We start from the raw sequence: 72089 nt of genomic DNA, 5'->3' as shown, positions 1-72089 counted from the left end.
GAACTGTTTGACGATTTAACGTCCCATCCTCAAAATGAGGTTGGTTTCCTGTTTCACTGATTTCCTGAGAATACAAGTAGTTTTGAAAAGTGTCAACAATTAAGTTGGTGAGTTCATCAGAGTTTTGTTTGAGAACGAAATCGGTTTCCTTGTAAAAGCGACAAAGTATGTTTCCAGAAAATCCAATATTTTCTTTATTAAGTGTGAAATGAATGCTCCTATGTTATGCGATAATGTACCCTAGAAGGACCCATAGATTCCTTCTATAATCGCCCAGCGTATATAAGTTATATAAAATTTAAGTTAAATAAATCGTTGAATATAATGGGTCTGCCCTAGGTCCACAACCAAACAAGGAACAGGAGATAAGGCGGGCCCACCAATTCTAAGTCGATTGTGACTAGATTTTTATATAACTCTAGCATATACACTTAGCAATTATAGCTGAAGTCTAACAATTCTAGGTGAAATGTAGTTTTAATAGAAATATGTTTCTAAAGAAAATCCAATATTTTCCTTATAAAAGTCATGTAGTCCTAAATCCCAGGACCGAGAATATGTGTGTGTTTTGTACTTATAACGTTCCTATTAGTAGTGTGTTTCCAAAGAAAATCCAATATTTTCCTTATAAAAGTCATGTAGTCCTAAATCCCGGGACCGAGAATATGTGTGCGTTTTGTACTTATAACGTATTTGTAGTTTTAAATAGATAAAACCCCTTTTCAAAGTAGAATTTTTCCTGTAAACTTGATAGATTATTAACGCCCTATGTGAGTTGCTATAACCATACTATAACTAGAAATAACCTGCAACAACGTTTTTCAGACGTCAAGATTTGTTATGACTTTTGTCACCCGTAGACCTGCAGGTCCTGCTGTAGCTAGCAGCAAGGTGTGGGGTGTCAATCCCAATATAGATCTATACACAATTATCACGCTCTCCCTACAAGAGACTCTGGTTATAACTTACAGGAATTGGAATCCCGTACTCGAACGTACGGGGAGAGAATTGCCTCACAACTTACGTTAACTAGTTTACACATAGTTTGAAAATAAAACCTCTTCCGTGGTGGAAGTGAAATCACCTTTTATGTAGTAAATTCGTGATGTGAATCCAAAAACTATTACTATTATAGTTTATCAAGTACTATGTGATAACCCATTTTTTTTGAGAGTAAAACCTTTTTCATGTAGTAAAATCCATAAACTACGCTTATTGTAGTAAAAATCCATAAACTATGCTTATTGTAGTTTATTATATGTGTTTGTAATGAATGAAGAGTCCTTATCATGAATGACTAAATTTTCAGTTTATGATGATAAACTAACACGAAAATACATTCAATACTTAGAATTTACTGTTATACACTTTGCTCAACATAATACAAAGTGTTATGAAAGTTATAGGTTGTTAACTAGTTTTTAACCTTTCTGCACTGTTTTAGAAAAATCATACGAAGTCGAAAACTGAATCCGTAAATCCCGAGAGTTCATAAAATGTGTCTAGTTTATTCATAATTTTTATTATTATTTTTAGAAGTCTTTAACTTGTGTTAAATTGTTCATATTCACAGACTGGTCCGAATTCGTTTCTAAAATGATAGGCAGTTTTGTAAAAATCACCATAAATCGTAGAAAAATCGTATGGAGATGTGCAAGTAGTCATTTTAAAGGTATGAGCCTGAGCTATTTGCATATTAAACAGTTTTGAAAGATATTAAGTTTAAGATAGTCAAAACAGTCCGTGAATAAGACTCAACTTTTCTGATGAAAGCTGTTGTTTGAGTTTAGTTGTGTTCTTGGTGTTTTAACTTGTATTCCCCCCTAAAACTTGAAGAAAACATGAAAATGTAGGGGTATGAACTCACCTTGAGTGATTTCAGTGTGTGGATGTTGAAGAAAGGTAGTGTTCAACTCAAGAACACTTAGAAGATTGCTTGAAGATTCGAAGAACTAACACAAATATGATGAAGTTTGCGTAAGCAACCTATGATTTGAGTAGAAAGAGGTGGAATAATCATATGAAGGAATATATTACTTACCAAAAGTAGATGAAGAACTTGAAAATCAGCCTTGAAATCTCGAAATTTAGAGAGAGAAGTGAGAGAGAATGGAGTTTGTTCTTTGGTGGAGAATGAGAGAAATGAGAGAAATGTGAGGAGGGATAAGGGTTTCCAGCCTTTGACCAAGAGTGTGGCTGGAAAAATGGTGGGAAAGGACAATGAAATGACCAGGTATGGTGGAAGGAAAAGGGCTGGTCATTGAGTGGGTATGGGGTGGTTGCTTGTATCATACACTAAGGCAAAGTCAACACTCCACCCATAAATCTTACCTACTAGATTTTATTCTTAGGCAAGGATTTTCCCCAAAAATATAATTAAAATATGAATATTTAGGGTTTATTATGTTAAAATACGAGTTTGGGTGAAAATCCCGCGTTAAATCACGAAAAACGGGCTCAAAACGCTAAAAATATTGAAAATCGGGTAGAAATTGCTAAAATCCGAAATTCAGGGCCGAAGGTGCGAAGGTTCGGCTCCTTAGGAGCATAGAACCGAAGGTAGGGTTCGGTTGTATATGGGAACCGAGAGGTCTCGCAGGCGACTCATCAGAAGGGACCGTAGGTAGTCTTCTCGGACCGAAGGTAGCCTCTCGGACCGAAGGTTAAGTTCGGTTCCTTAGCAGGTTCGGTTCAGGAGGTGGTTTCGGTTCTCAGGAGGTTTCGGTTCCTAAAGGAAGGTTCGGCTCCTTAAGAGGGTTCGGCTCCTTAAGGCTGTTTTTTGCGTAAACTTCCGTTTTCGAGCGGTTTTCGACTAAATTAAGGGTCGGGATGCCCCAAGTGATTATAAAAAGTTGAGAGAGATTTTGAGAGAGATTTGAGAGAGATTTGGGGGAGATTTCACACAATTGGAGAGATTTCTCATACCGAGAGAGATCTGGGAGAGATTTAACATACTTGGAGAGATTTGGGAGAGATTTCACATTCTTGGAGAGATTTCTCATACAGAGAGAGAGATTTGGGAGAGATTTCACATTCTTGGAGAGATTTCTCATACAGAGAGAGATCTGGGAGAGATTTCACATACTTGGAGAGATTTGGGAGAGATTTCACATTCTTGGAGAGATTTCTCATACAGAGAGAGATTTGGGAGAGATTTCACATTCTTGGAGAGATTTCATTTGCGACCTTTTTAAGTGTTTGACTTTGTAACGCAAGGTTTTTACATCCTGTTAAGCCTCGTTATGATTGTTATATGCCCCCGAAGGTTAAGGAATAATGTTTTATCGAGTAGTTTCATCACTTGCCCTGATTAGGGTTTAGAATTTCCGAACACATGAAAACTCTAAGTGATACTTTGTATTAAGATTGCGAGTTGTTCAATAAGAAACATAATGGGAACCCTACTATACAAGGGTTAGATGAGTTGACTGGTTTGACTCGTTGACTTTAGTTGACTTTGACTTGACCAAAAATTGACGGTTGTCACATATGATGATTTAGGATATAGAGTAAACCTAAATTAATTAAGAGGAATATTGGGTAGTGTTTTCTTATGAATACGAGTGAAATATATATGGAGAGTAGAACTTTAAAATATTTCATTGATCCAAGAGCATGGATTAGACATAGTCATTCGTCCTTAGTCCGGGAGTATGGGGAGGGCATCGTCATTAATCTGAGAGCATGGATTAGACATAGTCATTTGTCCTTAGTCCAAGAGTATGGAGAGGACATAGTTATTTGTCATTAATCCCGGAGTATGGATTAGACATAGTCAATTGTCCCTAGTCCGAGAGTATGGAATGTGCATAGTTATTGATTTGGGAGTATGGATTAGGTAAAGAGGTTAATTTTAGATCCAAGAGTATAGATCGTGTCGTTATGAGGATCGACAAGGTGGGGTAAAATGCCTTATATGAGGTGAAATTATGTATATTGTGAGTTCTAAACACACATACACACACACACACACACACACACACACATATATATATATATATATATATATATATATATATATATATATATATATATATATATATATATATGATATAACATTGTGGGATTGAAATCCCTATGTACTCACCAGGTTTCCCAACCTGGCCCACTCAGTTTATTTGTATCACCGGTGTTGATATGAAGCTACATTACACTGAGAGATTAAAGGAGATGTAAATCACTAGTGTAAACGAATGTAAGGTCTGTTTATGCTTATGTTTTTGTATTATGATGACATCCCAAAGTTTTAATATAAACAAAATACATTTCTTCGGAAATGCTTTGATAATATATTTATCATGTTTTTTGGGAACAAATTCCGCATTATTATTCTTTAAAAATGAATAATCTGATTTTCAAATAAGCATAAATAAAATTTTAATATGACCGTGAATTTGGGGATGTCACAGTTGGTATCAGAGCATTAGTTTAAGCGAACTAGGAATTTGTAGGAAATTTCTAGACTTAAACTTAGAATGCTAAGCAATGATCGTGAGGAGTGTGTCTAATATATTTTAGATAGTACACCTGAATAGACACAAGCACTAGCTTATTTAGGGAAGATGTCTAAATGGCTTTTATGTACTAAATGATTTGTGATGATTTATGATGCCGTTATTTGATCGGATCTATGGTCTGTTGACAACCGGATCTGGAAATTGTATGTGCTCAGATTTGTAAACGTTTAATTACGATATTAGAAATGGCATTTAACTTTTTGGAGTAATAAGGAGGAATATGTATCTAAACCTTACTCTATCTATATTCTCGTCTCGATACACCGAACGCCTGCTTTGGTGTATAGAATGTCATGATAAGGACTCGTAGCGGACTGAGCAAATGGAGGAAATGAGAACGCTTAAGATAGTGAATGATACCTATCGGAAGATATCATGAGAGCAGTATCTTGCCTTTAGAATACGTCTAAATAGGTGGTACAGGAGAAGTACAGTTTCGATTGGCAGAAAGAAATAACTTTTGGTATAATCCCTAAAGTTATCCCATCGTCTGACGTTTCCAATACCAACCGAGTTGAAGTAGAATTGATGATTGAAGATACGCACGGAAGAAGTCTTAGCAGAGTCTAGGGAAAATTTTAAGATTATTTGGACACATTCGTATGTGTTAAATTGTTTTATGAATTTTATGAAATAAGAACTTGGGGACTGTGAGACAATACTTGGGACGAGTGTGAGTAGGTGTGAATGGTAGTAAAGGCCTATACTAGTGGAAGCACAGGACTCTCACTTGGATCAGGGAAAGTCACAAGGTTACCAAGAAGCTAGTAATTGATTCTGTTTTGTTCAAGTATGTCTTTACCATCGTTTCGGTAATGACTAAGAAGATGATTGTAATTCCGACCCTAGTGGTCATGTCAAATAGAGTCCGACTAAGATAGGTATGCTACGTGGTTCAGAGACCCAAGTTCGATGTAACATCCGACTTAAGCCAGAAGATTGAAGTGAAAGATAACCGAAGCGATCAATAGAAGTATCGCAATCGTTGTTAAAGTAAGAGCTTGTAGCTAGAAATGCTACATGCTAAAATGTGACTATATCACATTAGAACATGAAGGAAGGTATATTCAATTATGTAATTTGACTCTAAGAGACCTGAGTCTAAGCGTTGCATCATAGGATGAGAGGTCATTAGAACATCACGCATCGGTCTGTCATGATAATCGAAGTAAAGAACTTCTCTTAAGTTAAGTCTGTTTAATAAGAAGTAGGAGTCTCCAATAAGGATTGGTTTAGTAAGTCGAAGGTTACAATTGAAAGTCCAACATAATACGAAGAGCAGGTACAAGATTGAGCACCGCCTACAGTCAAGAAGTCCAAGGGTTAGACACTTATTCGGAGGAACATAGAAGTTACGGTTATTACCTAGGATGAAGAGATAAAATATGGAGTCATTATACAAGCCATGTTTCGTTGATGATTCCGGGACGGCATCATCCTAAGCGGGAGATTCTTGTAACGCCTGCAGATTCGGGCTAGTCAATTCAGAGACAATAAGTGTTAAAAAAGAATTTTTGATAGAAGATTATTTAGAATAAATAATCTTAACCAAGTTATAGTATATGTCACAAGGGTTCTGTACATATAAAGAACGCCGAAATCCGAGTTATAACGAAGAAGTTATGACCCGTCGAAGTTTTACGGCAAAACTGGCACGGCACCGCGTAACGTAAAAAATGAATTTTTGATAAATTACTTTTTAGCCTTAGGGATCTAAATGAAAGTTTTAGTATACGTTTGTAACACCTGTTGTAGGTATTGATTAATTTATATAAGTTTTAGGGTTTTTTTGCATGGAATCGGCGAGTTGGGGTGCTCCAACTCGTCGAGTAGAGACTATTATGAGGACGCGGGATTTGTGTTCTACTCGACGAGTCGGAAGGCCCCGAATCGATGAGTAGGAGCTGTAAAGAGAAACCCTATTCTTTAGGGTTTGCACGCTATTTAAAGAACATAATCCACCTCTTGTGGCCTCCCTTATCACCCTATCAGCCTAGAAAGAAACCCTAGCCGAAGTGTGTGAGTCTTAAAGAGTGAAATTTGTTCCTTTGAAGAAGGAAACTTGAAGGTAGAGGAGCTTAAAGAGAGGAGAAAGCTTGGGATCCAACATCTACTGGTTGTGAGCATCCATTTAGAGGTAAAAAGTTACAACCTTGATCTCTATTTGCTTAGATCTTATCTCATGGAAGGATGTGGTCACTTTTGGGTGCAAAATGGGGTCAAACTCGGATATGGACTTATCACAAGGATATGGTTCCAGATCTGGACCTCTCTAGGCCCCCAATGACATAAAGTTGCTCACTTTATATAGCTTAGCCCCTTTCCATGCACTAAAACCTTATAGGAAGCTTAGTTTTGATGTTATAGCCTTGGAGGGCCTTACATGCACGTAAACTTTGCAACTTTACATGGCATCTGCACTAGGGGAGGTTGGATCTGAAGTTTGGGACCTTAGATCCCACTAAAAAGGGCTGAACATGAAACGGACTGAAGGAACTCGTCGAGTCCCCTAGTTGACTCAGCGAGTCGGGTAGGGTTTACCCGTTTCCGAGATTCAGATTGAGTGCAGTGGAGGATTAGAGTTTTGGGACTGCATGTACCTTTAGTGTTCTGGACATTTGATGAACTTGACAAGTCACTTGGGTGACTCGGCGAGTTGACATAGGATTCAGTGGAATGGACTCGGGAGGAACTCGACGAGTTGCTAGGATGCACTCGACGAGTTGAGGTCAACATGGATTGTTGACCTTGACTGTTGACCTTAACTTTGACCAGGGTTGACCAGGGTTGAATTTGAGAGTAATTATGGGATTATGACAAGTTAATCACATGTTGGTAATAGGCAGGTGAGGAGGAGCAGTATGTGGGATACATCTGATCTTAGCTTGTCAGTTCAGCATTTGAGAGGTGAGTCTTCTCACCATACCAATGGGTCTACGGCACCAAGGCCGACCTATTTTGTGATATGTGGTGTACTAGCTGTAGTAGAGATATGTGGTATGATAGTTAGCTTTATGCTAAGTGATATGATGGGTTTTCAGCATTCTAACACTCATATGGTGTACATGCAACCCTAGAAACCTTGGATCTATGTTTGACTAAGATACATGCAAATAATTATTTTTCCAAGGTTCTTATCCTAACTAGCATGGCATGGGGTACTTGAATCAAATAAAACTAGTAGAATTACTTACCTTGTAGTAGTAGTTGATTGCTTGGAGTTTGAGAGCCTAGCACCAATAATGTGGATGCCTCAAATGGAAGTCACAAATCACCACAAACTTGGAAACTTGATAGAATAGTCACAAACTTCTTGAAATCGGCCCTCTTAGTTTACACACATCAACTAGTGCAATTTCAAGAACCAAAGCCTCCTTTATATAGTGTGGTGGGTTAGGGTTACATCCATGTAAACCCTAATACCCATGTCTTTTCATTTCCATGAGATCCATGGGTTAAAGCTCCATGGAGTATCCATGGACTTTCCATGCAAGCCTAGCCCATTCCAAATAAGCATTAGCCCACACTATATAAATACAAGAGCTCATATTTAATTAGTCATACTTTTGATCTCTAAATTAATTCTAAATTAACTATAGATCAACACTAATTAAATAATATGATTTTATATTAATATATTAGAACTTATAATATATTAATAAATCATAACTTATACTATTCTCAAAAGATTATCCGTAAATTGTTCGGGTGAAGTGCAACCCAAATGGACCATGCCGGGTCGGGTCAAGTACATACCAAATATAGTTATGGACTTAGACACTATTTCCAACAGTCTCCCACTTGGATAAGTCTAATAACTATAGTTGCAAGTATGACTTCAGGAACCGATCAGCAATCGTAGCTCTTAAAACTCTGTTGAACTATGAAGCGCCATTTTAGATAAGTGATCATATAATCCTCTATTCTAGATATCAGCCGGACAAATACATGGAACATGGTCTTGCTTATTGTCCAACATTTGTTTCCCGATTTCTGATTTGTTTAACATAGAACTTAACTGAACACATCAATTTAGTTCTGACCGGGCCCGGTACATAGGTCAAAACAAAATCATCGAGGGGCCCAGATATCGCTTTTAATCCTAGAAGGAACAGATAAACTTTGACTCATATGTTTACTCTACTACTTGTTGAACTACACACAAAGGCACGGTTTATAACATCGAGTTACCAATGTGTTTTCGTGCAATCAATGCATAACCAACTCATAGGCAACAAATCATATCTCTAGGTTTGAAGACTTATATGATATTACCGTCTCACGATCACTCGAGATAAATTCCATGAAGTGATACAAGTGAGCGTGGGTTGAATCCAATACTCAGAACTTATGAGCACTCATGAGTGTTGTAGCCCCGATGTGTCTAACATCTTAGACCTCTACAAGCCAACCCATGACAGTCTTGATTCATATCTACTTCCAACATATGACCGACTGTGGAGAGTTTGAATAATATGATATAAACCATAACATAATTATTCTGGAAGTCAAAACATGCAAAAAGAAATAATAGTAAACGAATGACAAGAGATAGCAACACTTTACTCATAAATAACAGCTTTTATTTATCATCAAATGTCAATTACATTTTACAAATTTCAAGATTATCTAACTACTAAAACTAATATCATCCTTCAGCCCTATGCTCCGAGCATGCTGGAGATGCTTAGCCAGAGTCAGTCCCTTCGTGAGGGGATATGCTGGGTTCTCATCCGATGATACCCTCTTTGCCATGAGGATTCCTTCTTCTATTCGATGTCTGATGAAGTGATATTTTCTGTCAATGTGTCTGGATCTCCCATGATCTCTTGGTTCCTTGTCTAAGGCAACCGCACTATTGCTGTCACTGATAAGTGTCTCACCTTCTGCAGTAATATGAAAACCATAATAATGCTCAGGTGCATTCCTAACTCTGGTGGAACGCCTCAGAGGTATAGATTCTTCAGTCGGCTCAACAGGAGTTTCCTCCTCAGGTTGAGGGCTAGGGTTTGAGGTTCCTTCACCACTTGACTCTTGAATTTCCTCAAGGTCAATTTTCCTCCCATTGTCTCCTTGGCTCATGAATTCTCTCTCTCGAAAGAATCATCTTCTTGCTACAAAGACCACATTATCACTGGGTCTGTAGAAGATGTAACCAAAGGATTTCTGTTGGTAGCCGGTGAAATTACACCTTTCGCTTCGGGGTTCGAGCTTATCGTGAGTCTCGCGTCTCACGAAAGCCTCGCAACCACAAATCTTGATGTGGTCTAGATTGGGAACTTTTCCAGTCCACACCTCGTGAGGTGTTTTGGCAACCTTCTTTGTAGGGACTAGATTAAGGATATGGGCGCCAGTCTCTAAGGCATACCCCCAAGATGAGATTGGTAGCGAAGCTCGAATCATCATGGAACGAACCATGTCCAACAAGGTCCGATTGCGCCTCTCAGCTACACCATTCAACTGTGGTGTCCTAGGAGGTGTCAATTGTGAGACAATCCCACATTCCTTAAGATAGTCAAGGAACTCAGTACTAAGATACTCACCACCACGATCAGATCGAACCATCTTAATGTTCCTGCCCAACTGATTCTCCACTTCTTGCTTAAACTCTTTGAATTTCTCAAAGGTTTCTGACTTATACTTGATTAGGTAGACATATCCATATCTACTAAAATCATCAGTAAAAGTCACATAGAACCGATTAGCATCTCTTGTGGCGGTTCTGAAGGGTCCACACACATCCGTGTGTATGAGGTCCAACAAACCTTCACCCCTAGCACAAGTGCCAGTAAAAGGTGACTTTGTCATTTTACCAAGCAAACAAGATTCACAACTATCATCTGACTTTAGGTCAAATGACTCCAAGACTCCATCCTTTTGGAGTCGGCCTATGCGTTTCTTGCTTACATGTCCAAGACGATAATGCCATAAGGATGCTTTATCTAAGCTAGTGGAAAAGTTAATACACAATACATTATTTCCTAGATTATCTACAACAGATACAGTTTCATACACGCCATCACAAGGTAATGCTTTAAAATAAAGAACATTATTAAAGAAAGCATCAATACTACCATTATTATTATCAAAATAAAAGGTAAAACCTTGTTTATACAATGCATGAAAGGAAATAACATTTCTTTCCATTTCTGGCGAATAATAACATTTATTCAAATCTAATGTAAACCCACTATTTAGCACTAAGGAATAAACTCCTATCTTGGTGACAGGTGAAGCTTTCCTGTTTCCCATGATCAAGTTTATCTTTCCCTGCTCCACATTCTCACTTCTTTTTAGTCCCTGCAAATCACAACATATGTGAATACCACAACCTGTATCAAGGACCCAAGACTTAGAATAAGGTGGGTTATTAGACAATATAGTGTATATACCTGCATGGTTGGGTTTTACTTTCCCATCCTTCAAATCTTGCTGGTACTTTGTGTTGGGTTTTGAGCATTCTAACACTCCTATGGTGTACATGCAACCCTATAAACCTTGGATCTATGTTTTCTCTATTATACATGCAAATATTAACTATTCCAAGGTTTCATCCTAACTAGCATATTATGAAGCACCTATACTACAAAGTTCTAGTTAGATGACATACCTTTTGACGTAGCTTGATGTCTTCAAGATTTAAGAGCTTAGCCCCAATAGTGTGGAAGCCTCAAATGGAATCACAAATCACCAAAACACCTTGGAAGAACTTGAGAGAATATGTATGCACACTAAAATCGGCCCACTCTTATTTTCACACACTTGTGCCAATTTTGTGAGCCAAGGAACCCTTTATATATTATGGAGGATTAGGGTTACATCCATGTAAACCCTAATACCCATGACCTTTCATTTACATAGGATCCATGGGTTAAAAGCTCCATGGACCATCCATGAAAGCTTAGCCCAACCTAAATGAACTTGGCCCATTCCATATATATAAGAGTCCATATTTAATTAGTTCTTTTTGATCACTTAATTAATTCTAAATTAATTCTTGATCAATACTAATTAAATAATATGATTCCATATTAATATATTAGAACTTATAATATATTAATATAAATCATAAATATACTATTCTCAAAAGACTATCCATATAAATTGTGCCGGTGAAGTGCAACCCAAATGGACCATGCCGGGTCGGGTCAAGTACATACCAAATATAGTTATGGACTTAGACATTAATCCAACAGTCTCCCACTTGGATAAGTCTAAAACTATTATTGAGTATGACTTCAAAACCTAACTGGCAATCATAGCTCTTAAAGCCGCTGTCGAACTCTGACCTTGTCAATGACTTGTCCATTAGATAAGGGATCATATATTCCTCCATTCTAGATATCATATGGACTGAGACATGGATTATAATCATTCTCTCTGTCCATTTGTTGTTTCTCGATTTTCGATTTATGATGACTGACTGATTGAACAAGTCAAATCAGTCCTGGCTTGGCCAAGCACTCACATGTGTCATCGCTAAATCATCGAGTGGCCCACAGATATCGCTTTTATCCCAAAGGTAAAAGGAATGGATAAACTTCGACTCATATGGCTTGTTCTACTACTTGTTGAATCATACAAAAAGGCACGTTTTATAACATCGAGTTACCAATGCGTTTTCGTGCAATCAATGTATAACCAACTCATAGTAACAACTCATATCTCTAGGTTTTAAGAATATAAGATATTATCGTCTCATGATCACTCGTGATAAAATCCATGAAGTGATTCAAATGAGCGCGGGTTGAATCCAATACTCAGAACTTATGAGCACTCATGAGTGTTGTAGCACCATTTTGTCCACCAACTTGGACCTCTACAAACCAACCCATGACAGTCTTGATTCATATCTACTTCCAACATATGACCGACTGTGGATGGTTTGAAAAACTTAATCATTCAGGAAGAGCGACTTAGTTATTCTGGAAGTCAAAACATGCAAAGTGAAACACAAGAATAAATGAATCAAATATGGTATCAAACCCTATGAATATAAATAAACACTTTTATTTATCACCATACTGATTACTCATTATTCATTTTTTCGGTTTTATCAACTTTATACTTGAATTAAAAACACTAGTTGTCCCATGCTCCAAGCATGTACACTATGTTTTTCTTAAACAATAGCTTTGCCATACACCAAGTATGCACTCTATGTTTGTCTATGATCCTTACTTTGTGAAATAAACCAACTGAACATAATTTCAATGATTCTAATTTCACACTCCCAAATCCTTATCGAAAAATGTGAGAATTTCAAATTCCTATCATTTATCGAAATCTGTTTAGATTTTAAACTTATATGCACTGACCCTCCTGTAATGAATATGTACAAAGTCACAAAGACTTGTCAACAGTCATTATAAGGCATTCCAATGGAGATCAACTCCATGGAAACTAAGTCTCATATTCAAAGTACATTGCTTTGGACATGCTTCTTACATTAAGTTTTCTAATCTTACACAGATAACTTCCACCTATGGAGACAACTCCATATTCTCATTTTGACTATCACTTCTGAATAAGAGATGCCTCTTTTCAGAATATGTCAATATGGTCCTTCCAAAATTAGCACTATACTTCCAACTGTCCCTGAGCAACCAATCTTTGGTAAACCTCAGATTGTCCTCGACAATTGCTTAATCATTTTAGTCATATCCAATTCTAGACCTTTTCCCTTCTTAATGCCTCTGGGCATTTGGAAAAATTTAGAAATGACAAATATTATAGCACATGCAATCGATCCTGTACCCAAAGCAAATGGTACACGATTCATGATGTCTCACATAAAGACATGATTCTAGACCAGTCTTTTGCTACAATATTTTTATTTGCCATGTTTTCAAAATTTGACTATGAAGAGGGATGCCGTAATCATAATCGAATTTTGAGAACGCAATATATAGAATTTCCTTAAGTTGAACCAATCCAACATGAAATTCATATATATATTCTTGACTAAGGATGATTAAGGTCTCAATCTAAGCCTTTAGAACTGAAATGAAGTATATTCTCTCCCTTAATTATAGCAAACAACTTTTTCCACGAATTGAAACTTTTGTTTTCTATAATTAACATTGCTAACTTGCAACACTAACAATAATTATCATGCTCCCACTAACATGATGATTATTAGCATAACACTTATGCTCCCACTAGCTTTGACATGTACTCAAAAATCAGCTGGACTTCTAGAAATCAATACTTTATTGACTTTCTTACCAAAGTTCAGATTTCTGATACGAGATGCTTTGATAAAACTTTATCGAAATCATACACCTTTCCTTAGATAGCATGCATGTGTGTCTAAACAATTTCAGAACTATGAAAAGGGATGTCGTAATCATAGTCTCAATTGTTTAGACCTTTTGCCATCTGCTTCAAATCTACTTGGTGGAAGTGTTTCCTCACCATTATTTTCATGAATCGGAGAGAAACCTTATGACCCTTAGATTTTATGGTGTGTTCTTATCCATGTGAATCGTCAAAACCATAGTCACAAGACAAGGATAATGACAAATCCAAACTCATATGGACTGAACTTATGCAATCTTAACTTCTTGCCACCTGGCAGTACAGGGCCTGCCATTGCTTCCAAGTTGTTATGCAACCAATTGAGAACTTTCAGAACTCCTATGCAAAGCCAACTTTAACTGGAATGGGCACAGAATATGTCAACACAATAGGTTATAAACCTCAAGTCGTGTGCTAGTGAAGAACCTCAGGTTTTATTCTTGATTAGTTCTTGAAATTCTTTTTAGGATCTTTAAGACTCCCACTGTCCTCTTGACATATAAGACTATCTTGCCATATATTCAAGAGATAGAGCGGATTCTTTATCAAGACAAACACTTCACACAATTGGCCTTAGTTGGTCTTTGTTTTATCCAAAACATCACAACTTACCAATTTCAAATGTACAAGAGTAGGACAATTTTACTCTTACATTTGACAAGTGTTTTAAACCTTTCTTTAAGATATGTCACTCAAGTTACAATCTTGGAGTATGACTCTAAGAATTGTTTTGGAACGAAGTATGACTCATCTTCCTGATCTAACCATTTCAACAATTCATGACTCCTCTTCTTAGTCATAAGAATGCACTAAGATGACCTTTAGAGGACTAATTGTGATATGATTTCTAAATCATTAAGATGATCACAAACATGATACTAAAGTACTCTCCCATCTTTTCAGATTTGAGAAACTTTTATCTTTCTGCCTAATTTGATTCTTCCCATTCGTTCTGCCATACATTGAGACTTTTCCAATGTTTCAGAATTATACTTAAACTTGTAAGTATAACCATATTTACTAAACTTTAGTAAATCAAATAGTCTTAACGAGCTTTGTGGTGGACATGACCAGTGCACAAGAATGTGTACTCGATCCCTTTAGTCCTTCACTTGACTCACACATCCATGTGAACAAGTAATTAGTCTTGATTTTCCAATGCTTGAAAGTTCTCATTCATCATACTATTCAACTTGCATGATTCCAAGTTTCGGTCCAATTGAAACTTGGGTGATGAGGAACTTTCCTGATTTGGTAAATTTAGACACTACCACAAATAAAAGAATCAAATCCGTTTTCCAATATTGCTGTCAGTGGAATCATATAAGCAACAATTTTCCACAAATGCCATTGTAAGGATACTTCAAATACACAAAATTAAACAATTTTCTTTTATTTTAAAACTTTGCGGAAAAACTTATCCTTACAATCCACATGGAAAATTGTTGTTATCTATTCCTTAGCAATATATCATAACTTCTTAAGCAACTGCTCAAAATTCTGATGCGATCGAAATCCACCTTCGCGATCAGAATCAGCATATACTTCCTTTAAGATTTCTCTCTATTCTTTGATTCTTAAAACATCAACATGTGACCCAGTCACATCATGTAATGAGGATCTCAGAATAGAACTTAACAGAGTTAGATAATGGGCTCTACCTAATGTAGAGTCAAACTTATTGACTTTAACATCCTTAGGTAAATTTGGCAGCTTTGCAATCAACGCCCCTTCCTTTAGCAAAATAAACATATGGACCCTTTGGTAATAAGACTATCTCAGACTTAGCCTTTCTCTTTACCATTTGGTCAACCGGGTTGACTATGGCCAATCCCTTTCCATTGGGAAGAGAATGCTTTTTCTGGATTTCCAGTGTCACGATTGTCACTGTCCATAAAGTTTTTGGGAAGTTGATCTTCTAATCAAATTTGCTTCACTATCGTTCCAAATCATTGTTGATTCAGCAGCACCAAGCAAATAGATATGATCATTAAGGTTCGTGTCATAGTCTGTATCATAGTAGTCCCAAAGTAACTCACTATGTGACTTAGAAAGTGATTGAACATCCAACTTTATCAAGATTGTGAAACCCAACTCTCCCAGCTTGTCAATATGTGACTTCATCTCTAAGATGTGATCACACATAGACCTTGCTTGCCATTAGGGCTTGAGTGACCTTGAACTTGTGGGTTAGGGAGAATAATTGGAGGAGGTGGAGGAAGAGAAGTATGACTTCCATGAGCCAAACTCGGGAAGTCATATTCGTTAGGAAAGCTTGGTTTGGGAAGATCATTGTTGTCTAAACCAGACATCAACAATGGGAGAAATTCACGTAAAGTTGATTTAAGTCCTTAATATAACACCCAATATGATATATTAAGGCTAGGACCCAACAAACTATTTTATAACTTGGAAGAGGAATGCCGTAATCCAAGCTATAAAATATTTGAAGGTAGGTGAATGACGATTCACCAATTTCCACCAAGATAAACGAAATGTATTATTAGGTTTTAATTGGTTTTGAAACTCCTAGATTCTTTTGAGATTCATTGAACTTTTCAATGGCATGTTTCAATCTCGAGTGTGCCCTTCAGGTTTTGTGACTGGGATGCCGAGGATCACAAAACAAGGTGTGAAGTAACCATGCAAATATACTTGGTACCCTTAATATTTACCCCTCAATCGATGTGTCGGTTAACCACACACGCTCCAACGATACTATGATAAACATTAAGTTACCCTTTGCCTACCTTGTTAAGTCTAGGTTAGTGTGCCAGTTAACCACACACGCTCCACTAACAGCTTAAACAAAGTGCAAAGTGTAATTTCATGGATTAGCACCTTATTCACATTTTCCTAAGTAACTAAGATTGGGAATTTATAAGTGTTTAGGTACTTAGTATTTATCATTATACTTATAATGAAGGGAGAATTATAGTCTTTGTCCTACATGTTCGGCTAACGACCCTCCACCAGTCAAGGAAGCGGTGGGTGAGAGTGGACACCCATTAAACTGCCATTTTATAGGCAGTAACCTTATACCCCCCTTATAGACCGGCTTCGTGAATGAGGCCTACTAATGGTAAGACAACTTGCTCTTATACATATAATATATTAAACTTTTAATATTATAATAGTATAAGGGTGTATTTTAGACATTTAAAATACTTGGTGGTTTAATCTATTAATTAAACTAGACTTTTAATTTAATTAAACTCAAACCATATATTTATGGATTTAATAATACTCTTTTAATTAAACGCTTTAATTAACTATTAATAAAGTCCATAAGAGTTAATTTGAACTATTCAACAAAACATCATAATTCCAATTATTAAACTCAAAATTAAAACCATTTAATTAATTGTTTAAGTTATGAACCCAAGAGTTTTAGAATTCAATTCTTTTTTTTCATAAAAAACTTTTCTCAAATTCCAAAACTTGAGGGCAAGTTTTGTAATTCTTGAAAACCTTTGGATTCCATAACTTATGGAATTAATGGTGTTTTATGATGAAACTTTCCATGTTCCATAAAGAACAAGTTATGGAATTCTTTAAAACATTAACACCAAATTTTGTAACTCCATAAAAACTTTGAATCAAATTTTTTTTTTTTTAAAAAAAAAAAACTTTCATATCCATAACTTATGGAAGTTTCAAAAACCCTTAAGATCACAACTTTAAAAAAAACTTTTGAGATCCAAAATTTTATGACAAAATATGTAACTCCTTAAAACATTTAGATCAAACTTTTAAAACTAATAAAATAATCATATCATTTTATCTTTTACTAAATTTGACCTAATTCAACTCATATAACAAATGATTCAAATTTTACAAATAATTCGTTTTTCACAAAACAAGTAATTATCTTAAAATTTGACAAACGTCATGTCTTTTTTTTCCCTTTTTTTCAACTTGAAAATAAAACATTTGCATCAATATAACAGAAAACAACCCATGGCTCTGATACTACTGTTGGGTTTTGAGCATTCTAACACTCCTATGGTGTACATGCAACCCTATAAACCTTGGATCTATGTTTTCTCTATTATACATGCAAATATTAACTATTCCAAGGTTTCATCCTAACTAGCATATTATGAAGCACCTATACTACAAAGTTCTAGTTAGATGACATACCTTTTGATGTAGCTTGATGTCTTCAAGCTTTAAGAGCTTAGCCCCAATAGTGTGGAAGCCTCAAATGGAATCACAAATCACCAAAACACCTTGGAAGAACTTGAGAGAATATGTATGCACACTAAAATCGGCCCACTCTTATTTTCACACACTTGTGCCAATTTTGTGAGCCAAGGACCCCTTTATATATTATGGAGGATTAGGGTTACATCCATGTAAACCCTAATACCCATGACCTTTCATTTACATAGGATCCATGGGTTAAAAGCTCCATGGACCATCCATGAAAGCTTAGCCCAACCTAAATGAACTTGGCCCATTCCATATATATAAGAGTCCATATTTAATTAGTTCTTTTTGATCACTTAATTAATTCTAAATTAATTCTTGATCAATACTAATTAAATAATATGATTCCATATTAATATATTAGAACTTATAATATATTAATATAAATCATAAATATACTATTCTCAAAAGACTATCCATATAAATTGTGCCGGTGAAGTGCAACCCAAATGGACCATGCCGGGTCGGGTCAAGTACATACCAAATATAGTTATGGACTTAGACATTAATCCAACACTTTGGGCAGTTTCGCTTCCAGTGCGACTTTTCATGGCAATAGAAGCATTCAGCCTCATTAGGGTTAGCAGAAGGAGTGACAAAACCTTTCTTGGTTTTGCTTGAAGAGGAGCCTTCAAGGGTCTTACCCTTGGTACCCCTAGAAGGGTTCTTTCTCTTCTTCCCTTTGCCATGCCCGATTGCCAAGACATTGGCCGCAGTTGGAGTAGGAGTAGGAGTAGTAACAACCAACTTACCCTTTAGACCACTTGCGGCGGTCTTAAAGAGTCCTTGAAGTTTGCTGAGGGTGACTTCTTCCTTGTTCATGTGATATGTCATGCGGAATTGATCATAACATGATGGAAAGGAGTGCAAAATGATGTCTATTGCTAACTCCTCAGGGAAGTTCACATTCAGCTTCAGTAAACGGTCCACATACCTTTGCATTTTATGCATGTGGCCCGTGATGGGTTCACCATCCTTCATTCGGGTTGTTATCATGGATGAGATTATTTCATATCGCTCTTGACGAGCACTTTGATGGTAGCGGTCCATCAAGTCCTGGTGCATCTCAAAAGGATAATAGTCCTCATAGGACTTTTGGAGCTCGGCTGTCATGGTGGCCATCATGATGCATGCCACTTTTGTAGCATCTCTTTCATGTACCTCATATTCAGCAAGCTCTTCAGGAGTAGCAGTTGGCTCGGGTACCTTCAGCTCCTTGTCGAGAACATATTCTTTGTTCTCATACCGAGTGACCATCCTGATGTTTCTGATCCAATCTGTAAAGTTGGACCCATCAAAGATGACTCTCCCACAAAGATTTATGAGAGAGAAGGAGCTAGTAGGGTTTGAGCCAGAAGCATTGTTATTGGAAGACATCTGAAGAGAAGAGGGAATAGATTAGATTAGATATAGAGATAGTCCTTAACAAAACACCCAAATGTAATATTAAGGCTAGGACCCAACACAATATTTTATAACTTAGAAGAGGGATGTCGTAATCTAAGCTATAAGATATTTGAAGGTAGGTGAATGACGATTCACCAATTTCCACCATGAAAAACGAAATATTTAATTAGGTTTTAATTGGTTTACAAACTCGTAGATTCTTTGAGATTCATTGAACTTTCTTCAATGGCATGTTTCAATCTCGAGTGTTCCCTTCAAGTTTTGTGACTGGGATGCCGAGGATCACAAAACAAGGTGTGAAGTAACCATGCAAATTACTTGGTACCCTTAATGTATTACCCCTCAATCGATGTGTCGGTTAACCACACACGCTCCATCGATACTATGATAAACATTAAGTCACCCTTTACCTACCTTGTTAAGTTCAAGTTAGTGTGCCGGTTAACCACACACGCTCCACTAACGACTTAAACAAAGTGTAAAGTGTAATTTCATGGATTAGCACCTTATTCACATTTTCCTAAAATAACTAAGATTGGGAATTCAATAAAGTGTAGTTACTTTAGTATTATCATTATACTTTTAATGAGAATTTATAAGTCCTTGTCCTACCCGTTCGGCTAACGACCCTCCACCGATCAAGGAAGCGGTGGGTGAGAGTGGACACCCATTAAGTTGCCATTTTATAGGCAACAACCTTATACCCCCCTTATAGACCGGCTTCGTGAATGAGGCGTACTAGCGGTAAGACGACTTGATCTTATACATATATAAATATTATTAAACTTATAATATTATAAAGTATAAGGGTTGAATTTTAACTTTTAAAATTCTAGGGGTTGGAACTAAAGTTTTTAATATGACTTTACATGTTCCAAAACTTGCGGGCAAGTTTTGTAAACTTTCAAAACTTTTCATTTCTCATAACTTATGAGTTCATGGTTATTAAAAATGAAGACTCTTCATTTTTTTTGTAACCTATGTGTTCTTTTAATGGTTATTTATAAATGTGACTTTTGGTTATCCATAACTTAAGAACTAGTTATGGACTCCATTAAAACACATAAAGATCAAGAATTAATCTAATCAATTATTAGCACATAATTTCTATGATCTTCTAAACTCATATGTTTATGAATGTTCATATCAAAAATTTCAAGAATCGTAAGTACATATACAAAAAAAACTTGAAATTTTGATACGAGCTTTTGAACAAAACTTCGATTTTCAAGTTTTTTTTTTTTTTTGCATCAAGTATCAAATCAACAAACCAGGCTCTGATACCACTGATGGGTTTTCAGCATTCTAACACTCCTATGGTGTACATGCAACCCTAGAAACCTTGGATCTATGTTTGAATAAGATACATGCAAATAATTATTTTTCCAAGGTTCTTATCCTAACTAGCATGGCATGGGGTACTTGAATCAAATAAAACTAGTAGAATTACTTACCTTGTAGTAGTAGTTGATTGCTTGGAGTTTGAGAGCCTAGCACCAATAATGTGGATGCCTCAAATGGAAGTCACAAATCACCACAAACTTGAAAACTTGAGAGAATAGTCACAAACTTCTTGAAATCGGCCCTCTTAGTTTACACACATCAACTAGTGCAATTTCAAGAACCAAAGCCTCCTTTATATAGTGTGGTGGATTAGGGTTACATCCATGTAAACCCTAATACCCATGTCTTTTCATTTCCATGAGATCCATAGGTTAAAGCTCCATGGAGTATCCATGGACTTTCCATGCAAGCCTAGCCCATTCCAAATAAGCATTAGCCCACACTATATAAATACAAGAGCCCATATTTAATTAGTCATACTTTTGATCTCTAAATTAATTCTAAATTAATTATAGATCAACACTAATTAAATAATATGATTTTATATTAATATATTAGAACTTATAATATATTAATAAATCATAACTTATACTATTCTCAAAAGATTATCTGTTAATTGTTCGGGTGAAGTGCAACCCAAATGGACCATGTCGGGTCGGGTCAATTATATACCAAATATAGTTATGGACTTAGACACTATCTCCAACATGATATGCTAGTGATTATGTGATATTTGCATCGAAGACCCCAGGGGGAGCCCGTGACAGTTGGATATAAGACCATGTGGGGGAGCCCGTGACATTCCTAGGTAAAGACCATGGGGGAGCCCATGACATGATGGTATAAGACCCTGGGACGAGCCCACGACCTCCTTATATGTTTATGTAGGAGTTATGTAGTATGATAGATACTTCTGTTATATATGATATGCTAGTTGATTATTATGTTATTGCATAGAAGAACCCAGGGGGAGCCCGTGGCAGTTGGATATAAGACCATGTGGGGGAGCCCGTGGCATTCCTAGGTAAATACCATGGGGGAGCCCATGGCATGAAAGTATAAGATCCTGGGGGAGCCCACGACATCCTTATATGTTAGTATGCATGGCTTATGTGATATATGTAGCTTTTATAGCTAATATGATATGTGTTATGTGGATTGTGTGTGGGGTATGCTCTAGGGGACTCACTAAGCATTAGCTTACATTTTGTGGATTTGTTTCAGGTACATCTGAGCCCAAGGTCAAGGGCAAGGATTGATGGCGCGGCGTGCACTCTATCCCAGGCATTTTTTATGGGACACTCTGATGTTTGGAAATAATATTGTTATGGATATGAATTTGAAAACGATTGTATTGAAATTTCATGGTTTATGGAAAAGTGTTTTGACTACTTAAAAATGAAAAAAATTTCTTTGAAAAATTGGGTTGTTACAACGTTAAACCGAGAACGTGCATAAAAAGAACGTCCAAATCTGACTTCGTATGAGGAAGTTATGATTTTTCTAATATCTAGCATAGCAGTGCACAGCCCGAAATTCGAATTTTAGATCGATCAATTTTTAACCAACACAACCTAAATAAGAATTTAAGATCTCATTAATAGGAGTTCAACGATAAAAAGACAGTCGAAAACGGAGTCCGTATGTAGAAGTTATGATTTTACACGGTCGTTAAACAATGTAATCTTCTCATACTGTTAAATTTAAAATTGATCAAGAATTAGCCGATGGAGTCAAAAAGATAGTTGTAGATCTTATCAATACCTACGTGTGGATATAAAGAACGTTGAAAATGGAGCTCGTATGCAAAAGTTACGGAATTTAGAAGTCGGGACTATGCTGTTGCGAAGAGGGTGACGTGGCTGAATCTGGGCCATTGCTTTCTCCTCACGACTTGCCACCAGATGGTGACATGTGGCACCAACTCGATGAGTTGGAGGCTCAAACGCGACGAGTTGAGCTATTTCCAGCCTATAAATAGGATGCGAGAGCATCCCATTTTCTTCACACGATAACCATTCTCTCTCTCACTAACTTCTCTCTAAACCTCTCCCAAATCCCTAGTAACTCCTAATAGCTAGAGGAAAGCCCCGGAGCGCTAGAAGGCTCTGAAAAGAAGATCTTTCGGCTCGGAAGTTCTGCCCCGCAGAGCCCGGTTCCTAGCCAAACCTCTCGATAAGTGAGTTATGCTTACCCTACTTCAAGTATAGCTTATGTTTAAGTTCAATATTAGGGGTGTAAGTGAGCCGAGCTACTCGGGATCGACTCGTTAAAAGCTCGACTCGAGATCGAATTAAACGAGCCTGAGCCGAGCTCGAGCCTAAATACGAGGCTCGTTTATTAAACGAGCTCGAGCCGAGCTTCAATTCATGGGCTCGCGAGCATAAACGAGCTTAAACGAGCCTATATATATATATATATATATATATATATATATATATATATATACATACATACATACATACATACATACACACACACACACACACATATATATATATATATATATATATATACATATATATATATATATAGAGGCTCGTTTAGGCTTGATTAGGCTCGCGAGCCCACTAAATTGTTCACGAGCCGAGCTCAAGCTTCATTTTAAGGCTCGAATCGAGCTCGAGCTCAAGCTCGGGCTTCCTCAAAATTAAACGAGCCGAGCTCGAGCTTGGTCAGGCTCGGGCTCGGCTCGGCTCGTTTACACCCCTATTCAATATCGTTATTACGAACTTATAAACAATAAATATATTATAAAATATAATATACATAAGATTAGTATAATATATTTTAACTGTTCGTGGTACGGGGAATCTAGTTTGAAGGGCCGCATAGGGTTGTTGGATTTCAGAAGTGTTATAATGCCAAAATGGTCCTGCCCTCCAGTGTTTCATGCCTGGCCCTTGTTTGTACATAGTGGTTGAAAAGTATTGTTTAACACTTATAAAACAATATCGCTCGTAAATAGTCGCGATAAATATTAGACTAAAAATCTAGCGGTAATGATACTAGGTTTCGTCAAAGGAGAATAGAATTGTTAGAAGCGAAACGTTGCCCGAGTTTGGAATCATCACTTTAACAAGTGAGTGCATAGTCTCTTTCATGAACATGATTTTAATACAAGTATTAATTAAAGTATTACATATATATGTGTATGTGTGAAATATTTGATATTTCCTGAAATACGTGTTAAGAGCATATCTGACAATATATGATGATTTAGGACATAGAGTAAACCTAAATTAATTAAGAGGAATATTGGGTAGTATTTTCTTATGAATACGAGTGAGATATATATGGAGAGTAGAACTTTAAAATATGTCATTGATCCGAGAGCGTGGATTACACATAGTCATTCGTCCTTAGTCTGGTAGTATGGAGAGGGCATAGTCATTAATCCGAGAGCATGGATTAGACATAGTCATTTGTCCTTCGTCCGAGAGTATGGAGAGGACATAGTTATTTGTCATTAATTCGGGAGTATGCATTAGACATAGTCAATTGTCCTTAATCCGAGAGTATGGAGAGGACATAGTTATTTCTTATTAATCCGGGAGTACGGATTAGACATAGTCAATTGTCCCTAGTCCGAGAGTATGGAATGGGCATAGTTATTGATCTGAGAGCATGGATTAGACATACCGAATCCGGGAGTATGGATTAGGTAAAAAGGTTAATTTTATATCCAAGAGTATAGATCATGTCATTGTGAGGATCGACGGGGTGGGGTAAAATGGCTTATATGAGGTGAAATTGTGTATATTGTGAGTTCTAAACATACATACATACATATATATATACATATATATATATATATATATATATATATATATATGTATATGTATATATATGATATAACATTGTGGGATTGAAATCCCTATGTACTCGCCAGGTTTCCCAACCTAACCCACTCGGTTTATTTGTATCACAGGTGTCGATATGAAGCTACATTACACTGAGAGATTAAAGGATATGTAAATCACTAGTGTAATTGAATGTAAGGTCTGTTTATGTTTAGGTTTCTGTATTGACGATGACATCCCAAAGTTTTAATATAAACAAAATACATTTATTCGGAAATGCTTTGATAATATATTTATCATGTTTTCTGGGAACAAATTTCGCATTATTATTCATTAAAAATGAATACTCTGATTTTCAAATAAGCATAAATAAAATTTTAAAATGACCGTGAATTTGGGGATGTCACATACTCATAGGGAACAATGTCTCTAGTTTGTAAGTTGTAAAAGTTGGGAACTGTTTTGCTATAGTGGACTTAAGGGAGAGGGCACTCATACTTTGTTACGAATCTAAAGTTTTAGATCGTATAGTTTAATAGAACTTAGTCAAAATCATATATGAATAATGTTTTGAAATGTTTCAACATAGAAGATTCTATATTGAAATATTATAGCAAGAAACTGAATATAGATCAAATCCTTATATAAGATATAATGGGTCGAGTCCCATATGCTTCAGATACGGGATCGATTACATATGCTATAATATTCGTTTATTCTAATTTTTTCAAATGCTCTGAGCATTGTGAGAAAAAAGACTAGAATTTTTAGGTGACTATAATTATTAAACAAACCGTCAAGAATATTCTGAGGTAAACTGAAGATTGGTTGCTTGTGGACAGTTGGAAATATGGTATTGTTTTGGAAGGACCATAGTGACACGTTTTGGATTGAGATGATTATTGGTCAGAATTGGTGGTCATATGGGAATAGGGAAATGTTTCCATAATAAGAGTTGGTTATAAAATCTACATGTGAGTTGGAAATGTTAATTCAAGAGAAGTGTTCAAGGAGTGTGTCTTGAATTTGAGACTTCATAACCATGGAATTGTTCTGAGTAACAAGTTCCACTGGAACATTCTGTAATGTCGAAGGCCCAGTGTCTGTGACTTTTGAACCTTGACATCACAGAATGACAAAAGCATGTAAAGTTACAATTCCACTACATCTTAGGTAGTGATAAGAATTTGAAATTGTGAATTGAGCATCGTTGGAGTAATGTACGGTCGATCTGTTCACATAGGAAGGACTATCGAGAGACATAGTATGCATGTTCATAACATGACATGACTGGTGTTGTCTAATTCAAGTGGTTAGTTGATTACACGAAACATTATACAATGAATAAATTCGTAATTGTTATGGTGATTAAATAATAGGGATTTATTTATATTCAATGAGTATGATACCATAGTTAATTAATTTGTTATTATGTTTCACTTTGCATGTTTTACTTCTTGAATAATTTAATTATTCAAATTCCAATGTCGTTCATACTTTTGGAAGTAAGTAGTGAATTAAGACTGTCATGAATCGATTGTAGATTTTACATATAGATTGGACATTGCATGGGATTGCTGCAATATTTATGATTACTTTGAAAATATGGATTTTAAGTGTTGGATAAACCCACGCTTAAAGATTACTTCTTGGATTCAATCACAAGTAATTCTAAGACGATAATATCTTATATTCTTCAAACAGAGATATGTAAGTCATATTTTGTAAATCAGTTGTGCATTGGTTTACTCTAACGCATCTCGTAACTGGGTGTTATAAACTGTAATTCCATGCATGATTTGGTGAGTAAAATGAATGAGTATATAGTCAAATTTTATTCGTTTCTTTTGCCTGAATAAGGAAAACGATATCTTTGGCCTCCTCGGTGATTTAAGTTGATCTATAAGAACCAGTCCTGGTCTGGACGGAATTGATGTGTTCAATTTTGTAGACTAAAATTTGATCGACAAATCGGGAAATAGAGAAACAAACAAATGAACATGAGGTTGATCATTTCCATGACTCTATTCATACAATATCTTGAAGAACGAATGAATAGTTGATCACTTATCTTAGGACTATTGTTTGATTTGAATCAGAGTTCGACAGTGGCTTTGGATAGCACTTTTTGCTGTTTAGTTATACTTTCAATTGTAGTTATAGAATTATCCAAGTGGGTGACTGTTGATTAAGATGTCTAAGCTCATAACTAATTTGTTATAAACTTGCAAATAGAAGCACAATCCTTTTTGGGTTGTCCTCATAACCAGGAATAGTTAGAAATAATATTAGGAGAGGGAGAGAAAAATGATTTGTTGATATATTATGTGATTAATGTATTAATTGGAAATATATAATTGTTATGTTAATTTGTTATGTGATTAATAAATTAAGATGCGATCAGTAGTTAAATAATTGATTTATTAATTGATAAATTAATGAGAAATCAATAAGAATTAATTAATAGTTAATCAGAATTAATCTGAAATTAATTTGGGATTAATTTGAATTAAATAAAGGTGCAAGGGATGAATTGTAATTATTCAATAGTTTAACAAAAGAAGCAATTTGTAACATCCCGTTTGAAATTAAATAAATAATAAACTCTAAAGCCCCGAGATGTAATTTTTATTATTATTTTATAGCCAAATCAATAATATTTAGCGGGGTGTTGGTTTTGGGGAGCCAAATGATATAATTTGGACTTTCGGGGGTTAAAAGTGTAAGTTCCGAATTTATTCTGTAAAGATTTTCAGAAGTCAGGGGGTGTTTGGTAAAATATTGGACTTAAACTGAATAGATTTTTGAATGCTAGGGGCTGATTGGTAACTTCTGGGACTTGAATTGTAAGGAATTATTAAAGATGGGGGTTAATTGGTAAATAATAGGTTTACGTTGAAAAGAATTTGGAGGGAGGGGCTGAAAGTAAATTATGGTTAAAGATTTCATATGACTGGGTATATAACCCGTTACTTACCCTAACCCTAACCCTAGTTTGTGGGAGCCGCCACCTTATGCTCCAGCCTCCATAGCCGCTACTCCCCCTGTTGTCGAAGTCGCAAACCACCACTATAACCTAGCAGCCGGATGTCATGCATAACCGGAGGATCGCCGAGGACTGTGGAACACGTTGTGTTCATCGTGAGTGGGTCGTGAGCCACCGATGAAGTACTGGAACGTCCATCATCACCGTTAGCTTCTTCTTCTGTTCTCCTTCCACCGTTGTTGTCGTTGTGGCTCGTTGTTGTCGTCGCCTCCTTGCGGCTGGGTCGTTCTGTCAACGTTCTCCGACCGCCGCCTGCTGCCTCGAGGGCGACTGTGTTCGGTGTTGCTGTACGTTGAGGAGGTGCTCGCTAGGCAGGGGATCAATAGAAATCATCGCGGTGGTGGCTGTCATTGCAAACCACCGCCTGTCGCCACTTCTACTTCCTTCTGTCGTGTCTTGACGCCACCAGCCACCGTGGGAGGTGGTCGTGAGTATGTGTATGGGTGTTTATTCGAGTGTACCTGCTATTTTTTGGTATTCATGAGGTTGTATGTGTTTTTTTGGATGAAATTCGCGGAAAATCCACCACCACCACCGTGACGTGGTGGCTGCCACCTCCAACCACCGCCTGCCGCCACAAGGGTGGCTGGGTGTGTGTGTATGAGTTATTTGTGTGTGTGCATTGATTTGGATATTGTGTTGTAATATTGTATTTTGATTGGAATGATTAAGGAAATCCGTCACCACCACAGTGACGTGGTGGCCGCCGCCGTGAGCCGCCGTTGACCACCACTACCCGAGGTGGTAGTGGGTGGTGCCTGACTTGTTTAACCCTAATGGACCCAATGAAGCCCTAATTAACCTAAAAACCTAATTTGGATTAATTGGCTAGTAATTTGGTTGAAAACCCTAATTAGGGTTTGGAAAACCCTAATTTTGGAAATGTGTATTTTGGATTTTTCGGGACCCGCGTTTTGTCACAACTAGCAATTTAGGGTTGAGATTGTGAAGCTTGTACAAAACAATTCCCTCTATGTAACATTGTTGCATCAAAATAGTGAAATTCAAACTACAATGTTATTTGAATACATATGTGCACACACTTAGAATCAAGTTGTCATAACCTCATGAAAGCCCAAATTGGATCCAATAGCTAAAAAAAATCAATTTTTGGGCTTTGCTTAGAGTTCTCAGCCCAAAAACCTTATTGGACTGAAAACCCATTTCTTGGGCCTTATTGGGCCGAAAACCCACTTATTGGGCCAAATTTAGCCCAAAAGCCCATAATTACACTCCAAAAACCGAAAACCCATGGATCATGCCCATGAAAGCCGAAAACCCTATAGGGTTTCGGTTTGAGCATGGGACAAACAAAAAAAAAGGAGAAAAGAAATTACAATTTATGGTGACACCTCACCAATTTACACTCCTTAGACCATGAGACAACCAAGCAAAACACCCAACAAACTATCATACTTCCATGCTAGACAATCAAGTGACCACCATGCAACAAGACACCATTTTCCCTCTTCTTTCCTTAAGTTCGGCCGATCCCACACCCACACACATCACAAAAATCTTTCACTCACTTCACTCTCAAGAACTTCCTTCCATCTTCTCCCTAAAAATCCGTGTGTGCCATCCTCAAGGGTTTTCTCTTCAAGCAACTCACAAGAACTTGGTAAGTTCCTTGTAAAACTCTATTGCTTATATACATGTTAGTGTTAAGATCATTCCATTTACACACCCATTTTCGTGTGTATGATTCTTAAAACATCACCCATTTTTGAGAACCTCTTCAAGTTCAAGACTAGGCTCGAAATCTCTTCATTTTCCTTCCTACAACTCACGAAAATACCAAGGTGAGCTTCACACCCTTCTTTTCGTGTTTTTTATACTTTTCGGGGGGAATACAAGTCAAGTTTCGTTTAACCATTGGATATTTGCATGCACCTACATGTTTATGTAACAATTTGTGCTTAAGATGTTGAATATCTCATACTAACACACCATAAACTCGTGATTTACAAGCTTCAAGTATGCTAGATTAAGTTTATCCTTTGGATAATTGCATGCATCATGGTTATGTGTTGAAAATGGAACAAATTATTTGGAAAGAAGATTTTATTCATGTGTTAGCTACATAAAAATCGTGTAATTAGAGTTGATAACATAGTTGTTACATAAAAAGTTGTGGACATGGGTTGTTCACTCAAGAATTTCGAAATCATGGCATGTATATATCCATGAAATTTTAACTCTTGGATACATACATGCTCTCCTTTTTAAAACCTACACTAATATTTGGATAAAATATTGAGTTATTATTTATGGTGTTACAAAAATCGTGACTTTTAGAGTCAAAACAAAATAAAATATTTTGTGTTACAAAACTTTCAAACCAGTTATGGTGTGTTAAACAAACTACAAAACTTGATTAGTTTGCTAAAAATAATTTTTATTAGTAAAATAGTCGTAACTATGTTGTCACTATTTTGATGGCTTAAAACCTAAGATATTATGTTATTTTCACAACATATGTTATAATTAGATATGTTCACTAATGATTATTTATAAAAGTATTATAAATAATTTAACCAAAATGGTATACAAAATAGAATTTATGATTGCGTGTCATAATCTGCCTATCATAAAGCTCATAAAGCATGAGTATTAAACTGCATGTCATGAAATCTGTAAAACGCGTGTCATAAAACTTCAGTCATAAATTTACACTAGTAATGTCATTTTCATTATTCAATAATGGGAGTCAAAGTTCACGTAAATCCGTTAAGGCTCTAGTGAGACACTATATTCACCGTACCTACCTAGTGTACATTCTAAGTCCTGCATTATAACTAGAGTCTCCTGGAGGGAGAGCGAGATAGTTGTGTATAGATATATACGGGGATTGACACCCCCACACCTGAGTTGTTCGCTACAGCTAGACGGGGCCAGTCTAGGGTGACAAATATCTTACCGATTCTGACGCCTGAAAAACGTCATAACAGGCATAACAATCACATCAAGCATGGTTATAATAACTCACTTAGGTATTAATAATACTATCTTGATTTACGGGAAGCTTACACTTCACCGGTTTTATAAAATTTAAAACTGCATTTTTACTCCCGTTACACTATTGGTTTTCACTACTGGTCTAGGGTTTAGGACCACAGTTTTTCATACAACAGAAAATATAGGATTTTCTGGGAACATACAATTACAAACAAAAGAAAACCAAGGACATGCATGCATATATTCACAGTTTTGGAACAAGACTTACAAACCATTTTTCATAGAAAATATCGGATTTTCTGGAATCATACAAATCATTTCAAACAAAGATGTTACAAATCTTTTCATACAAATATGCTTATGAACTCACCAACATTCTATGTTGTCGCTTTTCAAAATGACTTGTATTCTCAGGAACACAGTAAGCAGGTACTTGAGCTATGGATGTTGGATATTTTGTTGCATTTTGAAAATTACATTTCTGTCACTTTTGTGTAATTTGTAAATAAATACAATTTCTAAACAATGTATGTTTGTTATCTCAATGTATGCCGTTTGGTTGCTATGTTTCATTCATGTTCAATTGTTATGATACTATACAATGACGTCATCCGCCCCCGGACGTTTCCGCCGTCCTGGTTCGGGGGTGTGACACGTTTGGACCATTGGATTTGGAATTTTGAATTACGCCCGACCAAATTGTATGTTTGGACTAGTGGAGTGGTGGACTTAATGGATTAAGTCCTTAATGGTTTAAGTAGGAACACTTAACCCTAATTGCCTTTTTATGTGAAAAACCCTAATTGGGTTTGGGTTCTTATTGGGTCACTTCTTAGACTGACTTTCTGTGGGCCTTCGTGGGCCAAATGGGGAACATGCTTATGGACTTAGGAAATCATTGGGCCTTAGGATAAGGCCCATTGGAAAAGCTTGGGCCCAATTTGGAAAATTGGGCCATAAATGGGCCATAATTGGGTCTTGATGATTATGAGATATTAGGCCATTAGAATGCCAAGTGTTTGGACTAAAATAAATGGTTGAGCCTTAAGATAAGCCCATGTAGAGGTTTGGGCCCAATTTGGAAAATTGGGCCCTATGTTGGGCCTTGATTGAGTATTTGACTTTGGGCTTCAGTGTTTGAGTTTGGGCCTTTGTTTTGAACCAAACTAGGTTAGGGGTAAGAGAGTTTCCTTACCCCAAGTATGGAGTTGTGATTATGCATTGGAACCCAATTATTAATTGGGTGTCATTTTGATGTTGACAGTTCGGGAATCTGTCAACCAGCAATGTCATTTTTTTGTTTTTACCAACTGTTCAATATTTGGTTTTTTCCGGTATGTCACATGTTATATTCAGGATAGACACTTTTGCATAAAGATGTGCCTAACTCCATTCACTACAGGTACTAAATTAATATTTGAGTCATGCATACACAAACAAATCTTGCTGATAATTTTAAATTCTTTAAGTAGATTCGATTTTCATCATCATTCCTTCAACGATGGAAATTATCTATACCTTCACTATTTGACACTTCCATATGTATCCATGCGTGTAATAATTTTTATTTTTCTTAAGATTTTTTCTTAAAACCATTTTAATATTTAAGAATATATAAAAAGATGGAAAATAGTGAAATACTCATCCTTGGCATCACAAGGTGGATTTATTGAAACCTCGAAGATATTTGAGAATCTGAAGTCATATTAGCAAATGTAGTGCTACATATAAATTGTTTTACATGTCAATTGGTCTTAGTTTTCATTAAAGTTATGATTTCCTATTTGATCCTATAAAATATCACATGTGCACTCAAGGCAGGTCATGCATATTTTAATGTTGTAACTGATACCAATGAGTTGACATGCTCCTTTTCAAGTCATGAGAAGGAAATCTTTTTAGCTTTCATTTTATTTTTTGTATATATACATTTGGTCCCAACCAAGAAATTTTGTGGTAGGGGTGTGTTTGTATTAGTCTCTAATAGAAATTAGATGTTGGTATCTAGATTATGCCTATGTGGTTTTAGTTTGCCGATGTTGGAATATGAAAAATAATATGATGCATCGATATGCATTTAACAAATAATAAGTCCATCACATTAGTTAGTTAGTCGATATTAATGGATATAAATATCACTTTGTGCATTTGCAGTTGCATAGTCTGGATTGAAGCAAAGCAATAAAGGTGTATGGTGATAAATAAACATAGGTTTCGTAGTATGTGTTGGATGTTTTGGCTTTGATAGAAAAGAACCCATCAAATACAAAAAACAACATTAATATATTTCTAAAAATGAAAATGTTGTGTTTTAAATAACATGTAAGATTAGGGTAAAATATGAAAGGTGTTATGATATAAATATCAATAACATATATTAATTTTAATATTTATTTGTCAAAATTTTAACTATGTAATTTTACGTTGCGCAACGCGCGACTATTCGCTTAGAGATAGAGAGATTTCAAAAGAATTAGGCAACCCACATTTTCTACCATTTATCAGTACAGCCCGGCCACGGGACGGTGTAGCCGACTCTACTGACTATATCACCTTAAACCCGCCACTAAATCCATCCACCATAAGGTGGGATGTTTTTATGAGAAAAAAATGATGCAATGACGTTTTATATAGATGAAAATTTTGTATTTATTAAGTGTTTAGCTCATTTTATGTTAGAAAATGCATTTCTACGCTTGCATTTTAATACTAGGATGTTTGATGGATAAAAAAGATGATTTAATATGAGGTCCTTAACATATATGTTTTAATATGCTAAACATGAGCTTGGGAACCCAAACACGTCATATTTGAAGAGTTGGAGTTTTCCACCTTAGGACACAAACAACGTCCTTCATCGAGTACCTTGCCAAATTAATTATAGTGGATCTTAACAGTTCTTGTAATTTTTGACTCGATTTGTAAACCAATCACTGTTACATCATGTAACACCCAAAAATTCAAGCCAATTTAAACTTTCTAAAACATTTCAAAATCATTAATTATTACAAACTTGTTTTCAAAACGTATTATATCAGAGTATCCCAGAAACAAAGTCAAAAAAAGTGAGGAGTTGTACGATCACGCCTTTGCCTTGCCACGATCCCCTGATGTACCTGAAACAATAAACTGAAAACTGTAAGCCCGAAAGCTTAGTGAGTTACCCCCAAAATACCGATACACATACAGTCCACATAACCATGTCAGCAATAACATATCATAACAAATCGAACAACATGTAATGGGTCCCCAACTTTACAGACTGGATTACCCCTGAGCCTACAGTACGAGTCTCCCTTTAGCCCGTAACTGGAATGCCCCCGAGCCCACAGTACGAGTCTCCCTTTAGCCCGTAACTGGAATGCTCCCGAGCCCACAGTACGAGTCTCCCTTTAGCCCGTAACTGGAATGCTCCTAAGGTCTGTTGGCTACCGCACAGAGCAGTACAACCTCAACCCATCCCACATAACATATAACATACCACATAACCACTGAGCATGCAATAATCATATAACATCACAGGTAGTCCTACAGGTCTACCTAACTGGCATAACCACTAGCATGCAACACTAACTCATACTCAACATCTAACACTGCTAGGATAACATATCCAATGGGCCGGCCTTGGTGCCTTAGACCCCTTAGTATAGTGAGGATAACTCACCTGGCACTGCTGAAGTCCCGCAGATCCAACTCCAGCTGCTGGTTGACAGATTCCCGAACTGTCAACATCAAACAATACCCAATTAATAATTGGGTTCCAAGCCCAAGGTCCAATTCATACTACAAAAACCCAAAAATCAAATAATGAGCCAAAGCCCAACATATGGCCCAACTTTCCAAATTGGGCCCAGACCTCTACATGGTCTTTCCTTAAGGCCCATCCAATTATTCTAATCCAATCCCCATGGCCCAATATTACATAATCATAAAGGCCCAACACAAAGTCCAAGTGAAATTAGGGTTTCACATAAAATGATAATTAGGGTTAAGTGTTTCTCACTTAACCCATTAAGGACTTAATCCATTAAGTCCCTCATTTTACTAAATAAGTCATATGGTGCGATTGGGCTTAATACACAATTCTATTCCAATGGCCCAAATGTGGGTCCCGATAACTCCAAGCCCATAATCCCAAAATTAGGGTTTTTCACATGAAATGATGATTAGGGTTAAGTGTTTCTTACTTAACCCTTTAAGGACTTAATCCATTAAGTCCATTATTGCCTTAAGTTAGTTTGCCAGTGATTATTATTTAATATTTCAGTTATTAAATAATTCCCGTGTGTCCCGGTTAATTCCCCAAATTTGGTTTTTATTGGCATTAGGGTTTTCCAAACCCTAATTAGGGTTTCCAACCCATACACTAGCCTATTTATCAAATGGGTGGGCTTTTAGGTCAATTAGGGCTTTATTGGGCCTATAAGGCCCACTAGAATATCATTAAGCCCATTAGGGTTTCATTGGGCCCATTAGGGTTTCGTCGGCCCAATCCGTCTAAGCATCCCAAACGAGTCAATACGCAAGCTAGGCACACCGCCACCCAACACGGCGGCTAGTGGCGGCAGCCACCACTCTACGGTGGTGGTTTGAGATTTCTATTATTATTTTCTTTGGCACCATTACAATGTACAACTCGATAATACACACACACTCACACTAATACACACACCTAAATACATAGCAAAACATACACACACAGCCACCTCCCACGGTGGCTGGTGGTGACGGAATAATGGCAACAGGCGGCGGCCACCATGGCTGGCGGCCATGGTGGTTCCTTCCCTCGATTTCCGTCCAGCATCACACGCACACAACTTCTCACTACTGAACATACACCCAAACGAAACCCTTGAGGCAGCAGTATCGGCGATTGACGACTGGACGGACAAAACAGCCGCAACGGCGACGCGACGACAAAGGCTGGTAGTTACGGCCTCTACAACGAGGGTGGCGGCTCCGGTCGTCGGCTGGTAAGGAGGCGGCTAAGAAGGCTCCGAAATCGTGATAGAAGCGGATACAACGCCGGAAATAGATGAAGAAGATGGCAGTCGATTCGGAAAGAGGAAATCTGGTGGCCCTTATCGCCGATTGGAGCGGCGGCGACACTCCGTCTTCAACAGAAGTGGTGCGACAGCGGTTGGAGGTGAGAATCCGGCAGCAGCGCTCGTCGTCGAAGGGCAGCAGCAGCGGCGCTCGCCATGGCGGCGGTGCAAGGTGACTTTAGAAGAGATGCGGTGATGGGGAAGGAAGAGAAGGGGAACGATGGAGGTCCGGTGCTCGCTAGCTTATCGGAATGACGTCGAGGCGGCGCCGGTCGGAGGGGGGTATAAGGTGGGTGACGGCTGGAGTGTTGAGGAGCATTTAGGGTTAGGGTTAGATGGTTATGAGACTATATACCCGGTTCCTTAAGCTCTTTCCCATAATAACACAAATAGTCCCTCCTTGTATTATTCTTTTCGAAACAAATCCCCAATTTACCATTTAAATCCCTCCTTCTGAAAATATTTACAAATAAAATTTGAAATCTTACCAAATGGCCCTTCCTTTACAAAACTCTTTTCAAGTTAGGTCCAGAACTTACCATTTAGTCACTGTCCCCAAGAATCTTTTTAATATAAGTCCAAATGATACCAAAACACCCCTGAATTCTAAAATCCTTTACAAAAATAAATCCCGAAATTACACTTTAACCCTTGAAACTAACATTCCGTTAATTATTATTTGTTTTTGGGCTATGAAAATCTAAAATAATAATTAAAATTACTTCTCGGGGTCCCGGGTTTATTATTTAACTATTCTATTTTTAACGGGATGTTACACATCAGACCAAAACATGTACTCGGTTTTTAAATTTATGACAACTTTTTCAATGACGTGAATATTTTAACAAAAAGTTATTATATGATTTTTTTTCTTCTTCCATATTATGTAGCCACTCGAAACAATTACACTGACTGGAACATAATTTTTGGCGAAAAAAAAATAATAATAACCTATTTTGTAAATTATGATAATTCCGTGGAATCTATTATCTGCTTGGGAAATCTGTAAAAAATTTCTCTATATTTTGGCTTTATTAACAAAAAAATCATCATTGATTTATTATTTATTATTATTATTATTATTGCAATTTAACAATTGAAACCGGTAAACACTTGCAAAATAACCATTGGAACCGGTTAGTGCCGGTTTTAAGGATTAAATTGCAAACCTGATAAATGGTTAAAATGATTTTTTTTTTGACAAATATAAGACATTAGTGAACACAAAAACGGAGTTTTGTTGATTTGTTATAAGAAGTGCGTATCTATGCCACATAGTATGTATAATGGAGCTATATTTAGGAATAACAGCCTCTGACAAGCCTTTATTTTTTTAATTGTCGTTTGACTGTGAAAGAATTTTCGATAAGTTGTAATTTTATGGCAAATATTTTACACCAAAAATCTAAAATTTCAACAATGAAGTAACATTTGGCCTAGAAATACACTTTTTGCGACAAATCAACAAGGTCCTTTTAATTTATATAGGATATAGATGGTATCTATATGATTGTAGAAATGATATTTATTAAAAAGAATAAAATAATTCCAAAAATGACATAAATAATCATCATTATGTTTTTTAATAAAAAAATTAACTTTATTTTGAATTTTTTTAATAAATATATATAAGTTTTCTTCAAATAAATTTAATATATATATATATATATATATATATATATATATATATATATAAAAGAAAATCTAAAGGAAAGTCCTTAAACTTTAATTTTATTAACGAAAAAGTCATATATGATTTTGTGTTTGCAATTTAACATTTAAAACCGACACTAACTGATTACAAAGATTATTTTGCAAGTGTTTATCAGTTTCTGTGGTTAAAAATAAAATTCATCGATTACTTTTTTTTATCGATAGAACCAAAATTTAAGATTTTTTTTACAGATTTCTTTTATCTCCACACAAATACTATGAGGCTATTATTAAAAAGTAAAATAAAAATCGTGTACAATTTGAGTAGTTTGAAAACTTTAGTGGCTGTTTTATAAATACAAAAACTTGTGTTAAAAATTGATTTCGTCATCAGTCAGCACCTCGTGGCATATGTTCGACAGGAAGAGTCCCCGGCGGCCGCTCCTGTGCTTCATTTTCCGTTGACAGCACTTCCCTCCGTTAGCTACTCCTCCGTCTGTCACCGGTCATTGTTTCCTCATTTCTTAAGGTCTACTCAATTCTCTTGTCTGTCAGTTCGTTCTTTTCTGTTTGGAGAGAATAACTCTCTAATTTCTCCATTGGTTGATTTGTTGCCTTCAAATTTTAAATATATAAAGTTTTAATTTGAACCTATGATTTCTAATCTGTTATTTCAATCTTTATCTTTTGATACGTGATACTTCTAATGATTACTTTCAAACTTAATGTTGGAGAGTAGAAATTGAAACCCTAGATTACTTTATTTCAAACCCTAATTCAGAAATTTCTTAGTGAAATCTGTCTCTGAATTTGTCTATTGAAGTATTGGGAATTTGAATTATTGTTTCCGAATGTAAATGTATTAATTTTGTTAATAGTGATCACAATTGCGGAATATCGTTTGCCATTTATACACTAATATAACACAAGTTTATGGAATTTCCTGAAGATCAGACTGTGGAAATGGATGGAAACCTGAGTATCTCTCTAGACAAACTCCCAGTCAAACGTTTGGAAATCATTGAAGAAAATGGAGCTGAAAAATTCCCTCCGTATGAACATCATCACTTTCAATTTCCCCAAATCTCACACATCACATCTCTTCAATCCATTTTCTGATCTTTCTGGTGTAATGTTTGCAGCGATTTGAGTTATGATGATAACAGAGTGAATCAAATTAGGCGAATAGACTTTGCTTGGGCTGTAGAAAGAGAAGATCCAAACAAGAAACAAAAGAAAGGCGACTCTACTTCTAGTTCTTCCAAAGATACAACCTCTTCATCACCATGGCCATGGCAGAACATGGTTGAAAATCTAAAATTGGCTCACCAAGAACTTTCTGTTATCATTGATCTCATTAACACTGTAAGTCATCATTAAGTTATTATCTTAACCTTTTCAATTGAAATAAAAATTTCTGAATTTTACTTTATAAAATTTCTCTGTAGGTTGAAATTAATGATGCTGTCACAGTAGCTGGTATGACCAGACCAAAACAATTACCTAATGAACTTTTATCTGACCTTGCAGTATCTACAGCAACAAAACTCCAATGCTTTCGGGTATTTCTCAAACACAAAATCAAAAAACTAAAAACTTTCTTTTCTCTTTGTGTATTTCTTGTTTGATGATTCTTTTTCATTTCAGCAACTTGGGAAATACTTTAAGCAATCAGCCAAAGCATTAGAGAAACAAGTTGCAAAAGAAGCAAGATTCTATGGAGCTCTAATAAGGTCAGCTTCAGCTATCACCTATCTTTGATTTTCTTTATGATAGAATCCTAAAAATCTACATGATAATAGATTGCAGCAGAATTGGAAAGTTAAGAGGCATAGAAAGGCTGCTTCTGCTGCTGGAAATGAAGGTTTCTACATTGATCTGTTTGACAATACATTATATGATCCAACAGCTATATTTCACCCTTCTTCAATGTCAACTGTTCGTGTTGAACATGATAATGCTGGAATGCTTGCTTTAAATCTTCCTTCAAAAGCATGTCATGTTCTTCAATTTGGATTTGTTGGTGATGATATTCCAAAAAGATCAAATGGAAGAACGCCAAATCTATCAAATTCAGAGTTTTCTGAAGAAACAAAGAAAGAAGATGAAACTGATGATGATGATGATGGTGTGAAGAAAAGGCATTCTGATCTTCGTGAAGTTCACAGAGCTGTTTTCAATGAACAGGTAAGCTTTATAGTTTATAATTTAATGTAAATAAATCTATTTTCTTAAACTAATTTCTTATTAAATTTTAATTCAGGTTTTTAATTTAATAAATCAAGAAGCATTTGTTCCATCATTAGGCGTGAATGTAACTGGCATACGAGAGAATCATTTACAATTAAACATAGATCAAGAAGCCTCTGTATTCATTTCACTTGTATCATCCACTCAAGAACATGATGTAACTGATGATGAAGAAAATAATGACAATAATGCCCTCATACCCTTAATTGATGGCGAAGAAGAAAAACAACCCGTGAAAAAAAGATCATTTCTTCCAAATAGAATCAGCTCCGAAATTCTTTTGAAACAGCTTTTTCATGAACATGTATTTGTTCGGGCAAAGAACCGGTCAGCTTCTCCCAACAAAAGTCAACAGTTCGGGCAGCTAACAAAAGATGGGTCAAAGTCAAACCTTCTTGGTCATTTCTGCATGTCTCTTGCTCACAGAATATTTTCATATAAAGTTTTGACACAACTAGAAAATCTGGTAATTTATTTATTTATTTTTTTTGCTTTCTTGAAAGTAGGTTGCTATTTTTTGAATTTAACCTTTAATTTAATTATTATGACATAGGCTAAGAGTGTATCGTATGTGAGATTGGTGTCTCATCCTACATGGACTTCGCGTACATCTGCATGGACACTGGTGGTGGATGTCCCTCAGTCCATTCTTCATTCCGGCCACCAGATGTGGGCGGCAGAGAAGAGGGGGAAGTCACAGTCCCACACTAAAGTGGTGGTGATTGATGATTGTATTAATATTGAAGGTGAAGGTGCTCCGAATGTAGTCGGACTCTTTAAAGGAAAATGTGAAAATAGTTGTTCTATCAATAGATATGATTGTAACTTAGCCGGCCTTCATGTCATACTTTTACAACAGGTATGTCTGATACATGACATGACAGAACAGGTTGTACTGTGTTTGTCTGCATTTTGGACTGTGACTGCAATTGAAACTGATGTTAGTGGGACATACATTTTAAATTTTTTATCCTACCCAAAAAGTTGGATCAAGACGGGACGTATGTCTGACATGACAGACAGAACAGGTTGTAGTCCCAGTGACATGACACATGACAGTACAGGTTGTACCTGGGAGTCCCAAGACTGGGATCGAGACTGATGTCAATGACACAAAAATTGTAACTTTTTGTCCCATTCAAAAAGGTGGAACAAGATGAGACAAGGACTCGCTCTCGATATCTCGTTTGTGCAAAAGACAAAAATGCCCTTGTCATCCTAATCATCGAAATAGCCCTAGAAAGAAGTCCTTTATTGTCCAGTCTCATGTAACAGACGTAGCCTAGAGGCTACGTCTGTTACACTGGAGTGGAGCTGGACAAGCTTTCTAGGGCTATTTTTGATGATTAGGGTGACAAGGGCATTTTTGTCTTTTGCACAAATGAGATATCGAGAGCGAGTCTTTGTCTCATCTTGTTCCACCTTTTTGGATGGGACAAAAAGTTACAATTTTTTGTCTCATTGACATCAGTCTCAATCCCAGTCCAATGCAGTATTTATTAAAATACAGAATTTACTAATTGTGAATTAAACAGGTTGCGAGTCAAATTATCCGTTGGCTGCATGAAGAAGCTCTTAGTGTGGGAATGAAAGCGAGTCGGGACTTTTTAAGCTTATGTTTTGAGGTGGAGCAGGGTGAAGTGGTGGGTGTGGTGGCTCATGTGGATCCGGAGGATGGTGAAGGCGGCATATCGTGGTGGTTGGTGGTGGGCAATGGTGGAGGAGTGGAGGAATACAAGGTTGAAAGAGAGGATTCGGATGGGGAAACAAAGAGATATTTGGGTCATTTATCTCTTGATGTGTTGTATGCAACTTTGTTGGATCTCTTGACCATGTGTAGCAATGGTGGGAGCCTCAAGTCTTCATTAGATAATCAGCTGTAATAAAATCGACCCTAAAACATAGTGTTTGAATATTTGAGTTGTAATACTAAGTTACTTGATTGATAGAATATGAGTTTTTAACGAATTAATACATTAAAAAATATATACTTTGTACAAATCTTTTAAGAAGAAAAAGTAAATGGTAAAAGCATAAAAGTTGTAGGTGATGATCATTAATTATAGATAGCAGTAGCAGTAGCACTATTATTGGAGAGGAGACGATATGGGAAAGGTATGGTTGAAGTGGGATTGTAACCAATCCAATTTCCCATAAATAACAATATCAAAATCCTTTTCTACTTGTGACAAAAGGAAAAAACCAAAGTATAAAAGAAAGAAAGATGTGATGTTTTTGTAGGTGGAGTAGGAGCTACTAATGTCGTTTTATTTGAGTTTTTGAAAGGTGAAAAGTAGTACAATATACAAAGAAAATGTGAAATTGTATTGGTTCTAGTACACTATACAAAGAAAATGTGAAATTGTATTGGTTACATGTTTGGTATGCTCAATGGAATTGTATTGGTTACATTTTTGGTATGCTCAATGGAATTATAAATACAAAGGTGTTTGACAAAACTAGTCGAAATATGTAGTTTTTATTTGTATATAAGTGTACATCAAAATAGCGGAAAGTTTTTAAAAAGCTTAAAGAACATTGGAAAACAATACACCATGATTTGAAAAAATTGCACGTTTAGATCTTTTGGCTAACATAGTTAATAACTAACCGTTAAATTATTATAAAATGACACTTTTATTTCCATTTTGTTCTTTTTCCTAAATTTTATCATTTTATCCTCAAATTAAATTAGTAAAAAGATAATATATAGGGACCAATTACAAAAATATAAAGAAAATCAAACCACCTCCAAAACCTATTTTCCACTTTATTTCACCTTCCATTTTTCTCCGATCATATTCCATATTTCACTATATTTTAATTTAAATGAATAATATTACTTTAATATGGAGTAATACTATCCATTAACACCAAATTCCATATTTCACTATATTTTAATTTAAATGAATAATATTACTTTAATATGGAGTAATACTATCCATTAACATCAAAATGGAGTGGAACTTTCCGTTGTCGGATTTAATCATTATGATTTTACGTTTATTAGTTATAATAATTAATAGATAAAATTTTACCAATGGTCGTTATTGTTTTAAATTTTCCCGAAAATGGTCTTTATGAAACGTTTTTTTGCATCGGTGGTCCCTTTCAAGAATAGTTGGCACGCCAATGGTCCTTATGTGACATAACATCATATGTATTTTCAAAAATATAACTTGCTGAAATGATTTTTATTTTACCTACATGGTGTTTGTGTATAACTTGCTAAACCAACCAATAAGAAGCAATTTTGGTAAATAAGATATTATTTCATGAAATACATATTATGTCATTATGTCATGTAGGTAATATGAAGTCAAGTCATTTTCAACATCGGAGAAATAGGAGGGTTATGTCATAGGTGATCACAATGGAATTTTCTTTCAAAAATGGAGCCTTTTATAGACTAAAATAAAATATAATGGTTAAACTGCAAAAATTAACAATTTTATGTATATTGTCATAATATATATCATTATATAAATTACATAACAGAATTTATTTTTTTGTTTAAATATATGTTACATATATTTTAAATAGTTAAAAGGAATTGATCGTTACAAATTAAAAATAAATACCATGAGATTTTAAGATAAATTATAATAAAAAATTCTTTTACTTATTTTTGGAAAATAAAAATCAATGTAATTCAATTGAAATTTTGAACTATTTTTATAAAAGATAAGTTATACAAAAGAAAAAAATTTATACAATAAAAAAACACCCTCCCCCAATCAGACAAGAACGAAATGCGTATAATAAGGATTTATCTATTTTATATTTTTGTGACAAACAAAAACGTTTTTTTTTTTCGCTTTGATATTCTATTTCATTCCATTTTTAATTAGTGTTATACCAAACATTGTAGACAATATACGAGGCTTTTCTGAAAAAGATAATAAAAAAAGTGCTTGAAAAGTTTATAATCTTGATGGCATTAAAAAGTGATTGGATATCACACAGTAGAAATTGTCGTTGTTGACCTTTCAGGCATTGTCAAAAGCTAAAAAGAATGTGTAATGTAATTGGAGGTGGAAAAAATTTCTCCAAGTTGACTCGATGCTATTTTTCTTTAAATGATAGTTTGTATACATATTTTTTATTTTTTCTTTTTACGTCAAGTCAACATTATAAATTTAGGACCGCAAATTATGACATGGTCATATTTGACTACCTCTAAGGTTACGAGAGGGGACTCGGTATCCATCTTCACATGTGGCTCGACAAACATCGGCCGTGTATTTAGCATGTTGAGCTCATAGCCCCAACTCGGCAGGAATTTGCATAGTCTTTCTCCTTTTATTTTAGCCAATTAACAGCTAGATTTTTCAAAAAAAAAAAATCGATTTTATTCAATATTAATACCTAATAAATCATACCATCTTACACTATATCAATACGTAACTTCTATCACTTTCATTGAAAATGTCTTGTTCATTTCGACACCAATTAAATTTGTGATGCAACCGATGATGGGTGTTGCTAAAACATCGGAGGAAACAATCAAAAGTTTAAGCAATACGAAAGCCGAAAATGTGAGGCAAAAAAACGAAAATATCCAAAGAGATAGTGAAATTGTCCACCAACGTCTCATGCATGATTATTTTGACGATGCGCGATTTGCCAGGGGTACTTTTTCTGACGATGTAGTCGAATGCACAAGTCTTTATTTCAGTGTATCGTCGAAAAATTCATGAGAGTGTGTCTATATTTTGAGCAATGTTATGACGCAAGAGGTACACTAGGATTTACCAGTTACAAAAATATACAACCACACTTTGTATGTTAGTATACGTCACCCCCAGCCAATGGATTAGATGAGAATTTGAAGATGTCTTCACATACCGCTAAAGATAGTCTGCACAAATTTTGCAAATATGTCATTAGGTTATACGGTCCACAATATGTATGTAAGTTTACTTGATACTTACAATGACATCCGATAATTGTATGTTTATCATGGAAGTGTACATGACTTTTCTGAAATGTTAGGGAGTTTGGTATGCCTCTCAGGCCCGTCCCAGAGGGTGGGCGATAGGGGCGACCGTCCAGGACCCATCTTTTAAAGGGACCCAAAATTTTTATGGAAATTGTTATATTTAGAAGATAGTACAAGTAATTTCTTTCAATTGTTGATTTATCATAAAAACTTTGATGACATTTATGTATTTTAAGGGCCCATTTTTGTCTTTTGCTCTGGGCCTAAAATATGTTTGGAACGGCCCTGATGCCTCCATCGAGAATGAGGAAATCATACAAATGCACACCACAGTTAATACAAGCGAGGGAATTATAGTTAATACAAACGAGGGAATTATGGTTATCTGACGATCATACTTGAAGCAATGTCGTTACACGATCGATGGATGGTGAGCCTTCTTCGGTGCTCATGGTTCGCTTAATGAGTTAATGACATCAATGTTAACATATTATCAATATTCAACAACATATACTGTAATATTACACCAGATTCTTCATTTAAGGTGCAAGAAACGTCCTACAAGAACATGTATTATCTGGTTGATGGTCCAAAGACTTCAAAATTTGTTAAATCATTGTCATGCCCCAATGATAGTAAAAGGAAAATTTTAAGAAAACTCATGAAGAAACGGGGAAGGGTGTGGAAAGAACATTTGGGACCTTTCAAAACATTGGGTGTTGTCGTACAAAGCATAAACAATCATTGACTTCTTTAAATGATAATGATCATATAATAAAATAAAACAACTACGAGTGAAATCATGAGATGTTCTTACACTTAAATAAAAGTTAAAAATAAACAAATATTGTCTTTTATAAGGAAAAATGATCAAATTTAACGAAATGTTAAAAGTTAAAACTCAACAAAACATAAGCACTTATTTCGTATAAGAACATATAACTTTAATTTTGGTCGTCTCATAAAAGATATAAACAATCATTTATCCGACTCTTTCCCGACTTATTAATTTGTTTTGTACATCCGGATGAATCGAACAAATGAGTATACGACCTAGCAGTTCACAGTTAGTTTCATCACACATTATATAATTTGCTGTTTTTTTTTGTGGTACGCAATGCTTCATATACATAATCGCCATTCGAGAATTTGAAAATAATCGTTTGGAGAATTTTGAACAACTCAAAAGCGTCATATGCTAGCCATTTGTCGGCTATTTCAAGTATCCACGATTTGGGTTGTATGAATAAATATTAGATTCGTCACTTGTAGTGTCGATTTTACTGAATGGATATTAGAAATGACCATGTGAAGTTGCGACAGTGTGGCTATTTTTTTGCGGATGAGTTCTCTTTAAATATGAAAATTTAATCGATTTAGGGCTAGTTTTTCTTCTCTTCTATTTAGTGATTTCTTTGAATACAAAGAATTTTATTCTTCATTTTGGTCACTTTTAATAGATATATAACCCAATTTGATTGTTGACTAATGTAATGCAAGTTGTTCTTTTCTCCCTTGTGGACGTACACAATCATCTCAATTAAGGAACCACGTTAAATGCTCGTGTCTAGCAAGTTTATTTTCTTAATATTTACATTTGCGTTATCTTGGAATGTGTTGCTCTCATTATCAGATATTGTTATCGTATTTCAACATCCTAGTTCGTTGTCCATTTTGTTGTTGGGTTTTATACTTGTTTATCGGACCAAGTGTTTGATATCTCTTTGGGTGTACTTTCCATAGATTGAGATATGTTTGGATTGCCTTTGACACCTATTTGGATCCTCCATAAGATCCCAAGAAGTGGTACCGGATACTCTAGGTTTTCGCTTGACTGTATTTGGGGATTTCCATATTTCTAGGGTTTGCAAGTTTGTGATGCATGCAGGGTGTTCAATAAAATGTCTACTTGTCTGATAGTAATATTTTAGCTACCATATAATCATCATCATATCTTAATATATCTTTGTAACACTCAGTTCCAAGGCATTTCTCTTTTTGACCCTTGATGTTAATTTAGTTGCATTTTGGTCCCTTAGGGGGGGGGGGGGGTGAAAAGTAAATTTTGGCGGAGGGGTGCATACGTTGGGCGTATGTATAGTACGTTGGGCGTACGTAGCCAAGGGAAAAACCCTAATTATTAGGGTTTGGACCCTATTTAAACATCTTTATGGACCCTGAGGCTGCCCCTCATCAGTCTCCTTACCCCTAAGAGCTTATCCCACGAAACCCTAGCCATCTTTGGTGTATTCTTGAGCTTTTATTGAGTTTTGGTGTTCTTTTTGTGCATTTGAAGAAGGCGAGACTTGGTGGTGGTGCTGGTGCATTGTTGGAGTTGGAGCTTCAAGATCCAGAACTACCTTCTTCATTGTAAGCTTCTGGAGGTAAAAAGTTCTTACCTTGTTGATGTTGGATTAGGTGTCTAAGCCTATAATTATAATTGGTATGTACTTAAATTGATAGTAGCACAGTCCTTTTGGATTGCCTTCAAAACTAGCAACTGGACAGATGATTTTGGAGAATGAGGTTGATTTATTATTTGATAATAAATTGAAATAAATAATTTGTTAATATATTATGAGAATAATATATTAATTAGAAATAGTAATATTTAATCAGAAATTGATTTCAGGATTGAAAGAATTAATTAAAAGTACAAGGAATAAATTGTAATTGTTTAATAGTTGATCAATAGGCAATCTAGAACCATCCATAAGGTGGGACAATTTCTTGGAGCATAATGGTTCTAGAATAATCCCTAATGGATAATCTGGAAAGTAGATAATTACCCGGTTTAAGATAATCTTGGATTTGGGCTTATCTAGGGTTTCCTGACTGCACTATAAATAGAGTTGTAACCCTAGAATTTTCAGCCACCTCTTCTTTTGAAGCACCAGCTGAAATTTACATCCTCTCTCCTTCTTCTCAATCTTCTTCCATTGCTAGTGTTGGGTGTGACATTTATGACGCTTGCTCTCAAAGGCTTCAACAACACAAGGATTTGAATTGCTATTACTATATAGTGATCATGGTATGATTACTCTAACCCTATTTGTGAATTTCGAATATTATAGGAGCATGCTAGGGTTTTCTATTTTGTTGTTCAAGTTGTATGTTCAGTTAGAGAAAACATAGATCAAATTATTTAGGGTTGTATGCACACATAGGATTGTTTGTTATGCTCAAAACCCATCGGTGGTATCAGAGCGTAGCTTTAGGTGTTGTTTGTTTTGGAAGTGGTTAAATATCTTTTGTCTTTTTCCATGTTTGCGGAAGAAGACGTGCACTTGCGAAACATCTACCCGGCAGAAGGGAAAAGTGCTCAAAAAGTACTTTTCTAGAAAAACAAACGAGGCCTTAGTTTTCTATTGAATTGATACAATGGTGAACTTGAACAAGGAGGAGAACACAGAATTGTCATTATGTTCTTCAAACACGTCGTGGTGTTTGAAAGGAACGGATGAAAGAATTGAAAGGAACGGATGCAAGTATAAAGACTTCATGACTAGCAAGCCATCAACTTTTACTTGGAAGGAAGATCCAATCAGTGTTATGGACTGGATCTCTGAAATGGAGCTAGCTTTCATAACATGTGGTTGCAAGGGCAAGCTACAAACCACTTATGAAGTGCGCTAGTTTAGAGGTGGTTTTGTTCGCTGGTGGAACACTTTGTTTAAAACCATAATCCCCAATGAGCCACTACAATTGACATGGACAGAGTTCTTGGTACACTTTAAACGCAAGTTCTGCTCAGCCCAAAACCTGCTAGAGCTAGAAAACCAATTTCTGACGTTGAAGAAGGGCAACATGTCCATTGACGAGTATACCAATGCCTTCACAGACAATATGGAGTTTGCTTTGCGCATCGTCCCTGACGAGCTAACAAAACTCGATAAGTATACGAAGGGATTACCATGGGAGTATGTTGTGCCAGTACGCCAAACACCTACTCTTGAGGCGACCATCTTGGCTGCTAAGTCTGTTGAAGAGATGATCACGAGTAGAGCCGCCAACAAGGTCGAAGTTGGCGAAAAGAGGAAGTTTGAAGGATCTTCAAGGTCCAACAAGAAGAGAAAATTCTCGAAGTCTGGTTCCAAGAAATTCGTAAGAGGAAGAGGTGAAGCAAGGTTGTGCGAGAAGTGCAAAAAGAAACACTTTGGGAAATGTGGCGAGGATGTGACTTGCTTCAAATGTGGAAAGTCTGGGCATTATGCCAATGAGTGCACATTCAACAAGGTGTGTTTCGGATGTAATAAAGAAGGGCATATTTCTAGGGACTTCCCAAGGAATAAAGAGGCGGCAAGGCCTAATGTTCCGCCGAGGCCAAAGGCAAGAGCATTCCTGATGACCCTGGAAGCATCAAGGGATGAAGCAGATGTCGCTTCAGGTATCTTTCTTGTAAATGGATTGCCTGACAATGTATTGTTTGACTCTGGAGCAAATAATTCCTTTATATCACATAAATTTGGTGGAAGACTAGCATTGCCTGTAGATAAACTTGATAATGCTCTAGTTGTAGAAGTTTCCAGTGGCAAATTTATACTTGTTAGCGATTGCATTAAAAACATCGTCATCGACTTGAATGGGAATAAATTCCACGAGAAATTGTTACCCATTGAGTTGAACGATTTCAACATCGTACTAGGAATGGATTGGCTTAGTGCAAACGATGTCGAGATACTATGCAGAAAGAAGATGGTGAGAGTAAACCCACCCGGAAAAGAGTCATTTATGGTGTACGGGACAAACGCAGAGTAAAATCTGGAATCATTTCCCTGATGAAAGCCAGAAAATTTTTGTCCAAAGGATGCACATCATACTTTACATTCGTCATCGGTGCAAAGAAGGAGAAGAAATAGATACAAAGAATACCAGTGGTGTGTGACTATCCAGAATTCTTTCCCGAAGATCATCCTGGATTTCCCCCAGATAGACAAGTGGAATTTCGAATAGACTTGCTACCAGGATCGACACCAATAGCGAAAGCACCATACCGGTTAGCACCTACAAAGATGAAGGAGCTTAGGATGTGACTTCAGGAGTTGTTGGACAACGGTTTCATTAGACCTAGTTCATCACCCTAGGGAGCTCCGGTGTTATTTGTGAAAAAGAAGGATGGAAGCATGAGGATGTGCATAGACTATAGAGAGCCGAACAAGGAAACGGTGAAAAACAAGTATCCATTACCAATGATTGATGACCTATTCGATCAGCTGCAAGTTTCGAGCTATTTCTTAAATATCGATCTCAGGTCAGGATATCATCAGCTGAAGGTGAGAGAGCAAGATATTGAGAAAATCGCATTCAGAACGAGATACAGACACTATGAGTTCTTGGTTATTTCATTTGGTCTAACCAATGCTCCAACAACATTTATGGATTTGATGAACAGGGTTTGCAAACCATTGCTCGATAAATCTGTGATAGTGTTCATAGATGAAATTCTGATTTACTTAAAGAGCCAGCAGGAGCATGGAAAGCAATTACGAGAAGTATTAGAAGTTTTGAAGAATGAGAAATTGTATGCAAAGTTCTCCAAATGTGATTTTTGGATTCGAGAAGTCCAATTCTTGGGTCATGTTGTGAACCAAGAGGGGATAATGGTTGACCCAGCAAAGATCAAAGTTGTGATGAAATGGGAACGGCCAAAAAGTCCCACTGAGATTCGAATCTTTTTGGGATTAGCTGCATATTACCGAGGATTTATCCAAGGCTTTCCTCGATAGTTGCACCATTGACAGCTTTGACCCATAAAGGAGCTACATATACATGGAGCGAGAAACATGAAGAAGAATTCGAGAAATTAAAGAAGAAGTTGTGTGAACCACCGATTCTTTCTTTACCTGACGGAGTTGAAGACTTCACAGTCTATAGCGATGCATCTAGAGTTGGGTTAGGATCTGTTCTAACCCAGAGAGATAAAGTGATAGCATATGCATCTCAACAAATTGAAAGAGCACAAAAAGAGCTACCCCACCATGATCTGGAGTTGGCAGTGGTAGTATTTGCATTAAAGATATGGAGGCATTATCTTTTTGGCACAAAGTGCAAACTCTTCACTGATCATAAAAGTATCCAGTATCTCTTTGATCAAAAGGAATTGAATATGAGGCAACGACGCTGGCTAGAGTTACTCAAGGATTACGACTGTGAGATACTTTACCACCCTGGTAAAGCAAATGTCATAGCTGATGCTCTAAGTCGCAAAGTAAACCTGGAAAGAAAAAGGCCAAGAGCATTAAGAATAGAAGTTGTCTCGATGATTGTGGAAAGCATTAAGAAAGCTCAAGAAGAAGCTTTGGAGAGAAATGACCGAAAGGAAGAACGTTTAGGTAAAACATTGGTATTCGGTACAAATGGTCAAGGATTGAAGGTATTCCAAGATAGGATTTGGGTGCCTAAGATGAGAGGAATAAGAGACCTTCTGATGGAAGAAACTCACAAGACCATGAACTCGATTCATCCCGACAACACTAAGATGTATAGGGATCTGAAACCTTACTATTGGTGGCTGAGAATGATGCTCGATGTTGCAAAGTATGTGGCAGATTGTGTAACATGTGCGAGAGTTAAAGCACAACATCAGAAACCGTATGGGAGTTTAGAACCTTTACATATACCCATGGGTAAATGGGAAGACATCACAATGGATTTTGTGACTAAACTGCGCAGGACAAAGAAAAGTCACGACATGATTTGGGTAGTCGTTGATCGTTTCACAAAGAGTGCACATTTCATAGTAGCCAATGAGAGATAGTGTATGGATAAGCTTGCAAATGCTTACGTAAAAGAGATAGTAAGACTTCACGGTGTTCCGTTAACGATTGTATCTGTAATGCCTGGATCCTGGTATGTATTTAATTTATTATTTATTCAAATTATAAGAGCAACTCATCGAGTTGGAAGCCCCAAACTCGTCGAGTAGAGATTATAAGGGTCGCGTAAATAAGTGACCTACTCGACGAGTTGAGAGGCCTCAAATCGACGAGTAGCCCGGCTGGGATGAAACCCTAATTTCCAAGGTTCTGCGCCCTATTTAAAGGACTTAATCTTCCCACCAGCCCCTCGTCAGCCTCCCTAAACCCTAGATCGTATTGTGAGCTCCTTGCTGAGAAACTAGAGGTCTTGAGTGGATTTTTGTGTGTTATTATGCTTGGTGAAGGACTTGGAAGAACTAGAAGGTCATTGAGCTTAAGGAGAAGCACTAGATTTGGGATCTCATTCGCCTTTGGCAACTTTTTGAGGTAAAAAGTCTCAAACTTGATGCTTAATAGCTTAGATCTCTATTAGTGTTGTTTCATGGATCTTTTTGACCCCATTGTTGGAGCATGATAAACCTTCATAGTCCTGATGCTAAAAACTTCCATTCTCAGTGTTATTTGGTCCTTAGATTCATAAAAGGGGTCCTAAACCTGTTCATGCTCAAGAAAATATCATATCTATAGAAGTAGGTTGCTATATCTCGAGATTAGGTCCATTTGAGGCATGCAAAGCCATCAAGTTGTCGACTTTACATATGTACACCATGGAAACAATGTAGATTTATATTCTGGAACCTTAGATATGAGGAAAGGGCTTAATAGACTAAGAACTATGAGGAACTCGACGAGTTCATGAAGGAACTCGACGAGTTGGGTCGAACAGTCCCGATTCTCTTAAAAGGAAGAACTCGGCGAGTTGGAGGAAAACTCAACGAGTTACATCGCGATTTAGCGATTATGTGATTCATGGGAACTCGACGAGTTGAAGGGTAAACTCGACGAGTTGAGTCAACTCGGAGCGTTGACTTTGACCTTGACTTTAATTTGACTTTGACTTTGACCATAGCTGACCCTAACGGGGTTATGAGCATGAAATGGTATCTAAGGGGTTGTTTTGGTTCAGGAAGTGAGTAGAGTTGATTACCAGGCAGAGACGTTTTAGCTATCATCCGACATTGAGGTGAGTTTCCTCCTGGTCTGAACGGGTCTAAGGCACCAACGCCGGCCTGTGTATAGTATGTGTGATGATTAGTAGCTAAGTGTGGGCAGGGCCCGTATCATAGCATTATTTGAGTATGGATATGGATTGGTAAAGTTTGATTATACTTGTTGTCTGTGTAATACTTGTATGCATGTCTTAGTTAGCGGAGTATGGGCGAGGCCCGTATCTCCTAGATAGCGGAGTGTGGGTGAGGCTCGTATCTCCTAGACAGCGGAGTGTGGGCGGGGCCCATACCTCCTAGTTAGCAGAGTGTGGGCGAGGCCCGTATCTCGTAGATAGATGAGTATGGTCGACGCGCGTATCTCATAGTAGCTGAGTGTGGGTGAGGCCCGTATCTCATAGATAGTCGAGTGTGGGCGGGGCCTATATCTCCTTGAGTGTGGGCGGGGGCCCGTATCTCCTAGCTGCATGTTATGTGTATGGTATGTGGTAGTTTGGGGGAAATTCACTAAGCTTCGTGCTTACGATTTTCGGTTTTGGTTTCAGGTACTTCCGGTAGCAAAGGGAAGAGCTCGGGATAACTGCAGTGCACACACCATTATGTTTAGCCTCAGATGATTACTCTGATGTTTTGATTTGGAAACTATGATAATAATGTTTTGAGATATTTTGACTCATATTCTGATAAATGTTTTGATAACTATGGTTTTATTTATGATTTTTATAAAAAAAAAATTGGACCATATTTTTGGGATGTTTCAGTATCGGATCGTGACAGTCGTTTCACGTCAAGATTTTGGAAAAGTCTACAAGAGGAAATGGGTACGAAGTTGTGTTTAAATACAGCCTACCATCCGCAGACTGATGGTCAGAGCGAAAGACCAATTCAAACATTGGAGGATATGTTAAGAGCATGTACCTTGAATTTCAAGGTAACTGGGATGAGCATTTACCCCTGGTAGAGTTTTCCTACAACAATAGTTACCATTCGAGCATTAAGATGGCACCTTATCAAGCTTTGTATGGTCAGAAGTGTCGTACGCCGTCTTGTTGGCTTGAGGCCAGAGAAAAGCAGTTTATGGGCCCCGAAATAGTCCATCAGACTGCTGAAAAGCTAAAAGTGATTAGAGAAAGGATGTTGGCAGCTCAAGATCGCCAAAAGAGCTATGTTGACAAGAAGCGACAACCGATGACATTCGAAGTTGGAGATTTGGTGTTGCTCAAAGTCTCACCGTGGAAGGGACTTATACGATTTGGAAAGAGAGGAAAGTTGAGTCCAAGGTTTATTGGACCATTCAAGGTTCTTTATAGGATTGCGAACCAAGCTTACAAGCTGGAATTGCCGAAAGAACTGGATGGTATTTATAACACTTTCCATGTGTGTTATTTGAGGAAGTTCACGGGATAACTTCCCGATATAATTCCACTTTCGGAGTTAAGGATGGATGAAAATAAGAGGTTAATCGAAGAGCCTGAAGCAATTCTTGACCGTAAGATGAAGAAATTACGACACAATATGGTCGACTTAGTGCTTGTGCAATGGAAACATACAAATCGGTCGAACCTCACCTGGGAAACAGAGAGTGGCATGATGAGTCGCTATCCACATCTGTTTGCTGATGCATGATTCCGGGACGGAATCATCCTAAGGAAGAGAGAATTGTAACGCTTGTGCTTCTATACTAAGCATTATCATAATGATGTAATAGTTAGGATCGACAATTGTAACCTATTTTGAAGTAATGAAGAGCAATTATTTGAGTATTATGTGATTTATATGATTTATGTGCATTATACTTGCCTATACGATATAATAAAATAATAATAAAAATATGCATCACAAATAAAATAATAGATAGACCTAATATCTATGAAGAAAGTTGAAGTGGTCGCAACAAGGATTTCGGGGATATAAGGAACGCTGAAATCTGACTTATAACGAAGAAGTTATGACCCGTCGAAGTTTTACGACTAAACCGGCACGACGCTATGTATCGCAAAAGGTGATTTTTTATAAATTACTTTTTAGACTTAGTAACCTAAAAAAAATTGTATTATACGTTAAACCGAGAACGTACATAAAAAGAACGTCCAAATCTGACTTCGTCTGAGAAAGTTATGATTTTTCTAAGATTTAGCATAGCAGTGCACAGCCCGAAAATCGAATTTTAGATCGATCGATTTTTAACGGACTTTATATGTCTAAACCTGTTAAAATATAACTTTAAAAATAAAGTCAAAATTAGCCGACGGAGTCTAAATGAAAGTTGTAGCTTACGTCGTCACCTATGTGTGGATATAAAGAACGTCAAAAAATGGAGCTCGTATGTGAAAGTTACATAGTTTAGAAGTTAAGTATAGGCTGATGTGAGGACTGACATATGGCTAAATCTCAGCCTTCGCTTTCTCTCCACGACTTCGATTCGAATGCTGACATCTGGCTCTCGTACGCGCAGCGTACTCTGAGGCTACGCTCAACATATTCTGAAGGGTCCAGCCTATAAATAGGTGCGAGTATCACCTTATCTTCTCACACCTTTCCCATTCTTTCTCTTTAAAACATTCTTCTTAATCCCTCCCTTTCCCTAGTACTTCCCAAGTGCTAGAAGCGAGTCCCGGAGTGCCAGAAGGCTCCAAGAAGAAGAGCTTTCGGCTCAGAAGTTCTGCCCCCACAGAGCCTGACTCCTAGCTAAACCCCCATGTAAGGGAGTTATGCTTAGCCTACTTTAAGTATAGCTTATGTTTAAGTTCATTATCATTATTATGAACCTATAAACAATATATGTGCTAAGTATTATAAAATATACAAAGTGTTATTATAATACATTTTAACTGCTCGCGGTACGGGGAATCTGGTTTGAAGGGCCGCATAGGGTTGTTGGATTTCAGAACAACTTAAATGCCAAAATGGTCATGCCCTTCGGTGCTTCATGTTTGGCCCCTGTCTGTATATAATAGTTGAAAAGTATTGTTTAACACTTATATAATACAAGAAAAACAATATTACCTAGACTAATAATTAGTCGCAACAAATATTAGACTAAGATCTAGTGATAATGATACTAGGTTTCATCGAAGGAAAATAAAATTGTTAGAAGCGAAGCATTGCCCGAGTTTGGATTCATCACTTTAACAAGTGAGTGCATAGTTACTTTCATCTTACACATATATATGAAGTATTTAATATAAATTACGTGCTATGTTTGCATATTATCTGTGTTCTTGATATTTATGTTGGATGAACAAAATATACATGTTTTATTTGATTTAAACTGTATATGTATTTTATACCTATAATTATGATGGGTAAATATGGGTAGATGATATAGATGATGAAATAAATGATGAGAGGCCTCGATGTTTAATCTGTTTTAGTTATCTAGCGGAGTATAGATGACAACCACAAACTATTCTAGACAGTCTAGTGGAACGCTAGCAGGCTCGCAACATGTAGGTGTTTGTGAACAATGTGTTCACCGGTGTACTCCATCCCTCTCATGGTTGCCTTACTGACACATATTGCTGAGGAATCCCCCAAGCAGTATTGTCCTCCCGATGATGATCCTTAGGCTAGGTCCCTTGAATTAGATGCTTTAGGGACAGAAAGTGAGGATAACGGGAACGGGTAAGCGGGTTGAATGATTTGATGAAACTAAAGAACTTAATTATTGTGGGTTGAAAACCCTATGTGCTCACCAGGCTCCCAAGCCTGACCCAGTCAGTTTCTTGTATTACAGGTAGTGGCAAAAGAGCACAAGAGTGTTGATATGATGAGGGATCTATGGATTATAGGACATTAGAATAATAGATGTTGTAAGACCTATACTATTTCTGTTTATGCTTATGTACTGTATTGACAATGACATCCCGGCGTTTTTAATATAATGAAAACCCATTCCTTCGGGAATGCTTTGATAATTTACTTATCATATTTTTTAGAACAAATTCCGCAACATATTTCTTCAAAAGTATACGCTGATTTTCAAATAAATCATAAACAAATCGGTATTTTCTGGCCGTGAAATTAGGGATGTCACACTTAGCGTACTCGCTCTAGGGCTAGTACGCGTAGCGTACCAGCTTGTACGCCCAACATACTCCCCAGTTGGCCACCCCATGTCAATAAGCACTTAATCCATTCATCCCCTACTCCATACTCTCAGATCTTGTCCCAAAAGATGATTTATCATGTAAAGTTGGCAACTTTACGTGCATGCATGGCTTAATGGGGCTCTAGAGCTCAGAAGAGCTTAACAAAGGGTCTTAACACATGCCTGAGTCCATATACACCATAAAGTTTGCATTTTTATGCTTAAGGGACCCCTAAAATGTCCAGATCTAAAAGGTTAAGCTTCTGAAACGGCCTTAGCTCACAAGGACCAACCAAAAGGGACCAAAATAGCCATAAACAAGCCCAAAAGAAGATCTATACAAGGATTGGACAAGTTATGGACTTTATATCTCAAAAATTACGAAATGATGAAGCTAAATCTGGATCTCTAAGCTCTTCTCCAAATAATGAGTCTTCAATCTTCTTCTACCACTTCAAGATACACAAAAACACACCAAAATGCTTCACGAGAGCTCAAGAACACCAAAACAAAGGCTAAGGGCGAGGTTAGGGTTTTCAATATATGGAGGCTGGTCTAAAATGGTCAAGGGATGGGTTTGAGAAGCTTAAATATGGAATAAAGCCTAAATAAGGGTTTGTCCTAAGCCAGCGTATGCCCAACGTAACTCCACGTATGGCCAGTGTACGTGGTCGATGCCCGCGGTCATGGTCTAGCTAGTACGCTAAGCGTACTCATAGAGTACGCCCCGCCTACTAGCCAGATGACCAATAATACAGTTATTATAATAATCAAGGGTTAAAAGGAAACTTACAAGGTCTGGATGTTACAATTCCGCAATGTTTCCATTGGAGGACATTCAGGTGGATGATCGCCTGAATTATATAGAGAGACCGGTGGCAATTCTTGACAGGAGGACGAGACCCTGTGAAACAAGGTTGTGGATCTCATGAAGGTGTAGTGGCAACACCATAAGGGTTCAGAGTGGATGTGGGAGCCTGAGGACAAGATGAGGGAGCATTGTCCATAGTTCTTTGCGGCAACAGACTTCGAGGATGAAGTCTAATTCAAGTGGGGAAGAATTGTAACACTCGGTTCCATGGTATTTCTCTTTTTGACCCTTGATGTTAATTTAGTTGCATTTTGGTCCCTTAGGGGGTGCAAAGTAAATTTTGGCGGAGGGATAAGTACGTTGGGCATACGTATAATACGCTGGGCGTACGTAGTCGGGGGGACAAACCCTAATTTTTAGCGTTTGGACCCTATTTAAACATCTTTATGGACCTTGAGGCTTCCTCTCATCAGTCTCCTTACTCCCAAGAGCTTATCCCATGAAACCCTAGCCATCTTTGGTGTATTCTTGAGCTTTTGTTGAGTTTTGGTGTTCTTTTGGTGCATTTGAAGAAGGAGAGACTTGGTGGTGGTGTTCTGTTGGAGTTGGAGCTTCAAGATCCAGAACTACCTTCTTCACTGCAAGCTTCTGGAGGTACAAATTTCTTACCTTGTTGGTTCTTTTTCTATGATCTCATTTGTGGTTAGATTTAGGAGCTTTTGGTCCCATGACCTTGGTTCTTGGGAGTATGGGCTACTCCAGAACTTTAGGGTGGCATTTCTTATTAGATGTGATGTCCTTGAAGTATAAAAATCAAATCTTGATGGTTATAATTCAACCAGGCATGAATTGTTGGCCTTTAAAAGGAGTTTTGGACCTAGGGTTTGGTATTGGGTCCTTTTGGGCCATGCAAGTTAGTAATGTTTCCAACTTTATGGGTTATCACATTATTTAGAAGCAGATCTAAGGTTTGGACGTCAAGGCCTTAAGGGATTAAGCCTTTAGATTGAGAAAATAATCTCTGGCCAGTACGTTGTACGTGCAACGTACTGGGTTTAAGTCCTGTAATTTGGTCGTCGAAGAGTATCCTGAGCGTACTATGGTGGTACGCGGGGCATACTCGCCAGTTGGGCTTCTTGGGCCTTCGTACTAGTTTGGGCCATGTTGGGGTTTTGGGCTATCACTATTTAGGCCTAGTAAGGGAAAAGTAAAATGGTCTTTTACCCTAGGGGTCGGGAGTAAGGACTTAGACCCTCGATTATGGTTTATGACCTAATTATTAATTAGGGTATTATTTTATCATATTTAGTGTGGAGATTTCCCGGATCAGCAGTCCGATCATTTATCTGATTTATCAGCATATTGAGGTGAGTCTCCTCCCAATGTTTAGCAGGTCGAAGGCACCAATGCCGACCCATGGATTATGGTTATTATTATGCTAGCTGTTTGTGTGACTCTTGCATGTGTTGTATGTGTTTGTACATATCGGGCAGGGACCGATGCGAGGCAAGGCCTGATGAGTGTGTTGGGCGAGGCCCATTGCATGTTACTGATAGATCGGTTCCGGGCGGGGCCCGATGGTTGTTGGGCAGGGCCCATTGTATGTATGGTATGTGGTATTTTGGGAAACTCACTAAGCTTTGTACTTACGGTTTTCAGTTTATGTTTAAGGTACATCTGGTTCGAAAGGAAAGGGCTCAGGATGATCGCATTGCACACTGTCACACCCCCGAACCAGACGGCGGAAACGTCTGAGGGCTCGCGTGACTTAAATTGAATATCATCACAATGATTATACATGAAACACAACATAAACTTCACCATGCATTAATACATAACGATTGACATTGTTCACATCCAGTACATTGTTTAAATATTACATATCCATAGCATCAATTATTCGAGTGTTTTCAAAACATAACATCCTAACATACTTGATATTACCCTTCAACTTACCTGTTACCTGAGAATACAAGTTATTTTGAAAACGTCAACATATGAAATGTTGGTGAGTTCATAAGCAAGGTTGTGATAAAAATGATTTGTGTAGTTTATAAAACCCAGAAAATCCGATATTTTCTGAAAAGACAATTGTTTACCAAAGTGTGAAGATCCATAAGTTGGTGCGTGAATGATTTCAAAACGTGTATAAATAGGAAGTTTTGCATTATAGTTATTGAAAATACAAGCGAGTGGTGTTGATTTCCTCGAAAAACCCGATGTTTTCCGATAACATAATATAATTGTTTCAAATTGTTATACCGCCACACAAGTGATTTTGATTACTTTTCCTTGATTACTCGGATAGTATTGGATTTATTTAATTTCGTGAGTCGTTATAACCATGCATAATAATGACTAGTTCGTCTGTCTTGGCATCCTAAAGAACGCCGTAATTGATCTTAAGATTTTGTCACCCTAGACTGGCTGAGTCTAACTGTAGCGAACAGCTGAGGTGTGGGGGAGTCACCCCCGTATAGATCTATACACAAACTCTCGCTCTCCTTCCAGGAGACTTTGATTATAACTACAGACTACGAACGACCCTTAGAGGTGTCGCCCGTTATTACTCACTTAATCCAAACGGAATTGATTAACGACCTGTATTTGTTTACTTGAATTGAAGGTAAGCCTAACAAACGAGGAGAAGAGGATTACAAGGTCCTGCTAATTACGTGTGTTATTTAAGGCTATTGGTTATACGAAGGACGCGTTGGCCCATTTCGCATTTGATTTATTTGGACCTTACTAGCAATGCTAATGGGCCACTGAGGCCCAATAGCACTTGAAAGCCATTGAGGGTCCCTTAAACATGTAATTGGGTCACAGGAGGCCCAATAAACGGTTATTTTCATCGTTGGGCTCAAAAGTTATGTTAATGGGTCACGAAGGGCCAATAAGCATGATTTGAGACTTTTTCAAGCCCAAGGATTTGAATATTTACTTGTTTTAGGTATAGTATAATTGTTGGAAAGTTTGATTGAACGATTGTTAATTTCGTATCGGCACGAGGCCGGTTGGTTGTTTATAACGATATTTGGAATTTTACGTATATTCATCTTTCTATTTTCATGAGTTGTAGTTTGGTATTTTTGACTCAAATATCTTAATAATAAAATAATTGGTTCAAAATATTGGTTTGACCCTTTTCAGCCCTTCTTTAATAAAAATGACAATTTTAGTCCCTTATTTAAAAAAAAAAACATTTTAGGCCCTTAAACCATTTTCTTTACATTTTTGACCCATAGACTTGTTTAAGTGATGTTTTTAGTTCAAAATTTACTCTTTGGCAGTTTCAGCCCCTCCAGTAAAGAGTTTTTCAGTTAAAGTCCACACTTTTCGCAACTTTTACTATTTTGGCCCAAAATCCAAAAAGTTTACATTTTTTATCCTTATTTGGAAAAAAAATCATTTTAACCCCTGAATTGGTTTTGTTTACCCTTTTACCCTTGTTTTGAGAAGTTTATCATTTCAATACCTTGAAAATTATATTTTTCGCAATTTTTGGCTCAATGGGTCGAAAAGCCCAAAAATTGGCCCATTAAGCTACAAATTACATTTCTAGCCCTTTTAAGAGTATGATATTCATAAAAACATTTATTTTTACTGTTTTGACTCTTTTAGTCCGTGAATGACAACTTTCAACTCAACTTTTAATTGTTTGACAATTTTAGCCCAAAAATGAGTTTTATGTTGCATTTTGTTTATTATGACTTAAGCTAGAAACTTTTCTTGACTTGTTTAATAAAAAGTATATTAGATCATGTTTATTTCCTCTTTTGTGCCATAGATCTCGAGATTTCTTCCCTTTTTGTTACATATTTACCACATAAACACATAAAATCACACATACATACATGAAATCATACATAACATACACATACACATAGATCTACACATTTTACTTGTATTCTCCCCCATAAAAGTTGTGAAAATCGAAAATAGAGGGGGTATGAACTCACCTTTGCTTGTTGTTTTCGATTTTGAAGGAAGAAATGAAGAAAATTTGGTCCTAGCAAGCCTTCTTGACTGGATCTCGATCTTAGAGGTTTCTAGGATGATGCTCATGAGTTTATATGAGTTAAGAAGAGATTTTTGATAAAACAAAGAATCTAGATCATGGATCCAAGCATCAACTTACCTAAGATGATGATTTTTGTGGAATAACCTCCTTGAAAAGCTCTTAATCTCGAAAATTTTGAAGGAGAAGTGAAAGTGTTCTTGAGAGAATTTGGAAAGAGTTGGAATGAATTATGTGTGTGTGTGTGTCTCCTCTCGGCCGAAGGTAAAAAGAGAGGGAGAGAGAGAAGTGAAATGATGGTGTGCATGGAAGTATGTGATGGTGCATGGAAGACCAAAATATAATAAGGAGGTGGCTAACCCTCCTTATTTCACTAGTTTCTAAATATATATTTTTTTTGTTATCCTCTTGGGCCGAGAAAGGGAGAAGAAAAGAATAGTTTGGGCCTTTGTGTTCTTGAGTCCATATTATGGGCCCATTTTGATGATTTTCGGCCCATTTGGTCTTTGGAGATGGTTTACGGCCCAATTTTAATCAAAGTATGAGTTTTATGGCCCTTTAGGGCTAATTAAATTTGTTATGGCCCAATAAGAGTATTTTATTTCATTCTAGGCCCATTATGTCCCAAAATGTTAAAATAAAAGAAAGTGGGTCCAATTAGAGCCCAGACAATAGTTCTAAGCCCGAAATAGTCAAATTGGAAGCTTATGGGTCCATTAGCCCAATAAGAAAATCCTAGTCCAAAATGGACTTGAACCGGGATTTTTAAGGTTTCCATCCTTTGTTGACTACTTGAATGTTTGTGTAGAGTATTTGATGGAATTTTTGTGATCATTGAACAAGCATCATACATGTTTTCCAAGCTTTAACTACAATGTTATCTTTGTTAAGGGTTTTACAAGGTATCAGAATTCCTGGTTGTGACATCATCCCCCCGTTAGAGGGAATTTCGTCCCGAAATTCTTTTTAAAGCTAAATTTGAGAATGTGAGAATAGGTGAGGGTACTTCTGCTTCATTTGGTCTTCGCGTTCCCATGTGAATTCTGGTCCGCGTCTCGTGTTCCATCGAACTTTCACAATCGGAATGCGACTTTGCTTAGTACGCTTCACTTCCCTGTCCATGATTTCGACTGGTTCTTCGATGAACAGGAGATTCTCGTTGATTTCGATTTCTTCTAATGGAGTGACGAGAGTTTCGTCGGATAAGCACTTCTTTAAATTGGAAACATGGAACACGGGGTGTACACTGCTGAGCTCAGCGGGTAGCTGCAGTCTATAAGCCACTGGACCTATTCGGGCAAGAATCTCGAAGGGTCCAATGTATCGAGGGTTTATTTTTCCCCGCTTCCCAAAACGAATCATCCCTTTCCAGGGAGAGACCTTTAATAACACCCTATCCCCAACTTTAAATTCCAAGGGCTTTCGCCGCTTATCGGCGTAGCTCTTTTGTCTGTCTCGTGATGATTGTAGTCGGGCCCTGATCTGAATTATCTTCTCGGTCGTTTCGCGTATGATTTATGGTCCTGTTAATGCATTGTCTGGTGTTTGTCCTTTTGCTAGCTGAGTGTCTCCTACCTCAGCCCAACACAACGGTGATCTATATTTACGCCCGTACAATGCCTCGAAAGGAGCGACTTTGATGCTTGAGTGATAACTGTTATTGTACGAGAATTCGATCAAAGGCAAGTGGGTATCCCACGACCTTCCAAAGTCTATCACACATGCGCGAAGCATATCTTCTAGCGTTTGAATGGTTCGCTCGCTTTGACCATCCGTTTGTGGGTGGTAGGCAGTGCTCATGTCAAGTTGTGATCCCATAGCTTTCTGAAGCGATTGCCAAAAGCGTGAAGTAAACCTACTATCTTTATCTGAGATGATAGATATTGGCACTCCGTGGAGTCTCACGATTTCCTTGATATAGGTCCTTGTCAATCGTTCCATCTTGTATGATTCTTTTATTGGCAGGAAATGAGAGGATTTTGTCAACCTATCAACTATTACCCATATGGTATCCAAACCATCAGCTTCTTGGGTAGTTTGGTCACAAAGTCCATAGTAATCCTTTCCCATTTCCACTCGGGAATTACTGGTTGCTGTAGTAATCCCGAGGGCTTCTGATATTCCACCTTTACTTTAGCACATGTGAGGCACTTGCTAACGTAAGTGGTAATTTCTGCCTTCATGTTAGGCCACCAATAATGTTGCTTGACATCCGAGTACATTTTATCCGAATCCGGATGGATGGAGTATCGTGTCTTGTGGGCTTCATTCATGACTACTTCTCTGAATCCCCCAAGTTTAGGGACCCAAATGCGGTTCATGAAGTAATATGCTCCATCCTCCTTCACTTCGAAATTCTTTTCCATTCCACGTAACGCTTCGCTTGTTTTGTTTTCTGCCTTCATGGCATCGAACTGGGCTGCTCTGATTTGAGAGGTCAGGTGGGATTGGATGGTTATGGAGAGAGTCTTCAAACGACGATTCGAGTATTCTTTTCGACTCAAGGCATCAGCTACTACGTTAGCTTTACCTGGGTGGTACTTGATCTCGCACTCATAATCGTTCAGCAGTTCAACCCATCTTCGTTGCCTCATGTTTAACTCCTTTTGATTTAAAATATGTTGGAGACTCTTGTGGTCAGTGAAAATGGTGCACTTTGTATCGTAAAGGTAGTGCCTCCAAATCTTCAAGGCGAAGACCACAGCTCCTAATTCAATATCATGGGTGGTATAATTCACCTCGTGGGTCTTTAGTTGCCGGGACGCATAAGCTATCACCTTTACACGCTGCATGAGTACACAGCCTAAACCCTGATTCGACGCATCACAGTAAACTACAAAGTCCTCTGTTCCCTCTGGTAGTGACAGTACCGGTGCACTGCTGAGTGCTTGCTTCAGAGTTCGGAATGCAGCTTCTTGCTTATTCGTCCATTCAAAGGGTACGCCCTTTTGCGTAAGCGAGGTAAGTGGCTTGGCTGATTTGGAGAAGTTCTTAATGAACCTCCTGTAGTAGCCTGCGAGGCCTAAAAATTGGCGAATCTATGTGGGTGTTGTTGGGATCGCCCATCCTTCGACGACTTTGACCTTAGAAGGATCCACATGTATCCCTTCCTGACTAACAACATGACCCAAAAAGTTCACACTACGAAGCCAGAACTCACACTTAGAGAGTTTTGCATATAACTTTTCGGTTCGCAGGGTTTCCAGGATTTGTCAGAGATGTCGGCCGTGTTCATCTTCGCTTCGAGAATAGACTAGGATATCGTCGATGAAAACGATGACAAAGTTGTCAAGGAATGGTCGGCAGATTCGATTCATTAGGTCCATGAATGCGGCAGGGGCATTCGTTAGACCGAAGGGCATTACGACAAATTCATAATGTCCATAACGAGTTCGGAAGGCGGTTTTGGGGATATCCTCCTCCCGGACTTTGAGTTGATGGTATCCGGATCGCAGATCTATCTTAGAGAAGTAACTTGCTCCTTGGAGTTGGTCAAATAGATCGTCGATTCTCAGAAGTGGATAGCGATTTTTGATAGTGAGCTTATTAAGTTCCATGTAGTCAATACACATCCTAAAGGTACCGTCTTTCTTCTTAACAAAGAGAACCGGAGCTCCCCAAGGTGAGAAACTGGGTCGGATGAATCCTTTGTCGAAAAGTTCGCTGAGTTGGCTAGACAACTCTTGCATTTCCGTAGGAGCCAATCTGTAGGGCGATTTGGCGATGGGTGTAGCTCCTGGCACGAGGTCAATTCGGAACTCAAATTGTCTTTCTGGATGTATCCCCGGAAGGTCTTCAGGAAATACGTCCGGGAATTCACAAGCCACCGGGATGTCTCGAATATGGACCTCTTCTTTGGACTTATCCACTATGTGAGCTAGAAACGTCAAGTCCTTATTTCGTAGATACTTCTGTGCCTTAATGCACGAGATAAGACGAAGGTTCGTGCTCGATTTGTCTCCGTATATAATTAGGGTTTCGCGATTTGGGAGGTGAAGGCGAACGGCCTTCTCGTGACACATAATTTCAGCATGATGGGGGCTTAACCAGTCCATGCCGATAATCACTGTTGGATATAGTGTCTAAGTCCATAACTATATTTGGTATGTACTTGACCCGACCCGGCATGGTCCATTTGGGTTGCACTTCACCCGAACAATTTATGGATAATCGTTTGAGAATAGTATAAGTTATGATTTATTAATATATTATAAGTCCTAATATATTAATATAAAATCATATTATTTAATTAGTATTGATCTATAATTATGAAATATGGCAAATGGATGTCAAAACCGCTTTCCTTAATGGAAACTTGGCTGAAGATGTTTACATGGTTCAGCCAGAGGGTTTTGTCAGTACAGAGTACCCCAGTAGAGTGTGTAAGCTCGAGAAATCCATTTATGGATTAAAACAGGCACCTCGCAGATGGAATCTTTGCTTTGATGAGAAAGTCAAAGAATTTGGCTTTTCAAGGAGTGAAGATGAATCTTGTGTCTATATCAAGGCTAGTGGGAGTATAGTCAGCTTTTTGGTACTGTATGTGGATGACATACTACTCATAGGAAATGACATCCCAACCCTGCAGGAAGTAAAGTTCTGGCTTGGGAAGTGTTTCGCTATGAAGGACCTTGGAGAAGTTGCCTATATCCTAGGGATAAGGATTTTGAGAAACATGAGTAAAAGACTAATTGGACTTAGTCAAAGCATCTATGTGGACAAAGTGTTGAAAAGGTTCAACATGCATAACTCCAAGAAAGGAGAGTTACCCATCCAGAGTAACGCTAGATTGAGTAAGACACAAAGCCCTAGTACTGAGTCGGAGATAGCAGAAATGAGTCGAATACCTTATGCTTCAGCTGTAGGATCGATCATGTATGCTATGACGTGTACTCGACCTGATGTAGCCTTTGCTTTGAGCATGGTTAGCAGGTATCAGGGGAACCCTGGCAAGGCACACTGGACTGCGGTAAAGAATATCCTCAAGTACCTACGGAGGACTAAGGACTGGGTCCTTACCCTCGGTGGTAGTGAGGACTTGAGAGTTGTAGGGTACAGTGATGCTAGCTTTCAGACTGACAGGGATAATTTCCGCTCTCAGTCGGGCTGGGTCTTTACTCTAAACGGAGGGGCAATTACTTGGAAAAGTTCCAAGCAGGAGACAGTGGCTGATTCCACTTGTGAATCAGAGTATATAGCAGCAAGCGAGGCAGCAAAGGAGGCTATATGGCTAAAGAACTTCATCGGAGACCTTGGAGTTGTACCAGCTATAAAGGAGCCAATGGAGATTTTCTGTGACAGCAATAGTGCGGTTGCCTTATCCAAGGAACCAAGAGATCATGGGAGATCCAAACACATTGACAGAAAATATCACTTCATTAGACATCGAATAGAAGAAGGAATCCTCGTGGCAAAGAGGGTATCATCAGATGAGAACCCAGCAGATCCCCTCACAAAGGGACTGACTCGGGGTAAGCATCTCCAGCATGCTCGGAGCATAGGGCTGAAGGATGATATTAGTTTTAGTAGTTAGATAATCTTGAAATTTGTAAAATGTAATTGACATTTGATGATAAATAAAAGTTGTTATTTATGAGTAAAGTGTTGCTATCTCTTGTCAATCGTTTACTATTATTTCTTTTTTGCATGTTTTGACTTCCAGAATAATTATGTTATGGTTTATATCATATTATTCAAACTCTCCACAGTCGGTCATATGTTGGAAGTAGATATGAATCAAGACTGTCATGGGTTGGCTTGTAGAGGTCTAAGATGTTAGACAAAGCGGGGCTACAGCACTCATGAGTGCTCATAAGTTCTGAGTATTGGATTCAACCCACGCTCACTTGTATCACTTCATGGAATTTATCTCGAGTGATCATGAGACGGTAATATCATATAAGTCTTCAAACCTAGAGATATGATTTGTTGCCTATGAGTTGGTTATGCATTGATTGCACGAAAACGCATTGGTAACTCGATGTTATAAACCGTGCTTTTGTGTGTAATTCAACAAGTAGTAGAGCAAACATATGAGTCGAAGTTTATCTGTTCCTTCTAGGATTAGAAGCGATATCTGGGCCCCTCGATGATTTTGTTTTGATCTATGTACCGGGCCCGGTCAGAACTAAATTGATGTGTTCAGTTAAGTTCTATGTCAAACAAATAGGAAATCGGGAAACAAATGCTAGACAATAAGCAAGACCATGTTCCATGTATTTGTCCGGCTGATATCTAGAACAGAGGATTATATGATCACTTATCTAAAATGGCGCTTCATAGTTCAACAGAGTTTAAAGAGCTACGATTGTTGATCGGTTCCTGAAGTCATACTTGCAACTATAGTTATTAGACTTATCCAAGTGGGAGACTGTTGGATATAGTGTCTAAGTCCATAACTATATTTGGTATGTACTTGACCCGACCCGGCATGGTCCATTTGGGTTGCACTTCACCGAACAATTTATGGATAATCGTTTGAGAATAGTATAAGTTATGATTTATTAATATATTATAAGTCCTAATATATTAATATAAAATCATATTATTTAATTAGTATTGATCTATAATTAATCTAGAATTAATTTAAAGATCAAAAGTATGACTAATTAAATATGGGCTCTTGTATTTATATAGTGTTGGCTAATACTTATTTGGAATGGGCTAGGCTTGCATGGAAAGTCCATGGATACTCCATGGAGCTTTAACCCATGGATCTCATGGAAATGAAAAGACATGGGTATTAGGGTTTACATGAATGTAACCCTAATCCACCATACTATATAAAGGAGGCTTTGGTTCTTGAAATCACACGAGTTGTGGTGAGTAAAGTAAGAGGGCCAATTTCAAGAAGGTGATTACTATTCTCTCAAAGTTCCAAGTTTGTGGTGATTTGTGATTTCCATTTGAGGCATCCACACTATTGGTGCTAGGCTCTAAAACTCCAAGCAATCAACTACAACTACAAGGTAAGTAATTCTACTAGCTTTATTTGATTCAAGTTCCCCATGCCATGCTAGATAGGATAAGAACCTTGGAAAAATAATTATTTGCATGTATCATAGTCAAACATAGATCCAAGGTTTCTAGGGTTGCATGTACACTATAGGAGTGTTAGAATGCTCAAAAACCCATCAATCACATCAAAACTTCTAATGGAAACAGGCATTAAGTTTATTTGAAAGACGTGTTGGTTCAAGGTCAGGGTACATCCGATGTAGATTTCCCCAGTGGATTCTGTTTTCCCATTAGCCATTTCCACCGTAAAGGTTTCATTAAGCTTCTGGGGTTGTTGTTTTAACAAGTGTTTGAATTTATTACTCACAAAGCTTCGTTCTGCCCTGGTATCAAATAGGATGCATGCATAAGTGTGGTTTAGGAGAAACGTACCGGTAACAACAGCGGGATCCTGAACCGCTTCTCCCTGTCCCATGGTCAACACTCTTCCTGCTCCTCCATTCCCAGGGTTGTTGATGTTGGGGCAGTTCGACGGATATGCCCAGTCTTTCCACATCCATAGCAGGTGGGGCTTGATCCTGCATTATTGCCGCTATTGTTGGTGTTGTTGTTGTTGCGGTTGTTGTTGTTGTTGTTTCCTTGCTGCTGGTTCTGGGGAGGATAGGTCCTGCAATATTTTGCCGTGTGACCCTTCAGATTGCAACTGGTACAATGCATTTCCCTGCATTCGCCATTATGATGGAGACTGCACTTGTTGCACTTTGGTAGATTCCCAAAATACTGCCTAGGGGCACTTGGAGTAGTTGAGACTGGAGCATGTGGTGTAGAGGGAACTTGGGTGGTTGCAGCATTGACTGTCACTGTTTGTCGCTTCTTTGACGACTCTGAGCCTTGTCGCCCTTTTCTCTTGTTGTTCTTTCCTTTCTTGTTGTCACTCTCCTTCTTGCCTTCAGTTTCTACTGGCTTCTTGCCCTTGTTGTTGTTGTGGTCGTACAGTTTCTTGGCCAACCTCTTGGCACTGTCGAAAGTTTCGGGATTTGCAGCTATCACATTTCCTTGAATTGGGGAGGTTAATCCCCAGATGAATCGTTCGATTTTCTTTCCCTCTGAAGTAATCATGCCAGGGCACAACAGTGACAGTTCGCTAAACCTTGATAGGTATGCATCTATGTCGGAGTTTCGGACGGTGAGATTCCATAATTCTTGCTCCATTTTCTGGATTTCGCCTCGCGGGCAGTACTCGGCCATTAGCATTTCTTTCAACTCCGCCAATGGCATGGCGTTGGCTACGGGGAGAGTCATGGCCTCTACATGTCCATTCCACCAGGTGAGAGCTTGGTCAACGAATGTGCATGCAGCAAACTTCACTTTCATCTCCTCGGGGCATTCACATATCTCAAATACCGATTCCAACTTCTCAATCCATCTCTTTAGGGTTATCATTCCACCCGTGCCATTAAAGGTTCGTGGCTTGGCGTTGGTGAAGTCCTTGTAAGAGCATGTCTTGGTAGGTCCTTGATTTATTCCGTTGTTCGAACTTCCAACCCCTTGTCCATTGCCTCCACCATTGTTCCCTTGGTGGATTTGCGCCATGGCTGCGGTGACCACAACAGATACAGCTGCTTGGAATGCAGCTGAGTTGACTTCGGGTGGGGTTGGTCCAGGGTTTCCACGGGTTGGTCGTTGAGGCATCTTTCTGTCATTGAACGGAAAGATGTTGAGTGCCTATGATTTTTGTGAGTTTGTGGTCCTATAAACTAGGTGTATTGCTTGTACTTAAGTAGTTTCACATGTTAACATGCAATCATGGATACATAACACATAACAGATAACAACATCACAATAGAACACATATATTTTTCCATTAATAATATCCATACTTTGATACATGAAAATTTGCTCGAAGGAGCGTACATAAGTGGTGCAAGTTCGGCAGCATAACGACTCCATCAGTAGTGTAATCACTTAAACATGGAGTCGATGGTACATAGCATAGATCATATAAGCATGATACTAAAGATAGATATGACTAGTCCTAACACTCTAAGGAGCGCTAGACGGCGGTAGTGAGGTCATATACCAAAATGTTGTGCCAACAACTGGGCCATCTCTGTCATTTATCCAATGACTTCGTATCTTTCCTGGTTGGCCTGCACCGCTCGTGCTTCCATGGTGAATAGTTGTTGCCGCAAAGCGGCAATCTCAGCTTCCGGAGAACGATTCTTTCTTGTGGAATTTCCTGGTGGGACAGGGTGTTTCTACTGCGTCTCGCTGGTAGGTGGTGTGACGGACTATCACTATTTAGGCCTTCGTACTAGTTTGGGCCATTTTGGGGTTTTGGGCTATCACTATTTAGGCCTAGTAAGGGAAAAGTAAAATGGTCTTTTACCCTAGTGGTCGGGAGTAAGGACATAGACCCTCGGTTATGGTTTATGACCTAATTATTAATTAGGGTATTACTTTATCATATTTAGTGTGGAGATTTCCCGGATCAGCAGTCCGATCATTTATATGATTTATCAGCATATTGAGGTGAGTCTCCTCCCAATGTTTAGCAGGTCGAAGGCACCAATGCCGACCCATGGATTATGGTTATTATTATGCTAGCTGTTTGTGTGACTCTTGCATGTGTTGTATGTGTTTGTACATATCGGGCAGGGACCGATGCGAGGCAAGGCCTGATGAGTGTGTTGGGCGAGGCCCATTGCATGTTACTGATAGATCGGTTCCGGGCGGGGCCCGATGGTTGTTGGGCAGGGCCCATTGTATGTATGGTATGTGGTATTTTGGGAAACTCACTAAGCTTTGTACTTACGGTTTTCAGTTTATGTTTAAGGTACATCCGGTTCGAAAGGAAAGGGCTCAGGATGATCGCATTGCACACTGTCACACCCCCGAACCAGACGGCGGAAACGTCTGAGGGCTCGCGTGACTTAAATTGAATATCATCACAATGATTATACATGAAACACAACATAAACTTCACCATGCATTAATACATAACGATTGACATTGTTCACATCCAGTACATTGTTTAAATATTACATATCCATAGCATCAATTATTCGAGTGTTTTCAAAACATAACATCCAAACATACTTGATATTACCCTTCAACTTACCTGTTACCTGAGAATACAAGTTATTTTGAAAACGTCAACATATGAAATGTTGGTGAGTTCATAAGCAGGGTTGTGAAAACGTCAACATATGAAACATCAAAACGTGTATAAATAGGAAGTTTTGCATTATAGTTATTGAAAATACAAGCGAGTGGTGTTGATTTCCTCGAAAAACCCGATGTTTTCCGATAACATAATATAATTGTTTCAAATTGTTATACCGCCACACAAGTGATTTTGATTACTTTTCCTTGATTACTCGGATAGTATTGGATTTATTTAATTTCGTGAGTCGTTATAACCATGCATAATAATGACTAGTTCGTCTGTCTTGGCATCCTAAAGAACGCCGTAATTGATCTTAAGATTTTGTCACCCTAGACTGGCCGAGTCTAACTGTAGCGAACATCTGAGGTGTGGGGGAGTCACCCCCGTATAGATCTATACATAAACTCTCGCTCTCCTTCCAAGAGACTTTGATTATAACTACAGACTACGAACAACCCTTAGAGGTGTCGCCCGTTATTACTCACTTAATCCAAACGGAATTGATTAACGACCTGTATTTTTTTACTTGAATTGAAGGTAAGCCTAACAAACGAGGAGAAGAGGATTACAAGGTCCTGCTAATTACGTGTGTTATTTAAGGCTATTGGTTATACGAAGGACGCGTTGGCCCATTTCGCAT

General features: G+C 37.5%; 1 protein-coding gene across 2 annotated transcripts; it reads left to right on the top strand.

The window, feature by feature from the left end:
* The first annotated feature begins 37684 nt into the window (after positions 1–37684).
* On the top strand, positions 37685–41499 carry LOC145132576 (RNA polymerase II transcription mediator). Of its 2 annotated transcripts, none has more exons than XM_079067420.1 (9): positions 37685–37814; positions 38240–38337; positions 38428–38650; positions 38734–38847; positions 38933–39018; positions 39088–39472; positions 39549–40001; positions 40089–40394; positions 41071–41499. In XM_079067420.1, exons 2-9 carry the CDS (start codon positions 38249–38251, stop codon positions 41416–41418), a joined length of 2004 nt encoding a protein of 667 aa, XP_078923546.1. In that variant the 5' UTR covers positions 37685–37814; positions 38240–38248; the 3' UTR covers positions 41419–41499. The 2 variants fall into 2 exon arrangements, with proteins under 2 accessions (XP_078923546.1, XP_078923547.1); XM_079067421.1 differs by having other exon boundaries at positions 38235–38337.
* The last annotated feature ends 30590 nt before the right edge of the window (positions 41500–72089 follow it).

The sequence above is a fragment of the Lactuca virosa genome, chromosome 8, assembly GCF_052849685.1.
Source record: "Lactuca virosa cultivar CGN04683 chromosome 8, Lactuca_virosa_CGN04683_v6, whole genome shotgun sequence".
NCBI lineage: Eukaryota > Viridiplantae > Streptophyta > Magnoliopsida > Asterales > Asteraceae > Lactuca > Lactuca virosa.
The sequence above is the reverse complement of the archived record's forward strand: the minus strand, read 5'-3'. Positions and strand labels throughout refer to the sequence as shown.

What these genes read in the sequence shown, in the direction of transcription:
- LOC145132576 (XM_079067420.1), top strand. Translation starts at nt 38,249, where the DNA reads ATGGATGGAAACCTGAGTATCTCTCTAGACAAACTCCCAGTCAAACGT. An exon ending in TTCTATGGAGCTCTAATAAG is followed by an intron (nt 39,019 to 39,087) that starts GTCAGCTTCAGC and finishes ACATGATAATAG; the next exon opens with ATTGCAGCAGAATTGGAAAG. An exon ending in TGACACAACTAGAAAATCTG is followed by an intron (nt 40,002 to 40,088) that starts GTAATTTATTTA and finishes ATTATGACATAG; the next exon opens with GCTAAGAGTGTATCGTATGT.